The following is a 72089-nucleotide window of genomic DNA, read 5'->3' as shown; positions in this document are numbered from 1 at the left end:
TTGCAAAGTTTATACATCATAAGTGGAGCTTACAATCTTTCATACACGTACGAAAACTGCGCAATGGTCTATATTTTTTACCACTTTGCTCCAGTAGGAAATATCAACCAATTCAAACTAATAACGATGAACTGTAAGTAAGAAAGGTATTGGACCTGTTATCCAGAATGCTCGGGACCTGGGGGTTTCCAGATAAGGGTTCTTTCTGTAATTTAGACCTCGAAACCTGTTAAGCCTGTTAAAAATCCTTTAAACATTAAATAAACCCAATAGGATTGTTTTGGCAACAATATGGATTTGTGCAGCTTAGTTACCATCAAGTACACTGTATAGTTTTATTATTACACTGAAAAAGGAAATCATTTTTAAAAAATACAATTATTTGATTATAATGGAGTCTGTGGGAGATGGCCTTTTTAGAATGAATTTTTTTTAAATGTGATCCTATACCTGTACTACTATTTGTATCCAGCAGCACTTGTTGATGTGCCATCAAGTTACGTCAAGGTGAAACTTTTCAAACTGTTGATCCAGAAGAAAGCTGTTATAGCTTTTATTCATATATATATATATATATATATATATATATATATATATATATATCTTAATTTTCTTTTCAAGTACTTTAGCAGTCTAGTGTAGCTGCTTCTCCATCTTCTTCAAATCCTGTCTTGAGAGTTCTAGGAGAGGAGAGTTCTGCAAGCATTGTAATGCCCTTAACATCACGTAATGATCTCTCTGGAACAGTAGAAAATTATATATTGTCAAATACTGTGGATAATCCCACTTAAATAATAGTTTTAGAAACCATGGAAAAAGTGGTTGACCACAACAATTTAATCACATACTGGTCTAGTGCAAAAGTTTGGCAACAGCAGTGGAGAAATCTATTCATGATTACCTACCCAGGAGTACTAAAACAATAGCTGTATTTACCCAAGGCAATAGATCTATGTATGCTGTAAATGATTCTTATTATCATTTTTTATTTACACAATGCTGACACATTTACACAGCACTTTAACCCTTTTAGTGCTGTAGATTATAAATCCTGTGGCCTTTACCCACATGTAGCTGAGTGCCAGTGCCTAAGAATTTAAGCTTTTAAGTTATAGCAAATCAAACGGCCGACCTCATGTTGACATCCAGATATAGATAAGCTCAGATACCAGTGCAATTGTATTATAAAGAGGGTGTTTTTCTGTGTTACTGAGCCCTCTGTTATAATGTATCCTGGATATGAGAACTGAGGGCTTGAAATGCCATATTGTCAAAAAAATGTGCCAATAGAAAAACATGTGGCAGAAGTTTTTGGCCTTGAAAACCCACACAAAAGAACAAATATATACAACACTCTCATACTAGCCTATGTGAATATGAACCCTCTGACAACAAATTTTCCTGCCCACAATTTTGTTCCTGAACAACCATGGTGGGCAGATAAATATTTAAAAAAATCAGTGTTGAGTTTAACTTGGGAAATTATGCCCAGACTGCAACCAGGGGTTCAAAAGCAGTGAATGAGGATATTCTATTTGGAGTTTATGATTATTTATTGTCCTGGATGCTGCCTTAAAGTGGACCTGTCATCCAGACACAAAAAGCTGTATTAAAAAAAGTCCTTTTCAAATTAAACATGCAATCCAATTTCTATTTGTTATTAAAGCATTCATAGCAGTTGTAAGCTCATTTAAAAATATCAGCTGTCAATCAAATATTGTCTGCCCCCCATATATGCCTTAGGCTTAGAGGCGGAGCAGACACTTACTTTCACTTTCCATTTAGCACTTCCTAGATGTCACTGCTCTCCACACATTCCCCCCGTTCTCTTCACCATTTCATTGTGTAGCTAGGGCATGGGGATGGACATCGGGTCCCCCATTCTGGTGCACAAACAAGATTCTGAGACAATGCAAGACTTGCCCACAAAATGGCTCCTGTCTGTTTGCTATAATTACAAATTCCCAGAATGAAGAAAACAAGATTCAAATAATGCATATAGTGTAATTAAAGTTAATTTTTGCTTGACTAATGTGATAAAATAGGATTTTAAATATTTTTTTTGGTGATGGGTCCCCTTTTAATATAGCATGATAATATTATTTCCCTGAAAACCTTTGCTTGAAAGCAACATTTTTCTAATGTGAGACACAGATGAGGTTTTGTTTTCTGCCCAAGGATGAGATAAAGGATACCCAAGTTTGTGTAAGAAAGCTCAAGTGCCAACCTGAAGGGAACAATATTTATGTAAATCCAGGATATCCAGGATGACCCTCCAGCACAGCCACCCTACATCCAGCCCTTACCACTGTTCACGCGTTGTGCTTGTTTTTACCCCCATAGCTGTTATTGTAAATTCTGCTTTTATATCATTACTAAAACCCTATGTAACCTGTATTTAACTCCTAAAGCTTACATAAGCATCTTTAGTTCTTTTGTAGATACTACAATGCTGCTTCTATTTTTGAAAATGATAAAACAAACACATCTGATTTTTTTTTCTTTACAACAGATGGAGAAAGGTCAGGCTACAGTTCCTTTTTGCTGCACAAATCTATATTTCTGTGTAATGGCACAATGATCTCAAACATCTCTGTGGAAGGGTGGATCGTCCTGCTCTGGCTGGATTCCATTCTCTCGTCGGAGTCTTTCAGCAGGGGGATGTTACTAAGCACTCCAAAAAAAGAATTTCTTTCATGACGTAAATGTAGATGACACTTCCTCGAGCTATGTACGCTTCCTGCCAGAAAGTGGGAGAGAAAGAGAGTGATTTTGTTAAATGTGTGTGTGTATATATACTGAAGATATATATATTATATAGTATGCTGAGTGCATTTATAGAACCCTTTGGCATGTCATTTTAGCATTTGTGTTGCACATGTATAGTTAGTTAGTTTAGACTCTGAGCAAGGGATCTGTTTTCATGTGGAAATGATGGACATTAACTGCCTTATTTTCTTTGTTTTTAAAAAGGCTGGGAAAGGAAAGGATTTTCTAAATGAAATATACATGCTCTGCGTTTTTGAGTAAAACTTTGAAACATTTATCTTAGCAAATACCTTTCAAATCTGTGGCGGAGAAGCACAAAGACTTCAAAATGAACACATTACCAAGAGGGATGCAAGCAAAATGGAGATATTACCCTATATAAACTTGTAATCAGTGGATATACTCTACCAAATGAATCTATTAAGCAACAGGGACACATTTTACTCATCCATTCAAGATCCTTAATTTACACCAGTGTTTCTTAAAGGAAAAATATAACCCTGAACAATGTGGGTTTCGATAAAAATATATTGCATAAAACAGCTCATATGTAAAACTGTGCTTCATCTAAATAAACCATGTTTATAATAAAAGTTTTTTAGTAGTACATAGTTGATATTCTGAGACAATTTGCAATTGGGTTTCATATTTAATTTTTTGTGGTTTTTGAGTTATGTAGCTTTTTATTCAGCAGCTCTCCAGTTTGCAATTTCAGTAATCTGTTTGCTAGGCTCCTATTGATTTGAATACAAGACTGGAATTTGAAAAGGAGATGCCTGAAAGGTGAGTAATAAAATGTAGCAATATCAATATATTTGTAGTCAAAGACCCCCATTTAAAAGCTAGAAAGAGTAAGAAGAAGGCAAATAATACAAAAAATTAAAAAGTGAAGTCAACTTTAAGGTGAACCACCCCTTCAAGTTGCAGAATCAGATCTGTGGTCCAAAAACTCCAGTTACATGCCTTGTTCTGTTCTAATTACTATTTCATATTGTAGCACTTTACACTATAAAATGGATTTTTTGAGACTCACATGTTTAAAGAAAGTGACCATTTTAGTCCGGATACAGTTTCCTTAAAAATATTTGTAAGGTAGTGTAATGCAATTTGTTTAAACTGAATAGCCAAATATTTAATAAAGTTGGTTGTGGTAGGAAGAGGAGGTTGGCCATTCTGGCAGTGTTAGAGAGAGGGAAAGAAGATGTTCTGGACTAAGGTATTGGTAAATGGGCAGCAATCTGCAGGCATATCTCTGGCAAGGGGCACCTGATAGGGATGCCCCCTCTCATCTATTCTTTTCACCCTGGCCATAGAACCCCTGGCCATCAGAGTACTGGCAATTGAAGAAATAGAGGGCTTACGCTTAGGAAACTTAACTGAAAAGATATCACTTTACGCTGATAATACGCTGTTGTACCTGGCTAACTCAGCTACAGCCCTAGAAAGCCTCCTGATAACGGCCTCTGAGTTTGGCCAATGCTCAGGTCTAAAAATCAATCTCTCTAAATCTGTTGTATTTCCCATAGACCCCCTCCCTTCAGGCACACCTAATACTCTGCTACAGCTCAAAGTAGTAGACTCATTCAAATATCTAGGCATAGTAATCCACAAGGATCTTCATATATATGAACAGCTAAATTTGGATCCAGTAGTACAGGCGTTGAGTAACAAAGTTTCAGTATGGCAAGACCTACCTCTTTCATCCAGGCAAAATTAACATGTTCAAAATGATTTTTCTTCCCAAATTTCCATATGTTTTCCATAAGTCTCCCATAACCCCCCCCCCCAAGCTGAATGGTTCACTAGAGTTGATAAAAAAAATTAGGGGCTTCCTATGGGCAGGGGAACACCCAAGATAAAATTTTAGGGTACTCCTCTCCTCTGGAGGAGGCCTAGCATTACCCAACCTTAGACTTTATTTTCCTGCTGCCCAGTTGGCGTATGCCCATTGTTGGCTGGTTCCTGACTTGGGTAACTCAGCAGTGGCGGTCATAGGCTCCCTTGAGGCTCTTGCTAAACTCCCCTACCGAGGTGTCTCACCCCATTATGACACCACTACTCCTATGCATACGGTGGTACAAGTCTTTCAGAAGTCTCAAATCTAGTCAGGGGCACCTCTACAGCCTGGTCCCCACATACTCTGGCAATACTTACCTCCCCCACTTTCACTCACTCCCAGACATCGCCAGGTGGGCACAGTTGGGGATAAAAAATCTTGGGTATATTATCTCTGAGGGTGAATGCAAAATGTATCACACAATACAACAGGAAGTCAATCCCCACCCAGATATGCTATTTAGGTACTTGCAAGTACGCCACTCTTTTCATGTACAGTTTCCAGTAAGACCTGTAAACCTGGAGGTGACAACATGAGACCTATTTATACATGCTAGACCTGACAAAACCCCTATCCTGGTGATATACTATACTATCTACCACTGGTCCCTCTCCAGTGGTAGATAGGAACACTTCATCAATAGAAATATTGCCTGCGAAGCCAAGCCGACCGGTGAATAACATCAAAATATTGAAATTCGCACATTGCTCTGCATTTAAAAATAATCTTTAACTTGATGTAAACTAAACAAACACAAATCCATGTTTTTGGCAAAATAATATTGAGTTTTTTTTATGCATATCCTATCTTACAGCATTCAGAATACCAGATCCCACCCTCTTATTCCATGATATTTGAATGTCTCATCTGTGAGTTTAGTTCTCCCTTTCTATTCTGTTCTCTTGCTTTCTTTGTATGTATCTTTTCCTGAGACTTTTTTTCCCTTTTCCCTTTTGTGGCCTCTCCTGTACAGTTGCCATTTTATATGCCGTCTATCTTCCCATATCACCCAGTAACCTTTGCACCATTTAATCATCCTTCTTTTTATTTCTTTATTGTATCCCTGCATGCACACACACACACACACACACACACATAATAGTCCTCAAGAACAGTGCTGTTCAACTTCCGTGCTACGGGAGGCTGGAATTTTTCTGGTCTACATGGTGGTGGGCCTATAATTAAAGCCATTTTTGACCACTCCCCATTTAAAACACACCCATGCTACCACAATAACTTTAAAGACCATATCCACATTAATGGTGTTAGCACACCAAAAAACCAAATGGTTGGTGCTCACTGAAAGGATATCACTCATCATTCATATGTGAGAAATTTAAGTCATATTAAAACGTACCCTTAAATCCATATGCCTCCTCCTCCCCTGTGCAGGCCCGGATTTGCGGCAAGGCCGCATAGGCCCGGGCCTAGGGTGGCAAAAAAATAATGGGGACGTGTGAGTCCCCATTCAATTACAGCACCTCCCCTGGGAAGGGGAAGTGAGGTGGGCGCTAGGACCGTGCGGCCGCCTGGTCGGACCGCACGGCATAGGGGCGCCCGTCATTGAAATCCGGCGCTGCCCCTGTGGATAATACAGCAACCCTCCAGCACATGATTAAACACCTTAGGAGCCCCTAACAACAATTTCCAAATGCTAACAAACCTACAGAACAAACTCTCCCAGGCTCACATCCCACAGGTAGCGTAGGGTAGGCAGAGTATGGCACACACAAAGAGCATAGGGCAGGCAAAGTATGGCACACTCAGGGATCATCGAGTATGGTACACAAGCAGCATAGGGCAGGCAGAGTATGGCACAGCCAGGGAGTATAGGGCAGGCAGAGTATGGTACACAGAAGGAGAGTAGGGCAGGCAGATTATGGCACTTTCAGTCTGGGTCTGAGGTGTGAACAGTACAGAGTTTTAGGGGTGAAAACATTAGAGGTGCTACAGGTGTGAACAATGCAGAATTTTACAGTCCCAATGCAGGGGCCACTTAATCTCATTAATGCTACCTTTTAAATCTTACACATGGTAAACAGTCACAGCAGGCAGATTTCCATGTTGGGGCCACACAAGGAGTTTGTCACGTGATGGATTTGGACAGCTGGCCACCAGTTGGACAGCCCTGCTCTAGAATAATGAAGTTCCCAAAGCAGTCCTTTAATCTTAAATTATACTCGAATGGTTTCTTCATTCTAATACTTTGGCTTCCTGCCAAAAATATATCTTATCACCAGTACCAGAACTTGGGTTAGGGTATTTCTTGAGTGGTACTTTTTGGGATTGAAACACAGGAGGATCTGCAGGCTTAGCTTTGCACTGGCAAACCTCAACAGGCTGATTTTATTAATGTGTAATGGGGACAACCCTCCCCCCCAGTGACTGAGACTTTAAGATTAAATTTACACAGTTTATCATATATGCTTACTTTTCTTGTTTCTTGTTTATCATATATGCTTACTTGTTCTTGGCTGTAAGCAGTCTGGGGGCTCCTCACACTTAGGTGCCCAGTGGTTTTAGTTTAAACTGAACTTGTGGGGGTCTTTATATCAACAGTCTCATTTTCGTGGTTTTAGTGGTTTTTGAAACCACAACTAAGTTCTTAAACTCTAAACTATGAATGTTGCAAGATTTGTTAGAAAATCCAAATTTCAAAAAGTCAAAGGAGAAATTTATGCTGAACTCTGTGTTAAAAAAATCTGAATACCTCGATAACCTCTAAATATTTGAGTTTCTCAGACAATTACTAGTGAAAGAAAAACCTCTAAAAGTCTAAAATGTTTTATAGGGTCCCAAAAGAATCATCATCACCTAGAGTGCCTTATAATAGATTACATATATAAATATAAAATATATATGTAATTATATAGTATAATTATATGTAATTATTCAGTATGTAGTGTATGTAGTGATGGGGGAATTTGTGGCATTTCGGTTTGCCGAAAAATTCGCGAATTTCCAGCGAAATTCGGGAAACGGCAAAAAATTTGCGAAACGGCGACGGCATCTAGTTTTTGATGCCGGCGTCCATTTTTTTGACACTAATTTATTCGCCGGCGGTGAATCGCTGCGAATTCGAGCCTGGCGAATAAATTCCCCATCACTAAGGGGCCAATTCATTAACTTCGAGTGAAGGATTCGAAGTAAAAAAACTTCGAATTTCGAAGTGTTTTTTGGGCTACTTCGACCATCAAATTGGCTACTTTTGACCTTTCGACTATGACTTCGACTTTGAATCGAAGGATTCGAACTAAAAATTGTTCGACTATTCGACCATTCGATAGTCGAAGTACTGTCACTTTAAGAAAAAACTTCGAACCCCTAGTTCGCCACCTAAAAGCTACCGAACCCAATGTTAACCTATAGGGAAGGTCCCCATAGGCTTGGCTAAGTTTTTTTTCATAGAAGGATAATCCTTCGATCGTTGGATTAAAATCCTTCGAATCGTTCGATTCGAAGGATTTAATCGTTTGATCGCAGTTTTTGCGCAAAATCCTTCGACTTCAATATTTGAAGTCGAAGGATTTTCATTCCCAGTCGAATATTGAGGGTTAATTAAGCCTCGATATTCGACCCTTGATGCATCTGCCCCTAAGTGTATGGAAAAACAGCTAAGATCGATTTCTTTTGTGAAATTACTTGGGTACAGGCCTGAGCAATTTCATGATGGGTAACCTAGTTCAAAATAAACCATAGTCATTATATGAAAGATTTTAAGGATTGTTCACCTTTCAGTTGACTTTTAGTATGATGTAGAGAGTGATATTCTGAGACAATTTGCAGTTGATTTTTATTTTGTTATTAGTTGTGGTTTTTGAGCTATTTAGCTTTTTATTCATCAGGTCTCCAGTGTGAAATTTCAGCAATCTGGTTGCTGGGGTCTGAATTACCCTAGCAACCATGCATTAATTTGAATAAGAGACTGGAATATGAATAGAAAAGGGCCTGAATAGAACAGTGAGTATAACAAGTAACAATAACAATACATGTGTAGTCTTACAGAGCATTTATTTTAGATGGGGTCAGTGACCCCCTATTTGAAAGTTAGAAAGAGTTATGAAGAAGAAAAAGAACTATAAAATATAAATAATAAAGACCCATTGGAATGGACCATTCTATAGCATACTAAAAGTTAACTTACAGATGAGCCAACCATTTAAAAGGCCAATGTATTTGCACAAAATAACATGTAAAACAGAACCTATATAAAAATTCAAACCCCTCCTCCAGTTTGTACCACTGGGTTTCAATTTTATGGTAAGGATGCCTTGCTAAGCTCAATAACAAATCAAACTGATCAAAAAAAAAGTGATGGAGGAGAAAAGAAAGCAAAAATGAAGAATCCAGATACAGTTGGCCGTTGACTAAACTGCGGTAAATGCATTAATCTTTTTCTGCAATTTATCGATATGAATGATTTTCTGCCAAAATATTCGCCACAACAAAGTTTACTGAGGGGCACATTTACTAAGGGTCGAATATCGAGGGTTAATTAACCCTCGATATTCGACCATCGAAGTAAAATCGTTCGACTTCGAATATCGAAGTCGAACGATTTAGCGCTAATACTTCGATCGAACGATTAAATCCTTCGAATCAAACTATTCGAAGGATTTTAATTCATCGATCGAACGAATATCCTTCGATCCAAAAAACATAGGCAAGCCTATGGAGACCTTCCCCATAGGCTAACATTGAGTTCGGTAGCTTTTAGCTGCCGAACTAGGGGGTCGAAGTTTTTCTTAAAGAGACAGTACTTCGATTATCGAACGATCGAATAGTCGAACGATTTTTAGTTCGAATCGTTCGATTCGTAGTCGAAGGTCGAACTAGCCCATTCGATGGTCGAAGTAGCCAAAAAAACACTTCGAAATTCGAAGTTTTTTTTATTCGAATCCTTCACTCGAGCTTTGTAAATGTGCCCCTGAATGTTGATGTGCTTGGAAATCATTGCCATCACGTGCATTGACTACTCTAACGTACCAGCTTACGTTAGCGTTAATTTCGGCGAGTTTCCAATTTTCTGGCGACAAAATAAGTTTGAGAATATTTATGCTCTTAAATAGTCTTGTTTTATGGTGTTTATTATGGCCAGATATGCATCTTCAAAACTGATAAACTTTATTAAGGGGCAGATGCATCAAAGGTCGAATATCGAGGGTTAATTAACCCTCGATATTCGTCTGGGAATGAAAATCCTTCGACTTCGAATATCTTAAAGAGACAGTATTTTGACTATCGAATTGTCGAATAGTCGAACGATTTTTAGTTCGAATCCTTCGATTCGAAGTCAAAGTCGTAGTCGAAGGTCGAAGTAGCCCATTCGATGGTCGAAGTAGGCAAAAAAACACTTTGAAATTCGAAGTTTTTTTACTTTGAATCCTTCACTCGAAGTTAATGAATTTGCCCCTAAGTGATTGTGAAGATACCATCCACCATCATGATATACTGTATCACCAAGATACCATCAAAAAAGGTCCTATGGGATATTTGCTGTCCCCTTGAGAATTTTATGGTAAAAAAATAATTTAAAATACTGTCAGTGGTGGTAAATTTTTGTGAATATTCTAGTACAGGTATAGGATCCATTTTGTGGACACTGTTATTAAGGCAAGCCTTGCGTCATTTTAGAAACTTGTTTGTGCACCAGAATGGGGGACCTGATGTCCAACCCCATGCACTGGCTACATGATTAAATGGTGAAAAGAGAGGGGGAATGTGTGGAGAGCAGCAATTTCTAGGAAGTGCTGGATGGAAGAGAAAGTAATTATCTGCCCTGCCTCTATGACTAAGGCATAGAGGAGGGGCAGACAATATTTGATTGACAGTTGAGATTTTGAAATGTGTTTACAAAAGCTATGAATGCTTTAACAAAAAATTGAATTTGGATTTCATGTTTAATTTGAAAAGGACTTTTATTATACAGTTTTTTATGTCTGGGTGACAGGTCCACTTTAAGCACAGAGTGCGAGAATAGGGGCGGAATTGGGGATGTTGTCTCAGGCGGCAACAACCCCAAATTTGCCACTGCTATCAGCAGGTACTTATTAGTTTAAAATTGCCATACACTTTTAATCAGTAATCTTGTTATGGGTGAAGTGACCCATTTAGTATGAACTACAACCACAACTTGATTTGTTATCTTCCCTTGGCTTATATAGTTCGTATTGTAAAAAGGTAGGTATTATGTTACTTTACTTTATTATTATTTTTTGCTGCAATAAACTAGAAGATTCCCATTTCTTTTCTTGCTATACTATAAGACAGGGGTCAGCAACCTTGACTATCAAAAGAGCCATTTTGCCCCCTCTTCCACTAAAGAAAAATAGTCTGGAGCCACAAAACATAACACCGCTTATAAACTTTTACCTTTAACCTTTAAGTTAACTTTTAATACAGGTATGGAACCTGTTATCCAGAATTAATCCAAGATTACTTAAATATTAGTTTGGATCAAGTTCAAATATTACAGAGAAAAAATAAATACATGGAGTCTATGGGAGACGGCCTTTCCATAATTCTGAGCTTTCAGGATAATGGATTTCCGGATAATGGATCCCATACCTGTATGTTATATGAATGACCAACTTTGCCAGTGGTCTTCAATTTTTATTTTTCAAACTTCTGCTGCCTTCTTCTGCTGGCAGCAATATATAGTTGTTTTTCTTTTTATCACTTATCTATTCAGTCTTCTTGTATTTATATTCCCATCTCTCAAATCTCTGCCTGGTTGCTAGTTTAATTGTACTGATTGTTAAATTACAAACTAGAGAGCTGCTGAACAAAAAGCTAAATAAATAATAAAAACACAAATAAAAATGGAGACCAACTGCAAATCTCTCTCACGCTATACATCATAAACTAGATTTCAAGATGAACAATGGCTTTAAGTAAATCCAAGAATCATTGCTCAGCTTAATGCATAACAGGTCACTAGATTCACTGCAAACTATCGTCATTTTCATTGTGCCCAGCTGAATGTCCTCCAGTTGCCTAGAAAATATTTACACTGGAAGTAAATGTACATTTTCCATCAGCCTCTGTTTCTGGCACAACCTTCAGTGGGAAAATGTGTACAGTCACTTTTTACCCCCCTTTCTTGGGACAATATCATTAAGATTTTTTCAATCCGGAAAATAAAGCAGTTGAAATTTGGTCATCTCAGATTTGGATGCAAGATTGTTTTTATTGATCTTCATCCAAATCAGCTCTGCTCTGTGCTTTGATCAGAGTTAGAGAACAGCAGGATGCTAAAAACAGACTTGTTTCTATTTTTGCTGCCTTATTACATTAGGAAAAGCACAAGGAATTTCTCTAGGAAAGAGTTTACTCACTGAAATAAGTTGCCAAAATCAACTCAGAAACACATTATCCCATGTGCCACTGTAACAGCTTGGAGAGCTAATCAGGAAGAATGCAACGTGATCCTTCCATATCGGACAACAGGAATTTACCCAGATACTGAGGGAGTTGGTAGTAAATCATCCCCGTTTATTCTAAAAGCAGTAGCTGTTATTATTATTATTATGTTTAAATTATGCTAATCATTCCTATAACAACCCAGGAGAACAATTATTAACATAGGAATAGTCTTGCTCATCTTTTCAGCTCTATATTAAAGGCCCTGTCATTTTATACAGAAGGGAAAAGTGATTTAATAAATCTCTCTCGCTTCCATTTATGAAGCAGGTTTGCTGCTGTCCACGCTGCATAGAACAGAATATTTATTAAGCGGTGTCTTTATGGAACTAATTAATTGCATGTTTCCATTCATGTATCATACCATCCCATGAGGGTGAAAAGGGCCATTTATGGAAGTGGAGCATTAACATCAAACTTCAGACGTTGGAAATAATTGAATGAGTTTACCCTGAGCATGCTCTTTTTAAAGTGGACATAACCCTTTCTAAAATTCTCAGAAATATACTCCCAGCTTTTTAATTTTTATTTAATCATTTACACTATAATCAGGCACGAGGAGGGTGAATATAGTCCTATTTAGGAGCTCAGATGTAGAAGAAATAAGTCAAATTCTCCCAGTTACTATTGCATTCACAAAGAGTGGGCAAAATTCTTAGTGAAGGATTCTCCTGTATTGTTTGCTGCTGGCTCTTGAGAGATGGTATTACAGAGGAATGTTGCTTTAAGAGTCCACATTTTCTACTAAACCTCAGTTCATACAGATTATCCAAGAACCTGAAAATGTGGAATCTACAGTACTTGGCAGTAAGTTTAATTGACTACAAATACCATAGATTCTACAATCTATAGCAGCTATATTATAGGGATAAGTGTAATTTCGAAGACATCACTCCTTAACTGTGTTTGAAAAACCCAACATCTTAACCCCTTTTGGGGTTGGTTGCGGTTGGTTCCTAGACTTGTATCAAACTTTGCACCTGTTATTACATATTTCCATATTTGGATGGAGCGGTACTGCTATAGAACACTTTTGTTTTTCCTATTTCCAGATACAATAAGGGCAAATGTACACTAAGGGGCCGATTCACAAAGGGTCGAATATCGAGGGTTAATTAACCCTCGATATTCGACTGGGAATTAAAATCCTTCGACCTCGAATATCGAAGTCAAAGGATTTTAGCGCAAATAGTGCGATCGAACGATCGAAGGATTATTCCTTCGATCAAACGATAAAATCCTTCGAATCGAACGATTCGAAGGATTTTAATCCAACGATCGAAGGAATATCCTTCTATCAAAAAAACTTAGGAAAGCCTATGGGGAAGGTCCATTGGAACATTGAGTTCGGTAGCTTTTAGATGGCGAACTAGGGGGTCGAAGTTTTTTTCTTAAAGAGACAGTACTTTGACTATCGAATGGTCGAATAGTCGAACGATTTTTACTTCGAATAGTTCGATTCGAAGTCATAGTCGTAGTCGAAGGTCATAGTAGCCCATTCAATGGTCGAAGTAGCCCAAAAAACACTTCGAAATTTGAAGTTTTTTTACTTCGAATACTTCACTCGAAGTTAGTGAATCGGCCCCTAAGGGCCTTATTTATCAAAATCCAAGTATTTTATTAAAAAAAGTCCAACCAAACTAGAATCCACCATTTGACCTTATTTATTATTTTAAAAACACAAAAACTCGATAACATTGAGCGAAAATACAAATCGTATGATTTTTTTGGATTTTTTTCCTGAATTGCTCGATTTTTTTCCACTTTCTTTCCCGAAAAGTCCAAATTTTTTGCTCGAAAAGCCCAAAATAGCTGGATTCCAGCACAGACCACAGAAACTTCTAATTAGTTTCTCTATAGTTTCCTCTATTTGTCCTACAAAAATGTCTCCACTCTGCACCTCAGGAATACAAAAAGACACCTGCTGTAATAGAGTTGTCTCCATGATGATTGCACAAAATCAGACTGCTCAGCGTGGGCTCAAACGTTCAGTAAATCAATTAAGTAGATTTTCCTTCAATTCCCTTAAATCCACTATTGACTACCCAGAGATAGACTTCCTAAACAACGAAAGATGCTTACAGATTATTTGATTCTGCTTGGAATTGAGCTACAAATGTTGAATTCACTGTTAAATCTTCCAAGACAAATACATATGATATGATTGCATTAAAGAAAGGATAGGATTATTATGAATAAGTAGGAGTACAAGTGGGCCTAGAATTAGATAACCTCTCGTATAAGCCAAAAACATCAGTGCACATTTGTTTTGTGTCTTCCTTTTTTATTGGCTGGCTTTGCTCGGCTACTCAAATTGTTCGTATATTTGGTGGAAATGAGTACTGTTGTTTGTAAGGTGAATTAGATTGAACAGATAAAATTACCGGCCACTATTCTAACAATCATGGAAAATCCTGCTTTATATTAGTCTTTTTCTCTTGGAATTTAAGCTGCAGTGCCCTATTCAACAATAAAACAAAATCACTCGTCTAAGTAACCACATCCATGCCATCTTAATTGGTTTCATGCTTTAGGCTTTTTTTCTTAATTAGAACACAAAAAAAGCATATTGTGGATATTACATTCGTTGAACTAGAATGTAATCCAATTGTCTCCCTGTGACATATTTAATAACAAAACTGTGATTTCTGATTTGATGTGCTAACCCAGCACTATCTGAAATAAGGATAGAGTGGGCTCAGTAAACCCCACTAGATGTTGCTGAATTACAGCCCTCAGTAGTGTATCTCAAACTGTGAGGTCTGTTTTACCTGTGATTCTTATTTGCTAATCCAGTAAGGCTCCATTGAACTACCTGGTCCCCATACATGACAATTACTTTTTTGCTTTTATATAAAGCCAGTGATAGGTGCCAAAATATTGCTTATGAAGTTATGAAGTTATCAGTCATTTTTATAGAGACATGGGTGCATTATTGTAATTGTGGTAGTGATATTTCAATGAAGCTTGGGTGTGTTGATAATGATAAAAATATGAAACCCTGGTGAAAAACCGGGAAACCTTGCGTAAGGATCTTCTCCAGTTGAACTGCAGTTCCCACCATTCCCAGCAAAAAGCTATGTAGCTGATAGTTTGCTCTCCCTTTCTTTTCCATGTCTGCAGCATTTTAAGGGCCGCACTCTCTTGCCTAGAGCAGGGATATCCTCTGTCAGGCTCTTAGTTCAGCAAGTAGAATATCTGCAAAACCTGCCAAAAGTATGAGCAGCATTACACGGATAGCATTTAGCAGCAAAGCATCAAAATCTTGTTTCAGAAATATTTTGTTTAAGTTGGATAAATTCTTTAATTTGTATACTTTTATACTTGAAAAAATATTCTTGTATATTTGTACTGCTTTACCAGTAATTTAATATCACTGGAACTCTTAGTAATATGTACTGCAGGATAAGGGTGGGAACTTATTTTTCCCCTTACATCTGAATTAAATTATACCGATATCCCCCTCATTTTTTTTTTACGTGACAGGGTCGGCTCTAAAAGAATTTCAAGTTTTAACAGGGATGCTTTGAAGATGTTAGAGGATTTGAGGCACACGAGACGACCGACCAGTCCATATGTGTAATGTGATTTTCTGAGATCGCATTCCTGTATGTCATTGGAAGGAATAGCAGTATATGTTTTCATGTCATTTTACTTTGAAAATTATTCTGTCATTGCTTAACCCCCATTTTAGAAAATTAGCAGCTATGGACTTTAGTAGGGGTTCCATGAAATGTGAAAAGGAATCCAGAGTTACAGCAACTCTTGCACAATATAACAGTAAAACGTTATCCCGTCCCCAAACTTGTCCCTGTATTTATGTTGCCCATTGTCTTTGCTCAGTTCTTACCATGATTTTATGACCAAGAACATATTCTGTCCTTTCTAGGCTACCATAGAAGACTAACTACCTCTGCCCTGGGACCGATTAAAATGCTGTACATATGCAAAAATAAATATCAGATGCATGGGGCTGGCTACAACAAACAACGTAACCAAAATGCTAGGGTACAAAGATGCACCTCTTGTGAAAAAGCAATACTAAATACATTTGTAACAGAAAAAACATAATAAGCTTTTGCAAAGCCCAACACAGTGTGCAAGGTGCATATGGTCAGTGACTGGCATCACCTCTATGGGCCTCATTGGATGGCATCTAGATATTGCTGAGTTTCAGAGCAATGGTAAGGGACATGAATACTATTGCCTTGCTTGCATGGATCTGGCATGGCAAGAACTGTGTTTTTTTACCATAATTTGGAATAGCCATAATATCAGCACTTTTGTTAGGTACGCTTATTAAATTGGTTCAAGCCTCAGAAAGCACAATTCAGTCAACCTTTCTTTGGAATCAGGAAACATTATTCCATACATTTCATTACATGGCTGCTTTAGTTCTTGCAAAGTCTCTATTTCCCCTCTAGTGTAGTTTTCCGATTGAAAAATAAAATAACAATGGCATGATGAATTATGTGGGATCTATGGACAGGTCTGGAATTGCTGATGGATTAACCATGTCAGTGCCAGCTGGGTTTGCACTTAATTTGCATTAAGTGCCAGAGAATTGTGCAACATGTTGTGCTCTTAGGGGAATTTCCTTGTGGAAAAGTATAGTTTACCTAGTAAAACCATTTATTGTTTCTATAGATACATACATATTTGCAAAATAAAGAAATAAATAAGGACGCAATGTTTTTGAAATGTACAAAAGTACCACTGATTTCAAAAGCCCTGTCTATCACCAATTCCAATTTTTGTGTATTTTTATGGAGATTTCTGACTTGTATAAATCAAAAACTACTAAATATTCAGTCAAGCAAGCCAGATATCAGCATGCTTTAGACTGCAAGGCCAAAAATGCTGCTAAGAGTAAATTGACCCCAGAAAACTGTACATTTTTGGAAACAAACATTTAGACGAATTCATAATGGTTCAGTATGTTTTTTCGTTTTTTTTTTTAGAGAAGAGTAACGGAAAAATTGAGCATTTTTGAAGCAAAAAAAAAAAGCTCAAACAAATGTCAAATTGTTTAACTGGTCAGTCTGTTTCCTTTTATCACGTGATGATGCTGATCAGCAAAATCAATCATTTTACGTTCTATCACAAGCCAATATGACAAAATGGCATGATAAGTATGTGCATGTGGGGCTGGTGTTACTGTTAGATACATTTTCTTCTCATAATCACCAAATTGCAAAGGAAGCAGGCAGGAAATGGAGACCTTGCACTTCCTTGTAAGCCAAATACCTCAGACATCTGCCAATGGAGGATTGCAGCCAACTGATTAAGTTTGGATCAGACCGATCTTTCATTTATATATGAGACCCACACACTGAACAATGATCACCCAATTCTGTATTAAGCTACTTTATATCGTTGTAGGGTGTTTTTACACACATATTAAAGTTATATTGTAAATTCCTTTCTATCTAGAGAGTGCAGTAACATTTTGAATATGATATGCCTTTTATTAGGTACAGTACATTTGCAAAATATTATTATTTATTTTTCACATTGTGTGTGTTTCTATGTGACTTTTTATGATTTTAATGATTTTTGGATTTAAGGTATCACAGCAAATACTAAGGCTTACAATCCATCCGTTATCCTATTTTATTTTTAAAACTGACTAAACATGTTTAGAATCTGTGTAACTGCTGGGTGTTAGTGGTGGACACAAGCTGTCACATTCACTTGGATATAAATCTCTTTCTTGAACAGTGCCAGTAAAATGCCAGGAGATAGGCCAAGTTAGCATTTCATGGTCTTACCTTCTAATCTCTGATGTAAAATAATCCTTTTACTAAGTATACAGTATCATTCAGCTAATTTATGAGAATAAGCCATACTCTTGTCACACTGAACCCTGGCCTTAACAGCAAAAAATGCATGCAAATTCTTTTAGACCACCAAGAAATTCTGCAAAGTGTTAGGAAATGCAAAGACAATAGCACGATAAGCATAACGGTAGAGGTGTGACCTTGCCCAAGAGTCCACAGAAAGCAATGTCAATAAAGGAAGGTGGCACACTCTGTGGTGGACCTCCTGTCACTAACTAGAACTGAAATTTGCTTGACCACAATGCAGGTGGACTATGAACAAATGTTCAAATATGTGTTTTTGTGCCAAAATTAACAGTTAATGATAGGTGGCACAGCCAGGTCCAGGCACTTCTCTGCTGGCAGAAAAATACCACTAGTGAAAACACTATTAGCACCATGTAAGCTAAGAAAGGAGTTTTTATACGATATTATTATTTATTATGTTTATTATATATACACATTCTAGTCAATCAATTAATTCTGTTGCATGGATACAATAGGGATATTTAATGAGTGTAATACTAATAATATAGAATGCTCCTCTGTAGTAATGTAGATGGTCCAATATTTTCATCTAACAAACTTTTATATAGTCTAATATTTTTACATGCTTCAAATATAGAACAAGGCCTACTAAGATCACTAAAGCACCTAGCACAAATACACCATCATTTGTATATTATATTATTACATTAAAATATTATTATTCAAATATAGAAATTATGTGAACAAAAGTGATTTATATATCATAGGGCCCACTTCCAAACCACCCACATTTACCATTAAGATCCCACTCCCCTCTACCTGGTAATAAAAGGGATGCCATGGTTGTGGATGATGGATGCCATGTCTGGATGATTGACTTCCTGACCCCTAGAGCTCTCTGGTGTGTTAATTGCACAATAGCAAAAGTTGAAGCTGATCTTCTAACTTCCAATTTGATTTGGTTGGCAAAGCTAGGGTCAGGAAGTCATTCAGCTAGTCATGATGGCCACCAGCCCTGCTGCACTACTATCGCTTTTATAAGCAGGTAAAATGGTGCTGTGATGAGAGTAGTGTGGTCTGCAAAGGCCTTGTGATATATCAGTTTCCTAGACCTTTAATTCCTAAAGGTCAAAAGTGTGCTATTCATAATAAGGTACAATGCTTCACAAGTCTTCATCTACCATACCAGAAGGGCAAAAAGTGGCTGGTGGAAAATAGAGCAGTGGAAAGTTGCATTGCGGGAAAAAAACTTGTAGCTTTGCATTTGATTGTTGTACCTTGCTCTTGTAACTGAGATCTCTTGTGCCTTACTTTGCTGGGCACAGTCATGGTAAATGGTACCAGTTGGGTTAACCAAAAAAATTAAAGGAAAACCATACCCCCAGATGAATACTTAAGCAACAGATAGTTTAGATCATATTAAGTGACATAATAAAGAATCTTACCAAACTGGAACCATATTTAATATTGCCCTTTTACACATTTTACATTGAACCACCACTTTGTCATGGTCTGTTCGATTTTATCGTTCGATTGAACGATTTTTACTTTGATCGATCGATCGAAGTATTTGCACTAAATCCTTTGAATTCGATATTCGAATTCGAAGGATTTAACTTCGAGGGTTAATTAACCCTTCGATATTCGACCCTTGATAAATGTGCCCCTTACTGTAACAGGAAGAAGTGTGGACACAAACGACAGAACTTTGAACATTAATTGGTTAATGTGACGAAACAAGTATGGTTTGTTTGTGTGCACCGTGAATCATAGGATCCCAGGGGATGGTCCTTTGTTTTAAAAAAAAATTCTATTTAGGATTACCCAATGGTGCATATTACTAAAAAAGTATATTATTATTAAAATGTTTTTTTATGAAGTAGGGATTTACATGTGAGCTGTTTTATGCAATATGTTTTACAGAAACCTACATAGTTTGGGGGTATAGATTTCCTTTAAACAGTGGTTAGTGATTATGCAGCAACTTTTACTAAAGGGCTTAATTTGTAGTGTAAGAAAAAAGAAATAAATGCATTGCTAATATCTCTTAAAAACAAAGACTCTTGGGATATAGATAGTAAAAACCCATAAAAACATAACACTTTTATGAGTTTTGTAATTTTCGAGCCCTTCTGCCATCAAAAACATGTTTTTTTATATGTAATTTACTGTATGTGTTTTAATGCAAACACTATGCACATCATGCTGATGTTTTGGTAATTGACATATAATTAGTTTAATACCTTAAAACAAGAGTATTTGATAAATAAATACTTTGGGATTAGGCTTTAAGAATGTTTGGACTATCTGAAGGGCATAAGCCACAATAACAATCAATTATAGATGTCCAGCATATTGTCAGGACCTAAATGAGTATCCTGAAATAGCAGTATAATGTTTGTTATTGCAGTAAGTGCAGGAGACTTGATGGGTTGTGAGGTAGGGAATCAATGAGAGAGATAAATATGATAGGGTTAGTTGTGCGCTAAAGGTCTTCCAATGAAAAACCAGCCAGCGAGCTAAGGCAAGGTCATACAACTTTGCTGTCTTTGGGCTTTTGGCATTTTTTTCAATGGCTTGCTTGACAAAAAAGGGCTCATGGAATACATCACTTTTTTTTAGAATGGGATGATTCTAAAGATCAGATTATTGGATAAGACCACCAAAGTAGAAAACATAGGAGCAGGAAGCCCTCCCAAGTCCATTGCTTAAAAGACAAAGTTTATTATTGTTACCATCATATATTTATCTAGTGTCAACCTGTTTTTGGGCAGTAGGGAGTTGGGAGCATGATTAGTAGAAATATGATGATGAAAGGATTTTTTCATATTATTATTTGAAGATCATCCACAGTATAGCTAGGGAATTTGTTTTCATGTCATTCTTTGGTGGCATCCTTACTATTTTGTTGCCATCATTTTTCTTTTCATAAATCATGACAACAAAGGGATCCCATGGACACTGTCTACTCCTGGGACCATTACTAGTGAGTTAGTCTGAACTCTGTTTAGTGGAGGAATTAGGACTCCTTTAGAGGTGCAAGTGCTGCAGCCTGAATTGCTGTGTGCCTCATTGGGCAACTAAGATGGCAAAAATGCTAATATAACGGTCATTTGCTTTCATGCCCAAATATTGGAAATTTAAGATGAACAAAACCTTATGACAACTAACTACAAGGAAATGATTCTAGCACTGCCACTAATCACACTTGCTATGCCAGTGCCACATTCTTTTTCAGAGCACATTTGTGGCATGCTGGAAAAACCTAACATGTTGAAAAACTGAGATGTAGTTAGGGCTGAATTCAGAGTTGAAATGTCAGTCCTAAAGATCTGTTATTACTTGAGCAGTAAGAATGGATATATGCAGATCAAAATTATGTTTAAAGGAACAATGCCGCTGAAGAAGTCATGCCCCTGACAAAGTCACGTTACCTAGTAACGAAACATGTAGGATGGGTCTGTAGAAACATGTAGCATGATGACTGCACATCACCCCATTAATAATATTACGTAGAAGAAAGAATTTCACTGGCACTCAAAGGCAGGTGCAAGCAGGGATTTACCCTTGCGTTTTATTAGCAGAAAGGTGCAACGTTTTGGGGCTGTACCCCTTTGTCAAGCATGCTTGAGTGCCAGTGAAATTCTTTCTTCTACGTAATATTGGAAGGGTGCCGATCCTTCCTTCACCATGCCCCAGGCGTCTAGGATTGAAGGCCAGGGTTTGCGAGCGGTGCCTACTTCCCACTAATAAAATAGCACAACAGTACTTAAGTAGTTAAGCTGAACAGCCTATAAATGTTGCTGCAGGCCACAAATCACAAATCCAACCTGCAATAAAGTAAATCGCTAGCAGTAAATCGCAGCACTTTGTTTTCTGCCCGATCCCCTAAGGGTGATAATAGTGTCTGCATCCTAGGGTGGGTACAAGAATGAGGATTAGCAAGATCTGCATATTGAACTGTGAGCCTATAGGTTGGTATAATTGAATAGGTAAAGGCAAGCCTACTGGCAATTTAGTACACAGGACATTAACCTCAACTCTGATACATATAAGTTTCTCGGGTGGTCTTGTGGTCATTTGGTTAATGCTATATTTCATCAGAAAAATTGTCCTTTATTGGTTGTTGAATATATTTCTCTCATAGCTGGCAATGTGGTTGTGTATAAAGGGAAGTATATGAGCTGAGAATATTTATTACATGTGAGTTTTAACTTTAAAAATATTTGCTTGCTCTCTTGGAAAGGGAGGTCCAACTTTAATGTGTTTTTTTTGTTTCTCCCTAGTTTATTTTTAACATGATATATATAAAGGTTACGTTTTAAATTTAGGCATACTGTATATAGTGTCTTCCAACATAACACCTTTATCAAATGTATCTTGAATGAAGAATACAAAATAAAGTCAATATCATGATTAGAGTACAGAGTATAAGGAGCAAGATTTGCTAACAGTGAAAACCGATAGTGACTGAAACATGTACTAGCAAATGAGTGGAGACATTCATTCTTTTTCCATCATATACAGGTTCATTGAATGACATTGGTTGAAGTACAAAATAAACTTTCTGAATGTGCAATTTGTATTTGTTTGCCAGGATCTGTGCTATCTGCAACCTATACCAAGCACCTATATTGGTAGGGTTGATCCACTACAGCGTTGTGACAAGGTTATGCAACATGCAGAAAGAAAATGCAGTGTCCATGCCCAGACACCTAGATAGACACACTTCTAACAGTATTAAACATGGGTCTTCAGAAACCAGCTCATACTTGTCAACACCTAATTTTTAGCATTCAGCACTTTGTGAGATTTAACATACCATCACCTAACACCTCTCACATCACAGTGGTTGCTGAAAGTGTTGAGCAGTAAGCAAGCAAGAAAACAGTTAGATCTTTTGTAACTTACAGTAACGCAATCCTCCCAATAGTGGAATAATTATGACAGCACATAACCATTCAGAGGGTCATGAAAACTCTGGCTGCCATCTAATTCTTTGATCTTTCTCCGATAGTGTAGGGTTTAGCAAGCCAAGGAATATAATTTATTCATGGCATTACATCCTATTCAGATTCCATCACCATTACTTTATTTTTTACTATAGAATGTCACTTAGAATGAGCTCTAGAATGGCCTGCAAATCATTGAAGCATACCACACACAACGCAGACCCTAGATGTTATCTTTAGTTCATTTGCTCCTACTCTGTTCTTAATTAACAGAAATTAATGAAGCTTTTAGTGTCCAATGGTTTGTATTCAGCAAATTCAGATAGCCTTGATGTGTGTGTGTGTGCGGTTGCATTAACATTCAAAAATACTAATTTAGTTTTTTTATACATTGGACATTAAAAAATGTCAGAATTTTAAGAAAGTAGAAAAGGCAGAGTAGAAGAGCATGTGCAGATTTAAAAATTGTTAACTCGTAAATGCTTAAAATTGTCTCCAGAAGTACGTTTTGGCATTTAAATAATGGACAACATTGTGTAGCCCAGTCTTAACTAGAAGCCCAAAGATCACACTAATATAGACATTTTCTGGTCTAGTAACCCATAGCAACCAACAATTTGTTTTTAAATATCAGAACGCGTGCTATGGAGGCAACCTTTTGAACCTGTCTAAATCGGTCTGCATCTTTAACTGATTTAGAGAGACTAGCCCACAACTTTACAGCTTTTAATGTTACTCAGTTCCTTTAGGGTGACGCTTCAAGTTATTTTGGGGTGCACAAAAGAAATGGAGCGTCAAACGTGCCCCATATAAGAAGAAAGGTGTAGTCATATTCATTTATTAACATATTACTTGTTCCCCTCTAAGCTTTTTAAGTTTTGGACATCTGCTTACTCCTCTCAACCTTGGATCAGATTTTAAAATACTGCACAGACTGGAGCCAACCACACAATCCCCGAAGGATAGCATGCATTATATTTAGAAATATAGGATAAGCAGAGATAAAATGGAACCTGAGCTGGTGCAACTGCATTGAGTAGATTGTGAGAGTACTTGATATATCATCTCTTTAAGAAAAAAGAAAAACGTAACCTGAGCTTGTGCAATCACTTTGAATATATTGCAAGAGTAATTCTTATATTGCATCTCATGGGGTCATTTAATCAAACACTAACTATCACTATCTGGCTGAGTTGTTCATATACCAGCTCATTAGTCAACCACCAGTAAATGGCACTATTGTCTAATTGTTAAGAAGAACAGCAAGTACAAAGTTGGGCAGCAGCAATGTACACACAGCTGCTTTCTTGAATCATCTTGTCAATAGATTTCGTATATTAGTCCCACGAGGGCACTTTCATCCCTTGTACTTGTCAGTGGTCTTGTACAACTGATGTTTTAAGACACACAAATCCTTTAATTGGCCTACAGTAAACAAATTCAGCACATCATTTTAAAGGGTAAAGAGACGCCAAATTAATAATAATAGATTTAATTATTTTCTAAAAAGTCTTTTTTTAATTTGATGGTCACTGCATGTGTTTTGCACCAATTATGTTTCCACAAAGAAGTTTAATTGAAGAAATGAGCTGTTTAATTACCTATGATAATATAAATCTGGATACTCTGGTGCAAAGACCCACTTGCGATCATATAAGAGATGCAGAACCACCAGACTGGTGATGAAGGCTCATCTCACAGCATACCAGTACCAAACATCTTTGGAATCATGATATGATCTTATATAATCATGGCGCTAAAAGAGTAGATTGTGTTCCCACTGGGGGCCATGCTTTTATCTTCTGCATGAGGAATACTAGCAGAGATGACAGCTAACCCTATGTACTTAGGGATATTTACACATTTAAGGGAATTTGTCTGACCTTATTTTGCTTAATTAAAGCATGACAGTCTCTAGGCCTAGGGCATAATCTGGCAGTAAAGCAGCACCTACAGTATAGTGGGTTCTCATTTATTATGGAGGAACGCATACAACCCTTAGTTAGTCATGAATACTCCTTATTCCAGAAGTTGGGACTTTTCTTAATAGTTGACCCTAAGAAAAAAATGCCACTTTGAATGTTAGTTTGCACAACATTTTTGTACCTGATGCAAATGTAATAGTCAGGCATAAGGTCTGGTTTAGTAAATCATTGCAACTTTGCTTTTAAACACCAGACCAGTAAATGGTTTCTGCTATTGAAGTGGTAAGGCTGATTTAAAAATCAAGTGGGCTCTTGGTGGATTAAGTGTGACTGGGCATATGTGTGGTCACAGCGGATCAGGAGGCATAGTCTTAAATGTGATTATTATTTTTCCAAATGCTGGTTGGTAGGTATGGTGTAGAAAAATGTATGATTTGTTTTTTAAATAAAGTTATTTGATTCAGCTTTTGCAACACAAAAAGTGGCCTGAGTTACAAGGAAATTCATCAGGGAGGCAATATGTTAAGTGCTTACAGTGAAATAAATTGCGTAGCTTTTTGCCTAGGCATATATTCCATTTTGGAAAAGAAGTGCCCAGGGAACTTGCTATAGCTGTACCATGTTGTCATCTTACCTGGTTTTCCCAGTCATCCCTAGTGTAGCACCTGTGCATTATAGTAACATTTTCAGATTTTTTGAAAAGGACAACCAGAAAGGTAAAAACGGTTTGATTAAATTCACTGGGAGGGTTGCCTAAGAAATTGGCAAACCCTAGAGCTGGGCCAGAGAGAACAGGTGTCCAAGGCAAGAGCCTTATTATACAACTTCTTTGAATTCCTATTTTCTGTTTTAGGAAAAAACGTCATACTATTAAAGCTGTCATGGAGACCTATTCTAAAAAATCTTGGTGGCCCATTTTTGGGACTTGACCTCATAAGTCTCACAATCCCTGTTGGTTTATTTCTATTTTTTTAGCCAAAATCATCTAGGTGGTATTTTATCTTTCACTTCTCAGTGGTATTTCCCTTGGTTACATATATATTTGTATGTGACAATTTACAAGGTGCAACCTGTGATTTATGGGAGACTGCACTCCCTCCTAATATCCTTTATCACAATGTTCAGTTTATTTATCATTAGAATTCCATTAACCTCCATATGATTATGTCAGGTGATAAGATACTAGAATCTATTTATCTTAAGGTTTTGTTGACTTTAGGCAGTTTAGATTAATTAATTCAGAAAACCAGCAATGTATCTAGCTCTATTTGACTTTTAGTTTATTAAAGCTGGTCACATCATAGAATGACTAATAACATTATGCTACTTTCATATGTTACACTGTCGGCTCTAATTTAAGTGGTCCTGTGTCTTTTATTTATACTAACGTCAGGGCACTTGGATTATAAGTAATACAGAAAATACCTTGGTGCAAAAGGGCAGAGGTTTCACACTTGCAGCAGGATTCAGATTATCTACTGCTGGGCAGCATTTGGACAGGATCCGTTTCCAAATACAAAAACATATTGAAGTTGAGCAAATCATTTCAGATCACCATGTTGTTTCTGTACATCTTGGTATGTAACCCCTTTCCTGACAGTATTGATATTGATTCATTTTCACATTCTGTTTAAATGAATGGGAATAGTGTGGTTCCAGAACTACTGTCAGGAATGGTTAAAATCAAATGAAAGCCAATTAATCAGCAAGGCTATTAATGCACACCCTCATTCTAATCTGTCTATAGATATTTTCAACATGGCTGTCTCTGCAGATTCCCCTGCTGGCTTTCAGACTGTATATTAAATGTGAAAATGTAAACCACCCCCCCAAAAATGTTTTGCCTAATGAAAGTAGCTGTCATTCTGAGCAACTTTCCAGTATACAATGATTTTAAAAATTATATTGTTTTAATGGTTATTTGTAAATGTAGTTGCTGTTAAAAAATATTTCTTTATCACTTTCTGTTATCTGGGTGTGACTGGGTCACTGTCGCAGAAGCTGGCACTACCTGCTGCTGACTGACATTGCTTGCTACAGCTAGTAATGATGGGCGAATTTATTCACCAGCCGCAAATTCGCAGCAAATTTCTGTGTTTCGCCACCGGCGAGTAAATTCATGAAATCGCCACAAAAATTTGCAGTCGACAAATTTTTTTTGCAGCTGGCAACAATTAATAATCGTACATTGACTTTAAAGTGCGTTGGAATGTCGCCGGCGTCAGAATTGTCACCGGCGTCAAATTTCACTTTTTCATCAATTTCGCGGGATAGATAGAAACGGGAGAAATTCACCCATCATTAATAGCTAGGTTTATTATCCAGAAGTACCCCCTTTTCCATCAAGGATATGTCTCACTAAATCCCTTTTAGGGTATAAGTAGCTTGTATGTTTTTGTATCCCAAATTCATTGCATTATATTTATCAACATAGAATCTCTTCTGCCTCTTAAGTGCCTAGATTGCCAGTTTGTCCAGATCTCCCTTCAAGGATACCACATCCTGGATAGAACTGTATGGCCAGCATTGTTTTATGCCATCAGCAAACTGGTACATTGATTACAATGTTCTCCCGTAAGTCATAAAATAACAAATTAAATAAAAGTGGGCCCAATACAAAACCATGTGACACCCCACTATGATAATTTCTCTAAGTAGAGAATGTTTACCATGTTCATATATGTTCACAGCAACCACCCTCTGTACACAATCCTTAAGCCGGTTTCTATCCATGGATAAACAGAATTACTAATGCTTAAAAAGTTAATGTCTATGTGGCACTGTATCAAAAGCTTTGATAAAATCAGTACATCTACTGCAACCTAACTGTCCTGGTTCCTACTTTCTTCATCTGTCAGGATCTGTCCTTTTTTAAGTCATGCTGATTTCTTCTTATAATACCATCATTCAGAACCTATGTGCTCCCCTAACAAACCTTCAAATAAATTGCCAACCACAGATGTCATATTAATGTGAAAATGTGAAAAATGTGTGTAGGAAAGGATAGGCAGCTACATCTATTGAAATCTGCCTACTATACAATTCTTACAAGAGGATGGGGCAAGGAATAAAGTCATTACTTATTCTTAGAAAGAATGGATAGGTAAAGTCATGATATTTGAATATGTAAAGAGAGTATTTATTTGACAGGGTCCCTTTAAAAGGGTTTCTGTGACATTTTATGCCACAGGGCCATTGAACAAGCATTATTGATGCATCTGGTGCATGGTGAAATAGAAAAGTATGTCATTTCTATGCTGGATGCTTCCATTAAGCCTTCTCTATCTTTATTTGTCTTTATACAGCGTAGGTAGGATAGAGCTTGACAGATATCAGTCCCACTTTCACACAGTTTTCACTGGAATTGGCTGCAGTTCCACTGGAAAAAGAGTGAACATTCCAGCAAAAGATAAAGTGTCCCAAAAAGGCAAAATCCAGTCCAATCAATGTGCACACATATGTTGTGGAGAGAGACCTAAGTAGTCAAAAAAACAGTATAGGCCTTAAAGCTACATATCTCAAACTCAAGGTTCAGCCTTATCTTTATTCAGTATCAGTGTTTCTTAACCCTTTTCCTCAGGAAAATATTTAATATTAATCATATTATAAAAGGTAATCATGGGACCCCACTTTTCTATACGCACCTTTTTATGTACTGCAATTGGTGCTATTGATGACTTTATTTAACTGTGATGATTAACACTTTGGAGAATATTCTTGTTTTATATTGTGGAAGGAGTCACTATGGAATTCAACTGGTCTGATATTCCAAAGGTTGACCAGTCTATGATCAGATTAAGTTGTTCAGAGTAAGAGAGAATTTTGGTTAGTATGTTCAAGGACCATTAGAGAACATCTATCTGTAGATAATATACTATTTTTATCAGTACTCAGAATTTTTTTTTTAATTTTTGCAACATAAAGTCTCAAATCTAGAAACCGCCATTGAAGGAAACTACTTTACAAAGACAGGAAAGAACTTCAAAGAAAGCCGCTTGGCAGTCCGTGTACTCCTATAGTGGCTGTCAGAGTTCAAAGGAAGGCACATCATTAGGAAGGTAACATGTAACAGGATCTCTCTTTTTAGTACAATTATACCATTTTTGTTAGGGAAAAAAACTGCCATATTAAAAATGGCTACGTGTATGTAATTATAGATTAAAATCCCAGGTCTTTGGGAGGGTGAATTGGTTCTCAAAAAATTACTCATTGCTTCAAAGTATATTGGGAAAAATTTGTACAACTTCATCTTAACATAGAGGTTCATGTTGCAGAAATAATCAAAGGAATAGTGAACTGTCATTTATTTGGGGCCTATCTTTATGTGTGACTGTCTATTGTGGGACATGAGGAAGAAAGGACACTAACCAATGTATGTAGTGATTTGAAACTGAGAATAGTGAAAGGAGATATACAGTATAAGTTCATCTTTTTGATCCATCTGGTCATTCAGCGCTGATTATTTAAAAACATCATATGCTAGTAAATTTTACATTCAATGCAATAAAGAAACCTTTGGAAAGAGGGAGAATATTTAGAAATGAATCCTTTATCCGGAAACCCATTATCAAAAAAGCTCTGCATGAAGGGAAAGTCATCACCCATAAACTCCATTTTAATCAAAACATTTCCTTTGTCTTTGTAATCATAAAACAGTACGTTGAATTTGATGGTAACTCTGATGCAATCTTAATAAATAATCCTATTGGGTATATTTTTAATTATTTTTAGCAGACTAAGGGCAGAGACACATGTGATTTTGCCAGAATGCTAGAATCTAAACTCGGAACGCTTAGTTTTCCGAAGTCGCCCAAAGTTTCCTCGTGAGGCAACTTCAGAAAATGATGCGCTCCGAGGTGCTATCCCTCCGGTGATTTAAATTCTAGCCAGCGGGAAGGCCTGAAGAAGAGGCAATTAGTTGCCGGGCGACTTAATCTCCCCGAATCTTCACGTGTGCCCATGCCCTTAAAGTATGGTGATACAGATTATGGAAAAAACTCTTATCCAAAAAACCTCAGGTCCTAAGCATTCCACATAATAGGTCTATACCTCTAGTAGATTAAGCAGTTAGAGAACCACATCACTGTTTTTTTATCATCATTTTGATAGCAGTTTTTATATTTTCAAATTATTAATTGTAAATTGTAAATTTGTTCACATAACAAATTAAATAACGAATATCATTTACTGAAAGAGCCTTGGAAACATTTGATTTACTTCAATACTACATTATTTCTTACAGAATTCCTTATAGAATTTTTTTTTATAGAAGTCTGACCAAAAAAAAAGAATCAGTAGTTAAAAAATCCATTTGTTTGTCTATATTACAATCCTGCAGACTAATGATTTCTTTACACACGAACAATGATGGATTCAAGAAGAAAGATTAAAAAAAACAAATCAACAACATTTCTGAAAACTGGATATCTGAATATTACTATTTCATTATGAAGAAAATGTAATAAAAGCCAAAAAAGTTTCATAGAACAAAAATTCTCATTTTGCAATGTAATATTCCTCATTTGGTAGTTATTAAATTGTCAATTTATATTGTGCATAGTGTAAATATAAAGCCTGCTTAAAGGTGTCACGGTTTTGTGGCACAAAAATAACTGCCCCATGAGGTTAAAAATACTGTCCAGGTTCACAAAAAATTTGCACAAATTTTTCACACAAAGCAATAATTTTTTTGCATTGCACATATTTTCTGGCAATTTCCCGAGGGCATTAAATCGCTGACTGTGCCATTGCCCTTAAACTTCTGATAATGCCTTGTTGTCTACCTATGTCTTCCTATGACCAATTAACAATTTGAATATATAGTTAGAAGATCAACATTTGTAATTATATCAGGTACGTAAATAAGAGCTATGCCCCCCCCACCCCCAGAATTTTTATGCAGGCTGTCAAGTGGAACACAGTAAAAAAAATTTGGTGCAACATGCTCAGAGCCACACCAAATGTACCCCTCCATTGCAATAATCTTCTACAACCTCTGGTAATTACTGTAATATTTGTTTTGGTTAATGCTATCTGCCTGATGGAGGAGAACAAGGAAAAATGCAATACTTCTTCCAGAGAAAATAGTTCTGTATGATGCTTTGTATGATAGATTTAGCAGTGATTGGTTTGGAGGAAACCTGACTTTTAAGTAACGTATTTCATGGCTAGGGGAAAAGTCTGTTTTCCTGATGTCTTGGATGATTTCCAAAGATGTTCTTCTGCGGTACTGAACAATGTCCAACAAGTGTTTCATTGATCCCTTCTCATTTTGTGGTTGAGTAAGAATAAAGGAGGGCTTATGTTTATACTATGATGAAAGTCTGAAAAGGCTTTAAGAAGAAACTTTGAACAATAGTTCCAGTTGTAGTGGATGTCTGACACTTGACCTTGCTTGTTCTGAATGATATAATGGAAAGCAAAATAAGACACCCTGATCTAAATGTAGCTATGTATGTTTAATTATTTGACCTGTACAGTATTTTTTTCTGCAGTTTATAGCATAACACATCAAGCATTTCAGTTTTTATTCTTTTTCCTGGATAGCCCTGTTGGAATTAACTATCCACTCACCCAACCAGTATTACTATCACATGTAGATTGATAATAAGTTACCAGGACATGGAGTGGATATTCAGCAATATATTTTGCACTCCATGATACAACTGCATGTTGCTGAGAACATTCTTGAAGACCTTTGTGCTTGAAGTAAAGATTGTCATCCCATCAGACATTTGTTTTTGTCTGAATATTTTATTGTTATATTCTGGGCTGCAGGTTTTTAAAGTTCCATAAAAATTCCATATTTCTGTTATTGTATTTTCTGTTTAGCACGTTTAGTCAATTTATGGAAATTCTATTTGTCTAATAAATGGTTTGACTCCACCCATTTCTAAAATGTCCATGCTGGGCTAACCACTATTTTTCTAGATGGTTCTCCTGAGCTGGTACAAACCAATTAATTCTTCAGGAGGTGGATTTATTTGGTAAAAATGATGGCAGATTTAACAAGGGGCTGGTTAAGTAGCTGTAAGAACTCACCTTGGTGGTATAGCGGGGGTGCGACGGGGTTGCCCGCCATGTCTTATTGCTTCTGCGAGATGCGCACACTAAAAGAATAGCCGCATCGATCGTTTCCGGGTTTGCAGCGGCATCATCAAGGTTGATGCAGAATTCGATGGCATCATCAAGGTTGATGCAGAATTCGAACATTTAAAGGCACAGGCGCTAATTTCAAGTTGCCCACCGTAAAGGTCTATTCGTAGTTCCTGGGTGCTACTTAGTGTGTTCATAGTTGTTTTGACCCTGCCTGATCCTGACCAAGTCCTGTTTTTGCTGCCTGTCTTGTTTGCCTCTTGTATTTGACCATTCTTCCGGATTCCGCATTGACTCTGCATTGTTATTGACCCTGCCTGTTTTCCGACTACTCTCTCGCCTTCTGATTCTGTAATGCTCTACCTGTTTGGTGTTGACCAGGCCTGTGACACCGACTACTCTATTGTTTCCTGATTCTGTACTGCTCTGCCTATTGATGTTTACCCGACCTGTGATTCCGACTACTTTCCTTGTTCTCCATTTCTGTATAACGTCCATTTTCTTTCCCTGCGCAAAACTCTCCCCCTGGTCCTCTCATATTAAGACCTGGCGGCAACCAAGTAGTGGAGGGCTCCTCCCAAAGTGAAAGGTGGTTATTAAAGGCAGAAGATTGAGCTGAAACCTGGACCTTGGGGTTTGTTCTGGGTTTGGGATACCGATTGTAACAGTAGCATTCAACTGTTTTCAGAGGAGAATAGATAATTTCTCTTTACCCAAATTAAAGAAACCTTACTATACTGGAAAAAAAACAGTATTACGCTATAAACCTATATAACCATTGGTTACTTAAAGTTTTAGTGAGCATAAGAGGTATAAAAAAAAAGTTTTATTTTGAGCAAAATAGGTCTAAAAATGAAATAACTTCACCTTAATGCATTTTTAAGAGTTCATTATAAGTGAAATCTTTGCTTGCATGAACCTATTTCACTGATATCTGTGGTGCAATTTCACTTTTTTCCTCAAAGTCTGTCTCTTAATTTGCTACAGACCCTACGGCAGCAAAAAGGAGGTCCTTTTCTTTGGAAAGTGTCCAGTATGCGTAGGAATGATTATCAGCACATGTTTGCAAGCGTCAATGCCACCAGTTGAATGGCCTTCCGAAATGATTTTTGTGGCGTGGGATCTGCTGTATTTGCTTTTCTTTACACAGGGACACAATGATTGCATTGACTTCACATCAATGGCTGAAAGTGAGCAAAGGAACCTAGAAGGATACAAACATACTAAAAAGAAACTCAAGTTCGTGATATAAACAAAAGGTGGGTGGCAACCCCCAGTGCTCTCTTTTTTTTTGACAGCCAGTGGCGGTGGTGATGAATTTGTAAAGTTATCTAATTTTCCACTGTTTTAATTAAAGGCCTGGGCTCTGAGGACTAACAGCTGGGCTCTTTGTACTGCTTTCTGTTGCCTGACAGAGAAAAATTTCTAAGCTAACTCTAGCCAAGCTTTCAGCAATTGGAAGCTCTGCGATTCATAAACTTGTGGCTTGTGGACAGATTGCTTTTTTGGAATTTCTCTCTGGGCACCTCAGCAGATAGATTACAATTTGCATTTGTTATACCAGTATTAACGGAAATATTTTCGCACTAACATATTGTGCTAAATATAACAGCTACATGAATGAAGTCATTCCTCACCCAATAGGCAAATTTATCCCATGCCTCAGGCAGCACCACAAGGTAGCATCCAAGAATGGAAAGTCATTGGTCCGTTGGCAGAAAAATAAGTCACAAAACTGAGAAAATTAATCTTTTCATTGAAACATTTTGGAAGGTGACCCAAAACATCACATGATGCCAATTTTCAGCTGGTACAGTATTTGTTTCATATCCTCGTCGTGTGCTCATCATAATGATAATTATATTCAGTAGCATCAGTTTTATAGAAATGTATATACAGGGACTGCCTGTGTAAAAGTAATTTATTGTGATAGGTTGAAAAAAAGAGATAACTGGGGGTTAAAGGGAAGGGTTATTTTGTCTATTCTGCTTTTATTTCAGCAACAGAAATAGCAACTAGCAAAACAATGTATTGCATACTTAGCCTTGAAAGTACTGTGTTTTTGATATACTAATAAAACATTTGCATCAGACTTTTAGCAGATGCACATTCCAAGTTTTAACAAAACTGTGCCAATTTCTTGTAGCCAAACACATCTCTAATTTGGAGCACAGTGTTGAACTGGCCCATTATGGCACGACTTAACCTTAATGCTGGTTCAGGTATCAGCAGGCTATTTGGACTACTATGCCAGTTCCATGGTCATGAATGCAGGAGATTTGTGAAGAACTGGGATCTGAAGGGTAAAGGATATGAGGACAAGAATGAGTAGAGACTGAGGGAAGAGATTAACAATTTTGGTCAGTGAGCCCTTGTTTTCTGGTGGGTCCTGAGCATACGCTTGTTTTTCCATATGCAGAGGTTGCTAGAGGATACAGACTTATTAAAATTACTTACAGTATATGCCAGGGAGTAAAAAACTGCTGTAATGACTACAGGAGATGGACAGATGATGATATATATATATATATATATATATATATATATATATATATATATATATATATATATATATATATATATATATATATATATATAGACATCTGTAAAACATCACTCTAAGTGGCCGGCAGAGGCAGCAGTGGAGCTGGATGAAATCGCGTGACTTTTTGTCACAAAACAAGGAAGTAAAAAATATTTTCCCCTTCCCACCCCTAATTTGCATATGCAAATTAGGATTCAGATTCGGTTCGGTATTCGGCCGAATCTATCGAGAAGGATTCGGGGGTTTGGCCGAATCCAAAATAGTGGATTCGGTGCATCCCTAAAAAAATGTAAAAAAAAATTGTCAGCCATAGACTTTAATGCATTTCCGTGAATTTTCCCCACGGAGATTTTTTGGCGAAGCATAAAGGGTCAAATTCACCCACCGTGTTGAACCTGTGTTGGAATGTGGGCCCCTTATGCCTGGAAGCAATATATGGTGGAGATGAACACTGTAAGAGATAGAAAAAGACAGCTGTTATATTTAGGCTATATTTTTCAGCCTTTCCTTTCTAGCTGTTAGATTTAGGGAGCCATGTGCTGAACCTCCAGTTTCTGAAGTAAAAAAACAGAAACTGCTGTGATTATATTCATTTAACACCGTTTTATTCTATTTCTTGATTTTGGAAGACCTCCCTTGCAGAATTCAGGACACTGACCTAGTCATAATGACAGATGGATGCCCCCTGTGAATCCCAGTCCCTCTGTGGTATTTGTTTTAAGAAATCTAACACCTAGTGATGAAGAAGTGCTAGCATCCATTTAAATTATGAATCCTGATTGGAACTGTATGCAGCAGCATATTATTAGCTATGTAACAATTCTCACTACCACTGAAATCCTGGATTAAGAAATAAAATTCTAGATGCACTGAAAAGATTTAGAAAAGGTTTGAAACATTTCCACATATGTGCATTTATTTGTAATTAACTTTTTTTTTTTGACTCAATCAAAATGTCCACACTACAGAGAGCTTCACAGCTTCTAGCAGCGCAGTGCAATGCAAGTATAGGCAACAAAGATTTGTTCAACCCTCATTTTGCCTTTTGGCATGCTGCATGTCGATTTCTTATGGTAAAGAACATATGCACAAAGTCAATTTACATGCTATGAAATCATTTGCCAGTCCAGAACTGCAGGTTCCCTTGATGTGGGTGCTGCAGTAAGGTGCTAGGTGTTAACTGTGAAACTCAGATTATTTAATATCGATAGAGTGATCTACAACTGAAAAAACAGCACAGTTCTATTCCTAACCAAAGCCACACATAGAACCATAGATCTGAAGTTTGTGTTGTCGCACATGCCAAACAGAAGGTGAACTTTAACTAAAGTCTTGGTTTAATGATTTAAAATGATGACTGCCTGATTGCATACACTTCATCCACTGCATCTGGGGAATATTTAGAGCAGCAGACCGACATTCACAGCATGTGGGACAGCCGCCATTAGAGTACAAGGTTCAATTAATTATCATGGGCTCCACTTATCTATATCTTCAACAGTAGATAATGGAGCTCTGCTGCAATCTCTCCATGAAGTGCCCTATGCTTCCCCTCTTTGAAGAATAAATGAAATCATTGCAAGTTTTAATTCCTTTTTGCATTAATGTATTATAACAAGCATAAGACATACTTATTGTGCTTTTTGGAATTATGCCCAGAATTTAGAATAAAAAATGCAACTTTATATTACAGCTCATTAGTAACGGTCCAGCGTATTTTGCAGTGATGTATTCAATAGAAAAAATGAACCATCTGACAAAAAAACGAAACTCCCAAAAAGGAATGCACATCGAAATAATGTCATTAAGAGATTGTGGTCACAGAACTGCAGAAATTTACAGCTATGGTTCCTTGAGTAGTGGTGCCAAACCCATTGGTCATGGCCTCTACTTGTGTTATTGAGGTAGTCTCCAAATGTTCATTAGCTAAGTACCTTGCTGTGTGGAAATCTGCAGGGATCCACCTCACCTACTTCTGCTGCTGATACCTTTTTAAAATAAAATCAAAAAAAATGTTGACAATTTTTTTTATTTATTTTAAAATTTTTAAAAATTTAAAATACATCAGAAATGATGTTTCCATAAAAGTCACATTGTGACTTGCAGAATAGTAGTCATGTTGAATAATGTGTGACACCAGACTAAGGGGCCTATTTACTAACAACTTTTTGCATGAATTGTATTTTTTTTTCTCTAAAAATTAGAGTTTTTGAACAAAAATCTCTCTACAAATTGAAAAATTTGATTTATAAAGTGTAAAAACCACGAAAAACTTGAATACAAAAGCAGTCGAGTTCCCATAGAAGTCATGGTAGCTGTATGGATTCTTTTGATTTTTTTCTTTTAGCCATTCAGATTTTTAGAGGTTTTTGGAATTTTTTCAAAAAAAGTTGAAGATTTTAGAGATGTTCATACTTTTTTCCGTTCATACTTTTTGTACTCGTATTTTTACATAACTTGACATAACATGACATTCCTGATTTTAGAGTTTAATCATGGATTCAAAAAGCTAAAACCTCCATGGCTAGCTCATGAAAACGACTCTCAACTTTTCCAAGCCCTGCACTCATGATAAAGGAACTGTCCTAGTTGACAACCACGAACTCCCACATCTAGACTCCCACCCCACCGCCTTATGACCAATGTTTTTTTTTTCACATTGTATGCTAACAATATTCCTTTCTTCCCTTACCTCCTTTCTTTCCTTCCCCTTTTTTTTCCTTCCTTTTCTTTTTTCTCTTCTTCTCTCTTTCTCTCCCCATCTTTTCTACCCCTCCCCCCTTTTTTTTTCTTTATATAATGTTCATTACCAGTTATGTGATTACATGTAACCATTGATGACAGGGTACCGTGTGACACGGATAGCCCAATCTATGCGAAATTAAACTCAATAAAACATGTCAGTTTAAAAAAACAAAAGCTTATACCACTAAAATTCAACCTTCAATAAATGGGCCGCTAATAGAGATATACAGCACATTAATGTGAGCTCATCAACTTAAGTCAAGGGATTTAATAGATGCTTCTCATCTGAAAAAATCTTTATGTGACTGTTTTTTAAAGATAAAGGGGTAATTTATTTTAATATGCAGGAACGATATAATGTTTCCACGCATTTATAAGCGCTCTCAGTTTGTGCTACAAAAATGAAACACAGACTATTCAAGGCATTTGTCTAGAACAATGCAGAGAGTAAGGGTCAGGGCACACACTCAGATTCGGGGAGACTAATCTCCCCGATTCTGAGCGTGTGCCCTGACCCTTAAACATGGCATAATTATATGAAATATATCAGAGCAGGAGTGTCCATTCTTTACTAATGTGGGGATATTGTCCCATTATGATCTACATCCATAATATCACTATTATGGATGTAGATCATAATGGGACTATTAAGCATTCTGTTCCATGGAAAATATTACTTAAAGAGATACTGACACCAGAAATTAAACACTTTTTTGCGTCTATCACAATATTGCCTTTGAAAGCAACTTATAACTTTGCCATAAAGTATTTGCCCAATGCTTTTAGATTACCTGTCTGATGCCCCATGTTCATGTATGAGGGGGCTGCCATATTTGTGCAGCAGGAGTCTGTCAGCATTAGAAACTCAACTGACAGGCTGAGATTAGACAGTCAGGCTGGCAAAAGAGTTAGGTTTAGAAACTTCAACTAATAAATAAATAATAAAAAACTATCAACATGACCTATTGGTAACTTTTAGGGGCCCATTCACTTAGATCGAGTGAAGGAATAGAGGAAAATAGAGGGAAAAAACTTCGAATTTCGAATGTTTTTTTTGGCTACTTCGACCATCGAATGGGCTACTTCGACCTTTCGACTTCAAATCGAACGATTCCTTCGATCGGACGAATTGCGCTAAATCCTTCGACTTCGATATTCGAAGTCGAAGGATTTCAATTCGGCAGTCGAATATCGAGGGTTAATTAACCCTCGATATTCGACCCTAGGTAAATTTGCCCCTTAATGTACATTCGTATTTAAAAAAGTAGTTTTTAGTGTCAGTATAACTTTAAATGTATTATATTTATTATATTGATTTATAAGAGAATTTATACTCAGTATTTCCACACATTTATAGAACGCCCTCAGTTTGTGCTACACCACTGCAATACAGACTATTCAAGACCTTTCTCTAGAACAATGTAGAAGAGTAATACATGGCATAATTACATGAAATAAATTAGACAAAGCTGAAAATTTGATTGAATGATTACAGATAGAAGGATATATGCCACTGTTTCTTTACCGTGTTTTCTTGAATCTAGAAAAAAAGCTTTGCAACCCAAATATTGCTTTAAAATCAGTTATGTTACTTATTTTAATAGCTATGTTTGATTTTAGGAAGTGATCGCGTTGTGTTAGAGGGGATGAAGAGGACCCAGCCCGTCGTCCTGATATATATGTTTGGACTTCAAACCCCAAATTGCTAAAAAGGATAATGTATTTTAACTGTTTTTTATATTAAGACGAACCACTGGTTTTTTTTTTGCACTGTAATTTCTCTGCAGAACATTAGATAAAAGAACCAGTGCCCCAGTGACTGTCCTTCTATTACACTTTCCAATTAGATAAGGAGCCCTTGGTGACTTTGACAAAACAGAAGTCACTGAACTTTTTGAGTTTACACTGAGCTGTTCTAACATTGAGATAAATACAATTAACTGCCTGTGGCAAGACTTTAATTTACAAACTGTACAAACTGTGAAAAGGATAATGGAAAAGTCTTGGTGGAAATCCTCTTCCCATAGTGAATCAATTCTGTAATCACTCAAAGCAAAAGTCCAGCTAATGTACATGTTGTTTCTAAATTGCTAAATATTTTTTTTAATTCATTATTCCTGTGGAGAACACTGAACATGTTTCATGAAAGCTTTACAATAGGGGTACAAATAGGAATGGCTTTTGTTATGAATTGGAAACAGTTATTTTAACTATGAAAATGAGTGTCTCACTACATAACATTATCATTAGAGACACTGAACAAATTGTTAACATCCCAAATCAGCTCATAACGGTTAGGCAAGGTTCAGTGACAGGCAGCCAATCACTCCTCTGATTTTGTTGACAGCTGTGTCCTAATGTATCAGTGTAGTGTGATATATTCAGTTCTTGATGTACATCATCAAGGCATTCGCAGCTGAGGATGCAGAAGGGTTCTTCACCTTAGCAGAATTGTGTATGTAGGTTTGTATGTGTAAAATACTGATTACTTACAAAAATACAACCAATTCCAGCATAGAATCCAGCAGCCGCTTCAAAATTCATGGGAGAAAATAAAGATCATCACCATTTTTGAAATGCTTTTTACTTCCTTGATTTAAAATTTAAAAATGTTCCTATAGGTTACACTATCAACATAATTGAGTTCAATACCATGATCATGTGGCATAAAAGAAAATACAGTGAAACCTCGATTTTAAGTACCCTGATTTTACGTTTTCCCTCATTTTACATTTTTTATTTGTGGTTCCGCCAATTTATAATGGATTTCAGTGGGTGCATTGCCCTGATTTTAAGATAATTGTTTCCCAGATTTGTCCTAATGTACCCAAAAACTGCTTTTTTTTCCTCTATGATGTTATTCTTAGTGCAATAAAGAGGTTTAAAATACTAACCGGATGTATATTTTGTCATAGATCTGCCTTTAAATGGTCAATTCCAATTGGTCTGCCCCTAATACAGTCCTGCACCAATCACTTATTGCTTTAGGTTGTGTATGTGACAGAGATGCCCGGCACATGCCCCCCATAGTGTAACATTAATGCTGCCATGCTTAAGCCTTGTTATCAACACAGAAGATATTGTATGTCAAAGTAAAATGGACTCCTGTGCTTTTATCCTTTCAGTACTTGAAGAAAATTAACACATTTCCCTGATTCTACATTTTCCCGGATTTTACATAATTTTTTCCAGGTCCCCTGAAAAACGTAAAATGGGGGTTCTAGTGTATACAACCTTCTAAATTTAATATTTATTTTACACTTTTTATACTGTTTTCCAGTGTAAATATTTTTACACAGTATGAAATGTAGGCCCCTTAACGTTGCGGCATTGTTTTCTGCAATAATGTTAGTAAATCTCCTTGCCATTATATAGATATTATTACACCTGTGAATCCTCAATCGCTGATTATTCCATTGAACCTGGAAGTGATGATGTTGCTCTAGAAGAGTGACCGAGTAAAATTGCAAGCAGTGAGCTGCATATAGGAAGGTATTTGGTGAAAGCAATTTGGATTTTCAGATTAGGGGAAATAACAAATAGGGGAGACAGAAGAAGATTTTTTTTTACTTTAAAAATGTTCTTCAGAACATTACTTACAAATGCAAGAAGATTCACCAATGCTGTTTAGCGCAGTGGCATAATTTCCGATAAAGTAAGGGCTGAGGGGCAGATACAGGGGGGTCCTTTTAGTCATCCATGATATCAGTCATCTTTCTGTTATCTAACCAATACTTTTGTATTATTTGGGATTTTGTGCTGTAATCAAAATTGGAAGAGAGGACGTATTGCTGTTTATTTGTTCTGTCTGGCAAAAACTGTACTTAAGGGTTCCAGCTGCAGAAACCAGGAACATGGAACTAGATTTGCACAGATCAGTTGAGGTTCTCACTGGTGAATTCATTTGAAATTTAACCAAGTTCCTGGTCGTGGAGAGCTAGGGGAAAATTTTATTGTGCAATATCACTCTAACCATACAACCCTGATGTTGTTGGACTTTATCTCCCAGATGCTTAAACCACTGATGAACTTTTGCACTTTTAGGGAAGGCGGCCCATCAGACCTCCAATTCAATGGACTCATTAGCTCAGCTCTAATAAAAATAGGGGCTATGTCATTTTCAAATGGTATAGGAAAGCCCTAGAGCTATAAACGCAGGGGCTGCATGACAAGGGATCTGAATGACCAGTAGCCAAATTACACTGGTTTATATTTAAAGACTGGCAAAATCAAATGTAGCTGTGAGTGGGTGAGTAGGAATGAGTTAAGGCAGGGAAATATCAGGCTGGGGGTGGAGAAAGAGAGGGATGTGATGTCAGGGGAATAAGCAGTTCACTTCCTTATCTTCTGAGCAGGTAGAAACATCCCACCCTCCCCTTTTTTGCATATTTTGTGAAATGTCAGGAATTTCTCTTTATGTTCTCATAGTATCTATTAATAAGCAAATGTGGATGTATTCCTGCATGTATTGTTATATTGTGGTTTTCGGTATAGTTATACAGTATAAACATGAGAGAGTTTGCATGTTATTAGTAATTTTTAATGAATGTCAAATGCTTGATCCAGGGAATGTTTCTGATCGTCATTGGGGTCAGGAAGGAATTTTTTCCCTCTTGAGGCATAATTGGCACTGACTTCAGGCTGGGTTTTTTGCCTTCCTCTGGATCAAAATAGTGGATATATGATAATGTATTTTAAGTTTTATTTGTCACAGCAGCGGTAGGACCTTGCCAGAGTACTGCACAAGTAAATTTAGAAGAGGGAAAAAGGAGGTTCTCTCCTGTGACTGCACGGTGGGTTGATTTATACAGACGCTACTACTGCTTGTGCTAGGTGACAGCTTGCTTTGATTTCCTATCATTGACACACTGCAGATTCAGGACCGGCAGCAGGGCTCCTGAACCTCTCTCATGGTGGGAGATGCAGCTCCTGTTTGTAGCAGAGTTTGGGGCCATCCTCTCCGTAGGTAGAGGCAGCCTAATACTCAGTGGTGGATATAATGAAATAGTGCTGATCTCAAGTGAGGAGCGGCAGAGCATAGTAGTGATCTCTTATGGAATTCTGGCTTTGAATATTGCCTTGCGATGAGGCTGGCAAGGTCCTATTTACTTGATAAAATGTGAATAAGTGTCATTTTCACCATTTCTGGCTCCTGGTGTTTCATTAAGGTACTGTATGTAACAATGGGGTTCAATGGGATAGCTGAAGGCGAAGGGTCAATTGAGAAGTCCCCTTGTCATGGAGTATTATGCAGGAATAGAGCACTGAAGAGCCACAATTTTAAAACCAGATACCAATTTGGATATCAAATAGTCGAACAAAGGAACTCAGGGCACAATCTTATATATAGCCTCTTCTCACTTGAAAGAATGATTTTCTTAATAACAGTAACTAGCAAACATGGAAAAACATCTTGTTTGCTCATAACACTGACTCTTGCTGCCTCTATGTTATACAATCAGGCAAACATGAACAAGCAATGGATTATGATTCTTGCAAAAAGAAGAAAATCTGCTCAGCTTCCATAAAGTTGCACAATAATAAAGGACACTATACCATTAATGATATCTATAAAGCTATATAAATATATATAAACACAATATTTTTAAAGATAAACAATCCTCCAATTATGGCATGTTTAATTCAAATAAGAAAACATGTTGATTTTCTATAATACTTTGTGTTAACTTGCTGTGGCCTTATTCTGTAGACTGGTGAAACAATTTTTTTTGGATCTGAACAGCCTTCACCTTTCTCTGTCATTCCTATGAAATGACATGGGGAAGTAACAATTCCAAACAATCGAATACTCTACAAGTCCTCGGTGGCATGACCTTATAGCATCTACTATGAACTGCATATACCATATACCCATAAGTCACACTTTCTCATTTAACTGTTCACAAATATCATGCTAGAATTTCCCTTGCTTGTTTAGTTCATATACTCTGCTTGGCTTTAATGTTAATACATAATGAACTTCCTTTTGGAAGTAAAGAATGGGAAAGCAGAAGAGATAAGGTAACATGAGGACAGCTTGGATAAGTGCAAGGGTCAGTTGTGCCAAGACAGTTTGTAATTCACAGTTTCAAACTGATATGAACAACATTTGCCTGAATGTGTGCACTCTCCTTTCATGTATGTAGGGGATCTGCAGATCATAAGCACATCATAAGTTGGCCTGCCACGCTATTAAAATTTCCTTTGATGTGATGTTATCTTTTTGTAACTGACATACCCATAAACGAGACAGTGATATTGTCTTCAAAAGTAATCACAGAGTATAATATCATTACTATGTAGATGCCCTCTGAAGGAACTGTAAAATTATTCTTTATATGAATTTGTGTATATATATATATATATATATATATATATATATATATATACAGTACAGAAATTTTATATTGATACTAAATATTTTGTACGTCAAAATAGGGTTAAATAGGAAGCGTACATGAGATATACTCTTATCAGGGAATGTTGCCACAGCCTTAATTTCCAGCAATGCCAAATCTCGTAAGGCTACAAAGTTATATCCCAGCTGCTTGTGCTCAAAGGTCTCAATGTAAATGACCTAACGTTGCCTATGGGATCAGCAACAAAATGACGGGATTTTTTTTAAAGTTAATCTAGTGCAGTTAGATATATAAACATTTCAAATAAAGCACAAGTTATCAAGTTTGGATTTATTTGAAGACTATTTCTAACCCCTCCATTTCCTACAATGTGTTGTAAATAAACACATAATAGTGCATAAAACAAACATTCCTTGGTTCTTAGGTTTGTTACCACCCACATTTCTGAGCATTCTTGTTAAAACACACAAAACTCACAAAACAGGTGAAATAAGGCAAGTAATATCAGAATAAAAACTCTAGTATAGTGAAGTCTGCATCTGTAATACTCTAGTGGGATGTAATGCCTGTTAAAGCTTCTTCTTTGCTAGATACCTGTACTGGTTTCTTAAATGGAGTGTATATATAGAACACTAAGCTGTTTACTCAGGTGCCACTAAATTCAGTGCAAGAATTCTGCATGTAGCCTCCTCCCTCAAACCCATGACTTGGATTGTAATATGAAATATATTTCTGACCTCTAATAAGGGCCTTCAGAACCCATCATTTTTGAGCATTGAACAACAAAACATGCTTAAAGGGATCCTGTCATCGGAAAACATGGTTTTTTTCAAAACACATCAGTTGATCGTGCTACTCCAGCAGACTTCTGCACTGAAATCCATTTCTCAAAAGAGCAAACAGATTTTTTTATATTCAATTTTGGAATCTGACATGGGGCTAGACATTTTGTCAATTTCCCAGCTGCCCCTGGTCATGTGACTTGTGCCTGCACTTTAGGAGAGAAATGCTTTCTGGCAGGCTGCTGTTTTTCCTTCTCAATGTTAATAAATATGTCTCAGTGGGACATGGGTTTATACTATTGAGTGTTGTTCTTAGATCTACTAGGCAGTTGTTATCTTGTGTTAGGGAGCTGCTATCTGGTTACCTTCCCATTGTTCTTTTGTTTGGCTGCTGGGGGGAAAGGGAGGGGGTGATATCACTCCAACTTGCAGTACAGCAGTAAAGAGTCATTGAAGTTTATCAGAGTACAAGTCACATGACTTGGGGCAGCTGGGGAATTGACACTATGTCTAGCCCCATGTCAGATTTCAAAATTGAATATAAAAAAAATCTGTTTGCTCTTTTGAGAAATGGATTTCAGTGCAGAATTCTGTTGGATCAGCACTATTAACTGATTCATTTTGAAAAAAATGTTTTTTCCCATGACAGTATCCCTTTAATATTTCACTTACCATTCCAGATGTAGCCCATGAAAACAGAGGGATGTCTTGATTCATTTTCTCAAGTCACCAAGCTTGTGGGTACTGCATACACAGAAAAATAAACAATGTCCTGGGTTCCTTTGAATTATGAAAATACAAAATACTGCAAATTTCTATATTTTCAAAGAAAGCACTGTGTTTACTGACTCATTTGCAGCCAAAAATCATGTAATCATTATCAATCATGTAGTGCAATGCTGCTCCACTCTTTCACATAGTAGGAAACACGTAAAGAATCTGAATAATATGAGAATTATAATGTCATGCACAGAGCTTTGAATAGCCAGGGGACAAAAAATTCCAGCCAAAGGTCTAGCACACATGCCATTTAATATTATAATTTAGGGTTGGGGCAGACGAGCAGATTCGGGGAGATTTAGTCGCCTGGCGACTAATCGCCTCTTCTGCGTGGCGACAATCTCTCCGAACTGCCTTCCGTCTGCTTTCCGTATGCTTGAATGAAGAATCGCCTGCACTAATACACTCGCGGCGCTTCGATTTCCGAAGTTGCCTCACGAGGAAGCTTCGGGCGACTTCACAGAAGAGGTGATTAGTAGTCAGGCGACTAAATCTCCCCGAATCTGCTTGTCTGCCCCAAAGGACAGAGAGAGACAGGGGAGAGAAATAGATAGATATGCAGATATATGACAGATAAAAAGAAAGATAGAATTAAATCTTGATTGTCTAGTGAGTTTTCCAGATGCCAAGACTCATTATTTTAATAAGAATTGAGTGATGTGTTTTCGATGTTTGTAACCATGATATACTAACTGCATTAGTCTTTTTAAAAAGGACCAACCCTAACGCAATGTACACATGCAATATGTTTAAATAGTAGTGCCAAACACCAACAGCAAAGACATATGTTATAGATTACATTAGAATTTATTAGCAATGATAATAACACGCATTCAGTGCCTTCCTGACCTGATAATATAACTTTCACATGGTCCAGCACTACAAACCAGTATCTTATCTTTAAAAAGGGGGATCAGAGTGTATACATATTTAAATGGGTGAGATATCTCCACTGAGAATTGGGAGATTACTATATAATTGTATTTGTAGGGATAATAAAGCTTATGTTAAATCGACTGTACTCCATTGAGTATCATAATGAACAGAGAGCTGCCGGTCACCAGAGGGAATCATTTCAACTTTGATAAATCACGTTGGTTTGTTTAGTTTGGCTCCCTGGTGTCTCTTTTAAGGCTAAACAATTTAAGTATCAAATTAGCATAGGGCACACCACAAACTAGTACAGGTATAGGAGAAATGAAACTATTTAATTTGAGCTAAATGTATGCCACCCCAGCTCTCACAAGCATTTCATATGCTCCTTAGGATCAGTTAGATGGTTCAGTGAGAAACTAGATGACCAGAAAGTTGCCCAGGGGAAACAATCTCCAGTTTGTAGGTTTAGAGAACTGAAACTATAGTACAAGGGCAGGGATAGGGTTAATCAACACCCTAAGGCTTATTGCAATGATTTAGCACTGTCATTAGGGCTGAAATAAAATACTCAGATCCTACACAGTGTTTTCTAAAGAAAGAGAAATTCTATGTTTTTGTCATCAACATTTTCCCACAGCTGGCCCTGTGAAAGGCTGAAATGGGAGCAAGTGGGTGAAAGTCAAGGAATTTTGGATGTTCCTCATTACATGGTCCACACATGGCCCATCATCTAACACTGCTGTATAGCAGGACAAGTTTGCATGCAGCAGATTTTTGAATGTACCCTGTTTTCCCACAACTTATTCTTAGTCACTTAAACATTTTCCATGGGAAGCAATTGGCAATACAAAATTCATCTACTGTAAATAATATTTTGTACATGAATAAATATATATATAACAGTGACCAGAACTTAGAATGTTATTTGCTCAAAGGACAATTTCAAATAATTATTTTAGATTCAGTGCAAACTAGTATACCGGGTAATGTTTTTCCCCATGTCTCCTAAGTTCAGGGGACCACTTTTAGTATTTCAAACACAGAAGTACTCATATCATGGGGTAAATCTCTGATAATATCATTAAAGTCACAATTATTTTATTTTATTTACTTTTTCCCCTGATTTATTGCCCTCACTTCAGAGATAATTATGGCCAGCTGCAGTGTCAGACTGGAGGGTACAAGGCCCACAGGAACCCCCACCCATCCTGCCCCAGGCTGCAACCCCCCTCCAGGCCTTCCTCTCCAGCAAGCAACCCCCCAGCATGTACCTGTTTTCTAGTTGCAGTCTCGATCAGGGTCAGGGGGGAGATCAGGGGGTATCCCAAGGTCTTAGATGGGGGCAGGTCTGGGTTGGTAGGGCCCACGAGGGCTGGGGCCCACTGGGTGTCTCACCAGCCCAGTCCGACCCTGGCAAGCTGAATGTTTGGGTTATTTCTAGACAATGCAGAGTAAGCTATCATTGGATTTCACAATTACAAAAATGGGGAAGGTGTAAATAAACTCACCCCAAAACTCTTTCAAAGAATTCGTGGTATCTAGGATCCCCATGCGATAGAATAGAGGCGAACACATCGACAATTCAATGAAAAATTGAAAAGTTATAAAGTGCAAACTGTGTGTGGCATGCACAATGGTTCACCTCCCTTCCTCAGATTCCTCCTGAGTATTCCCAGACATTCATTTTCTTATCTGCCCACTCAAAGGGGCAGATTCACTAAGCGCAGAATTTGCGATAGCGTCCACTTCACTCACATCGCAACACTTCGCCAGGCGTAGATTCGCCAGGAAAATGCTAATTCACTAAAATCCAAGTAGCGTCCAGGGCATTGAATACTGGCGAAGTAGTTACTGCGGCAAGCGAAACAAAGTTGCGCTAGTGTTGGCTAATTTACATACGGTGGGAAGTTAAAGTTGAATGGACAAATATGTTGTAGCCAATACATTATACTACACAAGCTGGCGAATTTTCACTATCTTTAGTCACTTCACCCTTTAGTAAATATTCCCCATAGAATAGATGGTATGACAAATGGAGGTTTGAATGAAGCCATATTGCCCAAGAAATTCAGCCCAAACCTTCCAAGACAAATAAGTACTGGCTTTTTTTATATTTTAAATTATTCCTCCACTTCTCTCAATAGGTAAAGCAAAAATGCTGCAAACAATCTTGCAACTGATTGTATAAAGGTCCAGATAGCTGGTTGAAATAGTCAAAATGATGAAATCATAATTTCCAGCGGGTCTTTTTGATGCATTGCACATGCAAAGGGGACCCTTGGGCTATGTACAAACATGTCTACCATGCAAGATGCTTAGACTTTAATCAGTGATCACATTCTTCCTACTGTTTGCATACAGTTCAGCTCTGTTACTTGGACTGTTTTGCCACCAAATGAAGATTAATGAGTGTGTCATAGTGCCATGCTATTATTACTCTGCCAATCCTTGTTGCTTTTTTTGTGAAAAGAAAGTTGTAATTGATGTACGATGATTTGCAGAGCATTGACTCTGCAAGATAGCAAATTTTGGTTCCTTTCCTGACGGCAGTGGGGAATAAATATTTGGTACTCACACCTTTTCTGTAATCTTGATAATATAACACAGCTTTCTGTTATAGCAAATCCTAAAGGCTTATGAGAAGTATTTTTCCCCTGTCCCAGTTACAGAAAATATCAAGTCCTTACATGCCTTTGCCAGAATTTCTTTATTATGGTTCAAAATCACTCTTTTTGGCTTTGAGTGTGGCAGAAATCATGTAAATACCGTCATTTTTATGAAGGCTTTTAACTGCATTTACTATACAGTGGATGGTTTCTGGTTCTTTCTAGCCAACTTTACCCTTCTAGGTGGTTATACTCTTAGGGGTCCGTTTACTAAAGTGCGTTAAAAATATTCGCACAATATATAGACAGAATTTTCGCCAAATATGTTATCGCCAGTTTACTAACCTGCGGTAAATATAAATTTGCGAATTTTCTTGCGCAAGAATAATTGTTCGCCAGTTATCGCATTTGCTGAAAATAACGCTACGTACACATTAACGCATGGTTTACTAAACAGCGAAATGTGCTAAAGACAAAATTAACGCCAGAATATTCGCAAACTTTTACCGCCACATATGAAGTGGCGTAAAAGTATTTTTTCTGCCAGAAAATTCTCAAGGGGCAGGAAATATCCCATAATAATGTTTTTTTTTTACCCATCATTCTTTGCTGACAGGAGAGAGATCTGTAGCTATTGCTGACAGGATGTTTTGGCTTCTATCTGGTGCAACAGCAGCAGTTTCAGCTCAGAGTCGTATTATTGGCAGTGGCATCACAGTCCAAGGATTCGTCAGCCTCTACACTTTTTGGTTTCATTGGGATTGGCTACATTAAACTGTGCATTTCTGTGAAGCAAAGAGATTGACTGGTATCATTTCCTATGATTCTATTGGCAGAAGAGTTTATATGATGCAGACATGTTTGATTGGTATTACTCTGGTGATGTTGTTGGATGGTATAATCATCAGTCAATAAAGTTTATAAGTTTTGAAGATGCATTTCTGGCCATAAATGTCACAGTAAAAATTGCCATAATAACCGCCATAAAACAAGACTATTTTATAGCATAAATATTCGCAAAAACGTAATTTTTCGCCAGAAAATTCGCAACTCGCTAAAATTACCGCTAACGTAAGCTGGTTCCTTAACGTAGTTACCGCAAGTGATCGCAATGACTTCTGAGCGCATCGCTGTTTAGTAAACTTAGTCGCTGCGAATATTCTGGCGTAAAAATATTCTCAGCGATAACATGCGGAAACTTAAAGTCAGATTTACCGCACTTTAGTAAACGGACCCCTTATACTCTTTAGAAGTCATGTTCCATCATATTTCACATGAAAAAGAAAGGGTTGCATATTGCCATTGGTCCATTGCTTTCTCAAAGTCTCAAACAGCAAGTCTTAGGTTCAGTTCTAAGGTCAGCTACTTCTTCAAGCAGTTTAATACCCCTTTTCCTTACACTAGAAGGGCAGGAACTAGCAAGGAAAGTGAACAGAAACACTGTTCCTGTCTAAGCTCAAAGCAAACTCTGCTCCAGTTATTGCATTTCTCCCCATGTGTGCAGATTTCAGTAAAAAATAGATATGGAATGAATATAGAAAGTAATAAAAAATAATTACATTAAAAAACAAAGGGCTTGTATTGTTCGTTATGAAAAAAAAGAATTTTCTGAAAGCAGGCATGTTCTCTATCGTTTAATTTAAATGATGGGTCTGCCTTTCTAAGTTATTTCAGGATACAATCAAGTGTTAATAGATTGTTATCTTCAGTATCAAAACTCTTTTGACAGTTCCAGTTATTTGCAGGTAGGAATAAAGTACATAAAATAATGTTCGGAATGGGAGAATTTCTGATGATTTTCACACTTTACCCTCTTAGCCAAACTGTTGGCCTTTTGGGCAAATGAGACTTTTGGTAGATTATCAAACGGGGTCATTATCCTGACTAATTGCAGAACTCGAAAATAATAAATGATTTCCTTGACACTTTTTCGATAAGTAAAGCAAGGGTATTCCCATGTCTGAGAGGTCTTTGGTTCAAAAGTTATTGTACGATAAAACCAAGACAACATTCCACCATTCTTGATCACATCTTGAGGAGAGCACTGTTTCATTATAGACTATAGATAAAACTTTACTTAGATTATTATAATATACTTAATATAATATTATACAAAAAACTAATAAATACATTTGCACTTAATAACAGGTCTATAGGTTTATCAGGACATATACTAAAAATAATTAATGTAATCTGATAGTAGCCTTCTGGAAGCTTAAGCTTTCCTGCATATACGGTTGTATTTATTATTATGCTTACTTTATACAGGACCAACATATTCCACTGCACACATATTATATATCCATTCACATTAGTCCCTCCCCTAGTGGAGCTTACAGTCTAAGACCTTTGTCACATTCACATTAACTACTGTCAATTTTACCAGCATGCTGCTTTCTATGTGTTTTAAGAATGTGAAAGAAAACTGGAGTACCCAGTTAGTTCCCTGGCTAGGCACCTAGGACTTAAGGCCCTGGGCACATATATTATTGACTCCATTGCATTTCTGCAGACTGAGAGAAGCGAATCGAGTCTCTTCTGCATTTCCCTGTAGCTGTATGACAATCACAGATTCTGCCTGCTTGTAGCTATACAGCGGAGCTTAGCCCAAAAATGCCAGCTTTCTGTATGACAATCTCCGCTTCTGCTCCACTCTGTTAAATACAAGCAGATGGAAGTTGTGCTTGTAAGTGCATCTACATGGAGATGCAGAAGGGTGGTTGAACAAGAGGAATGTGTGAAGCTAGAAGATGCAGGGTCCACTTTTATAATGATTGGAATACATAGTTTGAGAATAATGAAAATCAAATAATGTAGCTTTATTTGTAACATAGAGTTTAAAGTTGCTTTTTAATGTCATTGTATGCTGTAGTGTTATCGTTCACTAGTAATGGAACCAGGCGTCCTAACCATACCCAACCAAGACAATTATTTTTCCTCTACAAAACTTTTAGTTATCAACATTACACATTTAGGCAGGTAGCATTCGCCTGACATATGACAAAAGTCCAACGGTGGCAATCTTTACATCACATAGTCACATTAGGCTTGTTTTTGGCTTCTTCTCAAAAACAGAACATACTACCAATAGTAACATAGTTAAATTGGGTCCAAAGACCAAAGTCCACCAAGTTTGACATCTCCAAACATATATATATTCATGGACTTATTCTGACCTATCTGTACACTCACATATTCAATCAAATAGTTCCTGTGCTGATATTGATATAAACAAATAAATACTGTAGTTCCTGTGCTGATATTGCTTCCAAAGATACTGTATTTTAGGACTCAACAGTGAGTGTTCCAACAGAGGACAGGGATATCTGTGAGTTCTGTGCATAGAAAGTGCTTTTTCACATGTAACAGAAATCCAACATAACTTTTACATCATTATATTTTATAATATACTGAGGGGATGTTATTATTATTACAATTATTATTAACAAGTATTTATAAAGTTCCAACATTTTCTGCAGTGCTTTACAAAAAATGGGTGTGTATAATGACTGTATACAGGGAAGGAGCACAACGACTCAACAGGCAGTTGCCTTTAATGCATTTTATTGCAGAAGTTAAAGAACAAGCTTTTGGGGACCAATACAGATTACACAGATTACATACAAAACAAAATCAACCAATAAGCGACACAAGAGTACCAAGCCCAAAACAGACAGTACGTAATGGCTCCTATTGGACAATTTCTGCTGACAATACAACCCTGAACTGAATGGCAATTTCAGCAGGAAATATACTTCCAAAACCCTTTGAACTAAAGCTGACCATACACAATAATTTCTCCTTGTTTGGCAGGGGTCACCATATGAGCCCTAAAAATACTTTTATTTCTGTTGAACTATCTGAAATCAGCTGAACTAAAAAAAAAGTGTTGGAAGATGAACAACTTCTTGAAGGGGTCAAATCATGGCATGTATTGCCATCTTTAGTCCCAGAACATATCACTCCCTCTGCCGCTTGTTCCTGTATTCCCAAATACTGTGGCACTGGTGTTTATTGCAGCAACGAAACACCCCTTGTCATGTCCTGACTATCTTACATTTCTCCCCATGGTGCTAGCTAGTCCTGTTTCTTTAACCCACGTGGTCAGACTCATTAAACATTAATGTGCATATTTTCTTCAGTGCAAGAAGCCATAGCAAGCAATGTGCTTTGTACAATCCACTTATGAATGCTAATAGCTTGTAGAAAGTGGGCAACCGTGCTCTGTTGGTAAATGAGAAGATTATAATATCCCTGTCCACTCTCCTACCTTCTGTGTTGTTCTGGAAGGCCACAGGTAAATCAGCATAGCACACGCACGTGCATGTTCCGTAAAATAGATTATAATTAGCAATGGGCGAATTTATTCGCCAGGTGCGAATTCACTGCAGATTCCCGCGATTCTCTGCTGTGGAGTAAATTTGCGAAACTGCTGCAAAAATTCGCCGGCGTAAAAAAACACCAGTTTTGCCACTGAGGACCAGTTTTATGTGATTTCCATATGCATTTTCAGAGCATAATCAAATGAAAACACAATCAATGTCTTCACATGATTCAGTGGGAGGCTGTGACATATGAGGTTTGGTATTATGACCCCTCTGTGAGAGCTGGGAAGAAACCCACTATGTGCTTTATTAGCCTGAAAGGCACATTGTGGTTGAGGCAAGATATTACAGTGAAGAGTGTTACAAGTGACATATACATTAATCTGTTGGCCTGCTGCCTCCCCAGTGTGTGCATCGCTGCATAAAAACAATTGTGCCACATAAAACGATTAATTTGGCCAGGTTCATCTTGACAAGGCAATAAATAATATTTATTAAGAAGAAACATCTGAAATCAATTTAAAGGGCAAACGGTGCATGTAACCTGTTAGCAGAACAGCTGCTTTGAGCTATTTCCCAATCCCTGGTGTCCGCCTACAAGTCTGCAAGTTGCTGTTGTCTTAGCCTTCATTTGAATAGAGGATTTTCTGCTAAACCTTAATAAGTATTGCATCGAAACCAAATTGGCTCCAGATGCATTGAAACACTGTATTGTGTTTGCAAAAAGTTTTTCAAAGAGTACTATACTATTATTTACAGAATATATCCCTTGTTCTCACCACCTGTAAGTGCCTGCCCCTACACAGTACATTCCACCCTGTGCAATGAATATATTCATTGTAATCGTTTTTTCTTATTAAAAGGTGTATATGTTTTTCAGGACTTGGGCATTGTCAGAGTAAAAAAATTGCTATAGGAGCTAATTTTTGAGTTTACAAAATAAACTGCAAATAGTTGGGCCTCTCTGCATTCACTCTGCACTTTTGTCGTATTTAATAAGTTTTTTTTTTAAAAAAAAAAGTCTCAGAGCCGGATTTATTCTCCTTGTAAAGTTACTCTCTGCATTCAGAACTTAGGTTGAAAGTGAATAAAACAGACTTCCCAGCTGCATAGCAACCAATAATATGTCTGCTTTTGCAAGGTGACTAATAAATGCTACCTCCTGATTGGTTGCTGTGTCTTACTCACTTTGGCACACTAATATTTACTTAAATCAGAATTTATCTAATTTTTTTATTAAAGGAAAACTATACCCCCAAAATGAATACTTAAGCAACAGATAGTTTATATCAAATTGAATGACATATTAAAGAATCTTACCAAACTGGAATATATATTTACATAAATATTGCCCTTTTACATCTCTTGCCTTGATCCACCATTTCGTGACTCTATCTGTGCTGCCTCAGAGATCACCTGACCAGAAATACTACAACTCTAACTGTAACAGGAAGAAGTGAGGAAGCAAAAGGCAGAACTCCGTCTGTTAATTGGCTCATGTGACCTTACATGTGGTTTGTATGTGTGCACAGTGAATCTTACGATCTCAGGGGGCGGCCCTTATTTTTTAAAATGGCAATTTTCTATTTATGATTACCCAATGGCACATACTACTAAAAAAGTATATTATTATGATAATGGTTCATTTACATGAAGCAGGGTTTTACAAATGAGCTGTTTTACTCAGTATCTTTTAATAGAGACCTACATTGTTTGGGGGGTATAGTTTTCCTTTAAAGAAAGCTTGTCCAAACTCCCATCCACGATTTTACTTTTTTTATCAACAAAATAACTCGAAAAAGTCAGGTTGGAAAAAAATGCAATAAAATATGATTTGAGTGAAAACTCAAATCATAGGAATTTGAGTAGTTGCTGGAAAACTGCAAATTTTTCCGATTATCGAGCTAAACCCAGCACAGAACACAATATCTTCAAACTAGGATAGGGATATCTGCCATTGACGTATACATGACCTCGACAGGGTTTTCAGATTCAGGCTTTTTGCAGCATCCGGGTATAATAAATCTTGAAAAATTTGAAAAAGTTTTTTCTTCCACAAAAAACTGAGTTTATGCCCCAAAAATCCCAACCTGAAGTTCTAATAAATAAGCCCCTTAGTGCATTTTATTGCATAGCCCCAGAGTTCTGTGAAGATTAAACGGACTGAGTGAGGTTCAAAAAATAAATCCTAAATCGGTCCACAACATGCTTTTGATATAATATATAGAGGAGGTGCTTGAGGTGGGCCTCGTGCGGGTATCTGCTGGCATGCCTCTAACGTGTGCGTTATTCAGTATTCACAGAATGCATAGAATGGCTATTTGCAAGTCATCCTCTTGTTACGAGATGAGAGTCTCTCTGCTGTATACACAATAGTTAGAGAAGTGGACCTCAGTGACCAAGCAAGCTTGAAGTTTGGAGTGCAGACAAATGCATCCCTGGAGAATCCCATATTTCTTTTAAAAAAAGGAAAATCCTACATTTGGGATTATTGCAAGTTACTCTGTTAAATAAATAAATCTGTATGTGAGCTATTTCTTTAAGTGTGGGGAAATCTCCTTCTTCCAGGTGACAACGTTTTTGGAAATACCTTTGCCTCCGGATGAACTGAAAACTTTGAATGATAAACACCTTACATGCACAGCAGCTATGTAGTCATGTGAAAATGGGCAAGACGGCACGGCACCGGTGCATACCTCCCAACTGTCCTGTTTTTAGAGGGACAGTCCCTCTTTTGACAGCTCAACCTGCAGTCCCTCGTTTGTACTGGAAAGTCACGTTTTTCTCTGCACGGAACAGCCAGAAATTTAAACACAGTTTCTAACTTAATTGGCTTTTGGCCAATTGCAGCCGGAGCAGCAGATAAGATACTTCTGTAACAATTTCGAGATAAGCAAATAAGTAATTGTAACAATATAAGATAACAGATCTCTTGGGAACAGTTAAGCTGGCCACAGACGCAAAGATCCCATCGTACAAATCAACGTATGATCGGACTTCCCCATCTCCCGACCTGCCACTAACCATTCCGATCAAATAAAGTAGAAAAGAACAGATGAGCCGATGTTCTGCCCCTGACAGCAATCGTACGAAAGTTATGTCTGACAAAAGGTAGTGACAGTCTCCCACTGAAAATCGTACAATCAGCAATACACGCAGAGATATTATCGGCAGCCGACAGGAATCTTTTAACCTGTCCGATTGACCAAACGACCGATCTACGCCGGACGAAAAATGACGGGACTCTCCACACACAGTCCGAAAATCGTACGAATCCTCGATTCGTTTGATCAGATCTTTGCGTCTATGGCCAGCTTAGACTCACAGCTTAAAGGGCAATTCACCTTCATTAGCAAAACTGTTATAACTGTAAAAAAAAAAACACAGAAATATGTTTAAACTTTCATAACCTGCCAAATTGTGTAAAATGAACATGGTAATTAGGGGGTGTGGCCACAAAATGGGAGTGGTCAAAAAATGGCCGCGCTTTTTTGTCCCTCTTTTTATTTCCAAAATGTTAGGAGGTATGCCGGTGCACTGTATGTTAAGTGTTTTACATGCACCAATTTCCATTATTCTAAGGCAAATGCATTTTCAGCATATTATGACCCACAGGAGAGGAGATTTCACAAGGGAGACAAAATTCTAAAGATAATCCCTGTTGCTTTTATCAATAATTCATTTTCTTTATACTCTTTAGAGTAACCTTTATTTATTTATAATACACAAGAGCCATGTATATTCTGTAAATTATATCCATGATGCCTAGTGATGTCATCACCAATTATAATATAAATATCTGCCTTTTCAGTATTCTAATCAGCCCCTACTTGGTAAGCAACCATACCTCTGAGGATATTGGCCCCATAGATTTCTAAGGACCACAGCACGTCATGTTTCAATACAACACAGGATGTTATATATGTATATGTTAGGAGTCAGCACAAACCATCATGTGTTTATATATGCTGGTCAAAAGCAAGATATATAGAAATATATGGAGCCAATGCCACTTCTAACACGGGGTGGCCCATTTATCAAAGTCCAAATTTATCTCATTATTTTCTGTAAAATACTCTGACCAAATCCACACGGAATCCGCCAACTTTTTTCGGATTTTCCACCCAAAAATCACTAAATGTTCGGATTATTGCACCAAACCCAGAACAGATAAAGATATCTTCTAGACTTCTCCCATTGACTTATATGAAACCTCTGAAGGTCTGAGATGCCGGATTTTTGGATTCAGACTTTTTCCATCCACGGGGTATAAAAATCCCAAAAATTCCACACAAAAATTTGGTTTTTATGGTAAAGCAATGCACAGTTTTCAGGTTTTTGGCATTCAGTTTAATAAATAACCCGCTAGTGTCTATATTTTGCAAGCTAGAAAAAAGAGACAGACATTTTTTCTGTCAACAATTTTGACTTTAGGGCTTCTTTTTTGGCGGAATTACTGGTGGGCTATATGGCTCGGTAATGGGACATTTACGCTCTGTTTCAAACTCAAAACCACATTTAAGTAGCCGGTCTGAAATAAACAGCTGCCATACAAATGTATAGGAGAATGTATGGATACAGGATTATCAAGATTTGGATTAGCAAGCAATTTCCTGAGATTTTTAACTCCATAAATGAGGTCATAAATGAGGTCAAAAGGGTCCATTTTGAATGGAGGCCATTAATCTCTCTGCTGTTAGCGAGGAAATGTTGAAAAGTGCAGGTGTTAACAGTCTCTATGTTATTTTTGGAAGAATGTGAATTGAAACACTCACAGGAAGCGCAGAATTCCCTTGCCAGTATCACAAGTATTATTTTAGGCATCTGTACTAAGAAATGTATGCAGGGTTAGGCTTTCATCACACCTTTTGGGATAAATTGCCCTGTGTACAAGAATTTGCCTTGAGCTTCCAAAGTATTAACCAATTCGTTGCTGGACTTTCTCAACCGTCTCATCTAATTTTACAAGCTGTAATGTTTTCTAAAATCACTGGTCTCATAGTCAATATGTTGGTCTCATAGTCAATAGTCAGTATGTTTAACAAAAAGGAGATTGTAAGAAAATGAATTTTATTGAATGAAAATGGTGATTTTTTATTTTGTGCTTTCAAGCAACAACTACCAATTCTAACAAAACAGAGTAATGACAGAAGCAATTGTTGCTCCAGGCCTTGTAACCAACAGCAAACCAGCAAGCTTCATTATGATAATTGCTTGCAATGGGTTACTACATTTGGAGCAAACTTTGCACCAGTGATTACTGCTTTTGCCATAATATCTATAGTTTTGTATCACAAACATGCTGGCAGTGACCCTCTTGCAGCAAAATGTTATGTAGGCATCAAGTTATCCAAAAGCCATGTGACATAGTGATAAAGATAAGACCTATAGAAGCCACAGCTGTGAGCTTGAATCTGGGCAAGTACTTTCTTTATAGGCAGTGTTTTTGGAAACTGAGCTTTACTTATTCAAGTTGTTATTCAGTTTAACTGTACTTGTGCCCTTCACATCCGGTGTAACAGACAATAAAGCCATATAAAAAGATCCCAAAATAGATCAACGTAGCAGTTTTACATAAATGCTGGAAATTCTGAATGAACTAAGTTGCAATGTTGTCTATTCCTATTGCTACTGTAAATTTAAAATGACAATTTTGCCTAATGAAAGAAAATGTCATTCTCAGCAGCTTCCCAATATACATTCATTAAACATGTGTAACGGTGTTAAAGCATTAGTAACTAAATACAGTATCTGTTTATTATTTTCTGCACTGCTGGTTCTGACTCAAATGAAACAATGTAAAAGCCAGCTTTGCATGATTCTTTACAGGTCTGTTAATCAGCTGACTTCTGCTACACTGTTTTAAATTCTGCCCCCACTCCCAGTGGAGAATAGAAAGGGATATGTAGACATTGCTTTTAATAGCAGTTGTATAAATGTTAAATGAAAGTAGACTGGAAAGACGCTTACAATACAGATTCTTTTATTTGACAACATTTCATTTGAGGGTTTTAATACCCTTTAAATTACAGTGTTGAGTTTATGTGAAATGATAGACATTTCAAAAACATAACAATCCTACTTGCAAGGGGCAAGCACGACTAAAATTCCTAAAACCACAAAACACTGCTTTTAGATGGAAACGATTTAAATGGGAATTTATACACAGCATAATAGATATGGGGCGAGGGCAAAAGGGGCAGAAGATGTATAGACAAAATCACATAATATGTACAGGGAAAATCTAAACCAGAAACATAATAGGGGTCATTTACTTCTGTCCTGGCTGCAATTCCAAGATCACTAAGGGGCAAAATTGACTTGTTAGTTCTAGTGATGGGCGAATTTATTCGCCAGGCGCGAATTCGCAGCGAATTTGCGCGATTCGCCACCAGTGTATAAATTTGCGCGAAGCGAAACGGTGCAAATTCGCCCATCACTAGTTACTTCTCATATGTATCCTTGTTTTAATAGGATAAAGAACTGAAGTGATTCTGCAATGAGGACCTGGGCGCAAAAGTGCACAAAACATGGAGGTTTGTGCTTAGTTTTTTGTAATCTTTTTAATTAAATTTTATAAAAGGTGGTCATAAAAAGCCTTTTACAGTATCTCTGATAACCACTACAGTAAGGTTGGCTGACATTTAGAGGGAAGGAAAAGTTAGTATAGGGTTCCATAATGAAACAAATTTACACTGGATAGTGTGGATATTTTATTCTAGTGATCAGTTTACAATCACAGTCACAATGAAGGATTCATGCTAATCATATTACCATATATCTTTCTACAGAACCATCTAACTGTATTGTGAGGTCTGTATTGTATTCAGTCTGCCCACCATACAGTGATTATTGATGTTGTTTTGCAGCCATTGTTTGGCTAATTATTGCTGAAGTTAGTCATTGGGCTAAGATCTTGTTTTATAGTTTATTTAGAACCCTGATTGGAAGGGCCAAAAGTGCAAAGTGGATATCCATCTGTATTAACTTGTGAAAAACCTTTTGCAACAGCTGGAAAGCTGCTGTCCAATAGGTGGTCCACCAAACATGTATAAAGGTCCCTACTGCTATACAGCCTTTGGTTTTCTTTGATAGCCGTATTTGGAGAAACTTTGTAGATCACTGTCAATTTGGAGATCGGCCTTGTGAAGGCTTGTCTCTATTTTGTGCACTGAACACCCTGTTGTGTATTTGTGAGACCTAATATTCCTTCCCAGACACAGCAGTTTTGCAAAGGCAAAGTGAATGAAACCTTGGCTGTGCATGAATCCTTAATTTGACTTTCTCATCTAGTTATAGATGTTTGCAATGAAAGTATAGGTTTTCATGTTTCTGCAAGGGCTGATGCAGCCTAGAAGTCATAACATGGTGATGTTAAATGAAGTGCCACAGTAAAACATTTCACATGAAAAGCAAATGTCACGGCTTATACTGGTGATTTTGCTTCCTTTTATTTTTAGATTCTTTACTATGATTTTATTTATTGATAAACCTATTCAGCAAATGACCTAGCTGTTTTCCATATAACATTCCCCACCACCACAGACATTACTTCATAGGTGGATGCAGTCATGCTTTACAATTTAGCCCAAGTCGATGCTTTGTTAGTTTTACACATGCACAATACTTATAGTTTTTCTTGCCCTTCTATTACCTAAAGCAGTGCTTTCCAACTTCTGTGGTACTGAGGGCCAGAATTTGTCTGGCTTACTTGGTGGAGGGCTGATTATGGAAGCCAGCGTTGACCACTCCCTCTTTTAAGCCATGCCCACTTTAAGCCACACCCATGTTACCACAAGAACTTTTAACACCAAGTCCACATTAATGGTGGTAGTACACAAAAAAACCAAATAGTTGATGCTTACTGCAGGCATATCACACATATATGAAAAATGTAAATCATATTAAAACATACCCATAAATCCATATGCCTCCTCCTCCCCTTTGGATAACACAGCACCCCCTAAGCACATGATTAGGGCCCCTAGCAACAATTTGCAGATGCTAACAAACCACCAGAACCAACCCTACGAGGCTCAAGTCCCACAAGTAACATAGGGCAGGCAGAGAATGGCACACACAGGAAACATAGGACAGGTAGAGTATGACACACACAGGAAGCATAGGGCAGGCAGAGTATGACACACACAGGCAGCATAGGGCAGGCAGAGTATGACACACACAGGAAGCATAGGGCAGGCAGAGTATGGCACACAGGGAGCAAATATATTTATTTATATTTGGGATTTTACTCCCCAGTAGGGTTTGGTCTGGTGATTTGTGTAGGTTGATACCTGTGACTGAAAATATTATTTCATAGACCCTTGTCCAAAATCTTTGTACTTTAGGACATTGCCACCACATGTGGTATAGCGTGCCCTTGTCTCTAAAACCTCTCCAGCATTGGAGATGATAGTACTTTTTTATTTTTCGTAACCTGGCTGGTACCATGTACAATACTTTATGGGGAAGGAGATCCCACCTAAGCCTGGTAGGAAATCTGGGTTGTATATAATAGGAGCTGCCAAGGGGTGCTGATATAATAATTTTGTTTTATACTTTATTTTGTCCCAGATGTATAAAGCCTACTCCAGCATTGAAGTTAGGGTATCAGCAGGGGCGTAACTACAGAGAAAGCAGACATTGCTTCCTCTGTAATATGTACTCTGTAGGTGGGGGCCTGAAATATTTAGCTGGGAGGCCCAGTGATATCTGATTACACCACTAGTTATCGGGTCTTGTCATATGTGATACCCATGGGAGAGGTTGAATAAATTATTATTCCATAGTCACCCACTTTGGGAGTAGATTAGCAAACAGTAACGGAAAAATTGATAATTGGGCGGCTTGTAGATATTTACCAAAATCCAATACACCCTGACCTCCCCTTAGGCTAAATGCTATCATTGTTGCCTTGGAGACCTAAGTGGCTTAGCTTTCCATATAAAGTTCAACCAACTAACATCTTAACCAGAAATAGGGTAGATGCGACCAGATACACCATAATACACCTGAAACCCTGCCCATGTCCTGTAGGCCCTGCCCCTTTTTATATATTGTGGATACATTAATACCACTGGGGTTGAATTTACAGAATTTCTTTTGATATTTTCTCGCCTAACCTTCAGTAATATATTCCAGTGATAAAAGGCAGAGTGGCATGGACTCTTGATAACAAAACTGCCACAAGGGAGGGGGCTGTATGCTAACCAATCAAAATAATAGACATTCTATTGTATGCTAACATTCTATGCTAGATTGTTAACTGAAATGTCAGTCTCCACATTAAACTGTGGGTGTTTGCCTGCATGCATGCCTGTCTGGGTATGCTATTACAATTTTCTTATGATCAGTGCTGAAAACCTCCAGTTTAATTACTATATTAAGCGCACCCTTTTGTTTCAAGCGGTCTGTTGATCGTGGGCCAAAGAGCAGAGAGTCTCGGCAAATCATAGGTTTTCTGATTTAGAAACCAGTGATTGCAGAGAAGAATACAAGATAAGGTTGCCATTTTCTCATTTCAAATTTGCCAAAATCCTGTTTATTTTCATACATATTTTGCTGATTGCAGTTTTTAAGCGACATGTGACAAATTCTTCTGGGTGCATCCTTGCATTACACCTGAGTCTTTGACATAATTACACATGGGAATACCTATAATAAGAACGTATAAAGCAGCCCATGTGTAAAACACTGTATATATAAATAAAGCCTTCTCATGAAAAATAGACCTTGCTAATAGTATGTGCCATTGCATGGTCCTATATTCAAATTGTTAAAGGAAAACTATACCCCTCAAACAATGTAGGTCTCTATAAAAAGATATTGCAAAAAACAGCTCATATGTTTCTGCTTCGTGTAAATAAACCATTTTTATAATAATATACTTTTTTAGTAGTATGTGCCATTGGGTAATCATAAATAGAAAATTGCCATTTTTAAAAATAAGGGCTGCCTTCTGGGATTGTATGATTCATGGTGCACACAAACAAACCAAACAATCTATACTTGTAAGGTCACATGAGCCAATTAACAGACAGAGTTCTTCCACACTTCTTCCTGTTATAGTTGTAGTATTTCTGGTCAGGTGATCTCTGAGGCAGCACAGAGACCATCACGAAATGATGATTCAAGGCAAGAGATGTAAAAGGGCAATATTTAGTTAAATATATATTTCAGTTTGGTAAGGTTCTTTAATATGCCACTTACATAGTAAGTAAGTAAGTAAGGTTGAAAAAAGACACATCGAGTTCAACCTTTTTTTTTTTTTATTAACTACCTATCTGCCAGTTGATCCAGAGGAAGGCAAAAAAAAACCCATCTGAAGCCTCTCCAATTTGCCTTAGAGGGGGAAAAATTCCTTCCTGACTCCAAAATGGCAATCGGACTAGTCCCTGGATCAACTTGGACTATGAGCTATTTCCCATAACCCTGTATTCCCTCACTTGCTAAAAAGCCATCCAACCCCTTCTTAAAGCTATCTAATGTATCAGCCTGTACAACTGATTCAGGGAGAGAATTCCACATCTTCACAGCTCTCACTGTAAAAAACCCCTTCCGAATATTTAGGCGGAACCTCTTTTCTTCTAATCGGAATGGGTGACCTCGTGTCAGCTGGAAAGACCTACTGGTAAATAAAGCATTAGAGAGATTGTTATATGATCCCCTTATATATTTATACATAGTCATCATATCACCCCTTAAGCGCCTCTTCTCCAGCGTGAACATCTCCAATTTGGCCAGTCTTTCGTCATAGCTAAGATTTTCAATACCTTTTACCAGCTTAGTTGCCCTTCTCTGTACCCTCTCTAATACAATAATGTCCTGTTTGAGTGATGGAGACCAAAACTGTACGGCATATTCTAGATGGGGCCTTACCAGTGCTCTATACAGTGGAAGAATGACCCCCACCTCCCTTGACTCTATGCCCCTTTTAATACAGCTCAAGACCTTATTTGCCCTTGATGCTCCTGACTGGCATTGTTTACTACAGCCAAGTTTATCATCTACAAGGACTCCAAGGTCCTTTTCCATAATGGATTTGCCTAGTGCAGTCCGATTAAGGGTATAAGTGGCTTGGATATTTTTACATCCCAGGTGCATGACTTTACATTTATCAACATTGAATCTCATTTGCCACTTAGCTGCCCAGATTGCCAGTTTGTCAAGATCATATTGCAAGGATGCCACATCCTGGATGGAATTAATTGGGCTGGATAATTTTGTGAAATCTGCAAACACTGATACATTACTTACAACACCCTCCCCTAAGTCATTAATGAACAAGTTAAATAAAAGTGGACCCAATACTGAGCCCTGGGGGACCCCACTAAGAACCTTACTCCAAGTAGAGAATGTCCCATTAATAACCACCCTCTGTACCCGATCCTGTAGCCAGTTTCCTATCCACGTGCAAACGACTTCATTAAGCCCAACAGACCTTAGTTTAGAAAGCAGTCGTTTGTGGGGCACAGTATCAAACGCTTTGGCAAAATCCAAATAGATCACATCTACTGCCCCCCCACTATCCAGAATCTAACTTACCACATCATAAAATGCAATCAAATTCGTCTGACATGACCTATCCTTCATAAAGCCATGCTGATTGCTGCTCATAATGCCATTCATTAGGACAAAATTTTGAATGTGATCCCTTAACAAGCCTTCAAATAATTTGCCCACCACAGATGTCAAGCTTACTGGCCTATAATTGCCAGGCTGAGATCGTAATCCCTTTTAAATATTGGAATAACATCAGTTTTTCTCCAATCCATAGGCACCATACCAGATGACAGTGAATCTGAGAAAATCAGAAATAAGGGCTGCGCTAAAACTGAACTAAGCTCTCTTAGAACCCGGGGGTGTATGCCATCAGGCCCTGGAGCCTTGTTTACATTAATTTGTATTAAAGCTTTTTGAATCATATCCTGAGTAGATTGAGCTGAACCATTCGTGCAGTTATTAAGTGAGCCTGTGAACCCAGACTCCTCTATTGTATACACTGAAGAAAAGAACTGATTTAACACATTTGCCTTATCTGTATCTGTTACAACCATACTGGTACCATTATTTAATGGAGCAACACTCTCAACCAACATCTTTTTACTATTAATATATTTAAAAAGATATAACCTATCCGTTGCACAGGTATTCATTTTGGGGGTATAGTTTTCCTTTAAATGTGAAGCAAACCCAAAAGTTAAAAAACCCCTACCCACCTACCGTACATATACCCCCCTCCCTCGTCCAACCCCCCCAAGTGTTACCCCGGGCAAATGTCCCTAACATTTTACTTTCCCGTCGGTGCAGATTCAGGCATCAGAGTTCACGGGCACCATCTTCAGATGCTTCGGTAATCTTTCGGAATGAGACCGGTGCTTTCGGAAATTTTCGTGAGATTAGGCGCATGTGCAGAAACGAAAAGTTACTCCAACTGCGCATGCGCTGCTCCACCAGTCTCATTCCGAAGATTACCGAAGAGAAGGGGGCTGGTGGGAGGAGGGAGGAGATTCTATGTAGGGTAGGGGGTAAGATTTTTTTAACTTTTGAGTTTGCTTCTTCTTTAAGTCCATCCCTCTTGCTCAAATGAACCAGTGTACTCACATACAAACCACGGGCACACATACCTGCTAAATAACATCAGCCAATCAATGGACAGAGCTCTGTCTTTACCTCTACACTGCTTTCTGCTAGTGTAGCCTGCATTATGTCCTGTCAGGTGATTGACACACAGAATATCACAAAAGTTAAAAAATTAAAAGAACATTAATTACTGACAAGTTTATGCCAATATAATAAAATTCGTTGATAGGTCACTTATCAGTACATAAATATTGTGTTCAGTGGGTACAGTCTTCCTTCAAGCTTTATCTTTATTATTATTAGTGAAGGGCAAATAAATTTGCTAAACTGCCATGAAAATTCCCCAGCAGCAAAATTTTTGGACGCGCGTTAAAAAAGTCACTCGTGCCGAAACCACAGCATGTCAAAAATTATTCGGACGCCCATTAACACTGGTGTCAAAATTGACACGAGCATCAGAATTGACGTGGCTGTCAAAATTCATGTTTTGTGAATTTTTTGCAGTTTTGCAAATTTCACTGGAAATTCCCGAATTTTTCGGCAAAGCGAAATGCGCCAAATTCGCCCATCACTAATTATTATGTTAGAAGACAGGCTGGTCACTGAGCCTAAGACGCTACATTATCCTTTCCATATTGTTATATTATAATACTGAGCTAATTTTCTGCTGGGACATGTATATATATATATATATATATATATATATATATATATATATATATATATATATATATATATATAATGAGATGCAACTGTATGATTCCATGTTCTGGGTTAATGGTCAGTTTGATTTAGCAATGGACAGGTTTGCCTCCTTTTCTGTTCACAGTTCCTGTTTCTCTGAGAACGTCAATATCTCTGTGGAACACCTAGGGGAATGCCTGGTGCAGAGTTTAGTGACTTTTTTTATCCAGGCTCTAGCCACTTATATGCCTATGTACTTATACAAATAAAGGGACTGCCATATTTGTGCAGCAGTAGTCCATTAAGGTAAGGCCACACTGGGCGTTTCGGGGAGATTCACTTTGGGCGACTTCGGAAAACGAATTGCCGCGTGTGCTTAGCGCCGGCGATTTTTAATTTTAGCCAGCGCAAGAGTGAGGGAAGGCGTTTGGGGATATTGGTCACCGCAAAGAAGAGGCGATTAGATGCCAGGCTACTAAATCTCCCTGAAACGCCCAGTGTGACCTTACCCTTAGTGTTAGAAATTCCAACTAGTTCAGAAGGGACAGTCAGGTTGGCAAGTTAGGTTGAAGAACTTAGTAACAAGTAACAATGACCTATAAATAGCAGACTCATCAGCGAAACATGATCAAATTTGAGAAGTTAACAAACATATATATATTTATATATCTATAGATATATTGATTGGCTATATTGGTATATTGATTGGCTGACCTGTGGCATAGTGAAGACAATAGCAACCAAGATATGTTTTGATGGCTATATCTCCTTCTGTCTCAAAGCACCTTCTTGTTCCTTCTATCCAAATATATGGGTCAGCCTTATTCAGGGTCTGGTTAACAATGGCAGTTGTATGGAAAGTTTAGTGATGATTATTAACAAGTAGGGATGAGCCAATTTTTTTAACAAGGCATGGAATCGCAGAAAAATTCCGCATATCGCCGTCTGCACATTTTTTTGTGAGAACTTCATAAAAATATTGTCATAAAAAAATATGCTGCCATAAAAAAGTCGCCAAGACAAAAAGTTTCAGTAAGAAAAACCACCCATTGACTTTAATGCATTTGGAGTGAGAAATAACTTGAGAAAAAACGCCCATTGACTTTAATGCATTTGGACAAAAAGTCAGAAGACAAAAAAGTCGCAGTGACAAAAATAGTCGCCAAGACAAAAAAGTCATCACATGAAAAAACGCCCATTGACCTTTATGCATTTAGAGGGAGAAAAAAGTCAGCCATATGTTGATCGGGCAGGGTTAAAAATCCAGTTGGATCACGGCCGAATCGCTTCGTAGATCCAAAAGCCGTATTGGCAGCATTATGATCTGATTGATGGGTCCTAGTGCCCACGATTGGATCAGACAAATAATGCCCACCTTAATGTGGGAATATCGAGGAGAGATCCGTTTGTTTAGCGAAATCGCCAAATGAGAGGATCTCTACGTGTATGCCCACCTTTACACATACTGTAGACAATAATTCACAGCTGCAACAGAGTGTAGCTATTGCACAGACAAGATGCATACAACTTTTATAAACAAAACCAACAGTGACATATGAAGTGGTGCCTTTTAAAGATTGTACCAGCTCTACCTTTAACGGTGCCACCTGAAACAATCTACAGCAGAGATATAAGTTCCAGTGCAATGTATGAGGTTTGTATGATATATGGAAAGTCAAGGGAAAAAACTGAAAATTATAAAGAAAAATTGTAACTAGGATAAGTCCAATTCTGAGGCACATTTCAATCAAACAGTTACTGGAAGTAAAGCCAAGCAAACGTTCTGGCCCAGAGTACTTTCATTGGAATGTATGAATTCTCACCATCTTGGCTCCATGAGCAATATGGAAGCTCCCCCACATATTTTGCAGAAACAAATATGCAGATAAATGTCATTTTTTTCAGACTAGTAGTGTGCACCTGTTTTACTGCCCATTTATAGAAATATAAAAGGGAAACCCAAAAACAACATATACATAATATCTAGTGCTTTTTTATTTTTGCAGTACTGCAGGAACTGAGAAGTAGTACATGTGCAAGAAGAGTTTGAATATGTGCCCATATGGAAAAACTATATGGAGGACTGTGAGGCTCAGAGAAGTATTATATTACAGAATTTGGGATGAGGGCATAGCGTGGTAACTCAGAGGTACTTATAATGGTTAATACAGCCTGTACTTTGGCAAAGATAAAATAGGCACATAGTCTGTGTGAGATTTTACAGAACAGTTTGTGTGGGCCAGGTGGTTCTTCCAATTTTCTTTCTTTATACAAAAGAATTCAATGCATAATTATACCCAGGATTTTACATTAATAACGCTGAACACTACAGCACATCAGAGCCTTGACTACAGATGTTGATCTTTTTTTTCTTTTTTTCTTAATTCTGCCTTATAGCTTTTAGCTGTAACAATAAATTCATTACTTGTGTGACATTCTCGGCAACGCACACTTTTCTATTGTTATGTTTTCATGTGATTCCAAGAACAATTCCAAGCAATCTTCTCAATGTGTGATTCCAAAGCTTTCTTTTGATCACAATCAGTTCACCTAAATTAAATGATTCTGCCTGATGTTTTTAATTAGCAGGCTGGGAACTTCCCAAAGTCAAGTTACCGCACATTTGGCAGGATTTCAAGCCAGCTTACAAATTACTTGGTTAAAAACTAAAAGCTTCAGAAATCCCTGGGATTAAGGAGAGAGGCACAGGGAGGCCTTGTAGGGATGAGCTGGGAGAGAAAAAGCTGTTTTTATTTTCACTGGTTTAAAAGCTCATGCTGATCACAGATGGCAGCGTGACAGTCTTCGAAGTATAGAACATTGTGTCTTTCTTCCCAAGAATAGCATCAGGCACTATCTGGGCTCCATCTACACAGGACAATTCAGACTATTGTTCTACCCCCCTCATATCTGCTCAGCAGATTCTCAAATATCTCCCTATGAGCATAGTTGATCAGCCGTGCCATTATGTGTAATTGCCAACATTTGAAAATAATTTACAGGGATGCTTTACTGCTGGGCTGGCGAGATGCACCAAAACGTTTAAAATGTTTTATAATGCTCCGCATGTATCATACATGATATTTTAAACCATCAAATGTGCAGATCAGTTACCCTTTTCCCATAGAGATTCTATATTACTTCAGACAGCCTACAGTACCCAACATTCCAGGGCAGGTCCGGACTGAGAATTTAAAAAGGCCCTGGCATTTCAGGTACACAGAGGCCCAAACAGCCCCTACCAGCCCACTAAATACTGACTTTCTATGGCACCTAAAGCAGCTCCTCTGTCATTTGCCAGAACCCACAGATTGCCAGTCCGGGCCTGTTCCAGGGTGATGCATTGTGCTTATTCTTCGTGCCAAAAGGGTCGCGGCCAAGCTATAGGGCTGCAGGGCAGGGAAAGCAGCAGAGCAGTTTTATACCCTAGTTTAACTGACATAAATAAAGTTAATTTTAAGTACTGAAAAAGAGTGGGCATCAAAAAATCCACATCCGGTCAAAAGAAGATTTAGACACTTTTGTACAGCTGGATTTTTTTTTTTGTTAAAGGAACAGTTCATTGTAAATATAAAATCTGGGTAAATAGGCTGTACGAAATAAAAAATGTTTCTAATATAGTTAGTTAGGCAAAAATGTAATCTATACAGGCTTGAATAACCTGATTGAACACAACTTCAGCTAAGACCCATGTGGCTCTCCCTCAAGTCTCTGATTGGTTACTGCCTAGTAACCAATCAGTGGAAACCAAGAGAGCTACAAAGCAGGAAGTAGTGTTCTGGCTATTATGTTAGTTATCCAGTCACTCCAGCCTTTATACATTACATTTTTGGCTAACTAACTATATTAGAAACATGTTTTTATTTTGCACAGCCTATCTATTGACCCAGTTTTTATTTTTATACTGAACAATTCCTTTAAAGTTGGCACTTCTAGAAAGTGACATTTTCTTTGAGAGAGACACAAAATTAAGGATTATGCCTGGAAAATAAAGGGCAGGCATCAGTTGGCTGTCTGTTTCACCTTGCAAAAACACATTTCATATTTTCTCGGTCTAACAAAAGGGCAGCAATATGCTGTGCCTAAGAAACCCGGTGAGTTAGTAAATGCTGGCCAAAATGCCTGAATCATTTTACTCTTTTTATGAGTAGTGCAGTGATGAAGTGTGACAAAGTTTAATATAATAAAGCAGGATTTCTACTGACTTTCATTTGCAATGGATTAAGGGGGCCAAGCTGCCATGTTATTCACACATGCACTTTCGCCCTTGATCTTAGTAAATAACCTTACTATAAGCCTATACTTCAAACTCAACCTGAACTGGTTGTGACTATGTAACTGTGCTTTAAAAAATCTAAATCTACTATCTGTAGTGTATTGCCTAGTGGTTCAGAACACCTCAGCGGGCTCTAATACTTTTTGGGTAATTTTGCTGGATGAGGTGGACAACAATATTGGCAAGATATTAGTTCAGTCAGGCCAGATTTTTTTGGCCAAACTGCACTGATTAAAATAAAGGACACGCAAACTCATCAGAGGTTTCCACTCAGCACTCAAGGGTCACTCAATATTGGGTCAGTGCACACCCAACACATATGCTCAACTGGGTTATCAGTTAGCACATTTTTTCTCTTTTGGGGAGTCAAATGTTGCTCCATTGTACCAGAGTGTGATCAATATTATCACTTGGCTGAAGGGCCACAAGTCCACCAAAGCTTTAAGAATTTAGATACATACTGAGTAAACTGTAGGAAGTATTGGTGCATTTAAGGCTTGCTTAAGAATCCTCAATACACTGCACTCACAATTGATCTTTACTGTAGATAATACTAATCAGGATTCCGTTTCACAGTCGAAATACAAACTTGAAATTATAATTTGGGCTATGGCTTAAACCTCTGATTTTTTTTTCATGCCAGTAACTGGTCAACCACAAGTGTGTTAGAAAACAAATATTAGGGAAACACCATATCCTGAATTGGTTTAAAGCAAATTATTTGTTCCCTGATGCTGCCAGTCTGCGTGCCAGTGGGTACATTCATTACTTTTCCGGTTTCACAAGTCTTGGTGTTTAGTTTGGTCTGTGGCCAGAATTTTTTAGGGAAGGATTTAAGAATTGCACAGATTTTAATAACTAAATTCTATGTATCTTTTTATAAATATATAACAATGGGAAGTAAGAACAGACCCCGGTCTGCATTAAATAACATTGTCTTAACATTTTGTTTATTGTTTTTTACTTCTATCAACTCTATGCCGTCCACCATATATATACAGTGTATATATATATATATATATATATATATATATATATATATATATATATATATACACTGTATATATATATATTTTTTTTTTTTTTTGTTAGAATAAGGTTACTCCCCACTTCTATGTCATTTATTCATATGGAATGGTAATGTTTAAAAAAGATATTGCCTTTTTGCATTTTTTGCGACAGATCCATTTAGGAACAAACAGGAGCTGAGCAGGGCTACTGAAGGGTCATTGTTTAGAAGGAGTCCTAATGGAGTTTGACTTGCTCTTCATGAAGAGGTGTTGAATTTCATGTTTTGTCTGCATATATACAATACAGGAGATCTCAATGCAAAACAAATCCCTCAATTGTATTATTAGCGTTGTGTGAAGACAGAGCTTTGGCAAACAGCCATTCCATACGTGCAGCTGTGATAAAAACGCCACTCTGTGTAGTAAATGTCAGTCATGGGTGTTTCATATATAAAACATCAAAAAGTCCAAGAGCATTTAAGGCATATTTGGAAAAACGTAATGCTATGTAAGACTCCTTCACGGGCAGATAAAGAATGCAAAACAGCCCGGTGTTAAAATGATTTTGATGCTTATTGCTAGCTAACCTTCTACCAGTGTTACACAACTTAAAGTTATATATAAATGTAATATTCTGACACTTCCAAGAAGTCTGCATTGACTTCACTAGGCATTCACTCAGAAGTAGCTAGTATGGAAACAGCAGCAGTAC

The sequence above is a fragment of the Xenopus laevis genome, chromosome 4L, assembly GCF_017654675.1.
Source record: "Xenopus laevis strain J_2021 chromosome 4L, Xenopus_laevis_v10.1, whole genome shotgun sequence".
NCBI lineage: Eukaryota > Metazoa > Chordata > Amphibia > Anura > Pipidae > Xenopus > Xenopus laevis.
This window is presented reverse-complemented; position numbering follows the sequence as displayed.